We start from the raw sequence: 68179 nt of genomic DNA, 5'->3' as shown, positions 1-68179 counted from the left end.
AGACCCATGATTTCTAAACCCGACACATGTTATTTTCGGGTGGGTCGATGCGGATCAGGTAAAACCCGACCCAAGTTGCAGCCCTACTCCTAAGCCAATTAAATAAGAAAAGACAGGCAAAGTTTATGCAATTATTAAAACATGGTAATGCCAATATAAAGCTGAGATTGTGCAATATACTCCATTTTTTTTAAGGCCCCTTCAGATTTCAAGAAAAATATTTCTGACGGAAAATTTCTTTCTTGGAAATTCTTTCCTCTTCATAGTTTAGAGGGAAATGATATGATTATGCTTAATTAGAGGGATATCATAAATGAGGCAATGTCTACGCAATTTAGCTTTAAGGTATTTCATTGCTGCTCATTTTCACGTGAAAAGACCACCTCATAGCCGAATTTGTCTTGGTCATTGCATTCATATGAAAAGGTGATTTTCTCGTGAAAAATGGGGTTGCAAAATTGCTTTTGCAAAATTGCCTGCACAATTTCTATAAATAGATGTTCCCTCTAAATAACATTTGATGTATTGGTTCAGTCTTTTTTAAGGTTGCTTCACCTCCATGGCGACTAAGTGGATCTCGACGGAAAATCAGCCATTCACTTTTTTGTAAATGGCCAAGATTAAAAATCGTGTATTTTCTATAGAAAATTAATTTTTGAGAGTTTGCTAAACTTTTTTTTATTTTTGGTGAGTCTGAGGGATCTTATTGGTCTATGGGCCCGTCCCGTTATCTTGGTCCATCTTACAATGGTTCAAGTTTTCATTGAATGTTTTTTCTAATATAAAAACAGCAAACTAACAAGGCTCTGGAATTTTATTTTCCATGGACTAGCTTCTATGAAAATATTATTTTTAAGAATTTTCTGTTCTCTAGATCCAAACACCCTAGTATCAATTATTGTAAGCCTGATCTGGACCATTCAATTATATTAATCGTACGATCTTAACACCCATAGGATGGCTTCTCTTTGATATAACTCGATTGTTGATCTACTTGTCTATGAAACTCAAGCAAGGCTATCTTGTTCATTTAAGATTATGGCAACCGATTGTGAGTCCAAAAAGCAGTTATTGGACAACCGATTTTAGTCCAATAATCAGTGTTGGGCTCAGAATCGGTTCTCAAAATCTAAAACAAATGTGTCATCTTAAAGGGCATCTTTTTCATCACCCTCTATCCAGGGTGATGATGCCGAAATCCGCTCTACACGATCTAGTAGTGATAGAGTTATTCCTATAAGCAACTTGCACTCACAGAAAGATATTAGTAGTATCGGAATTATGATACATTGATATTTAAGCTAGAAATCAGAATCACAGGTAAAGTAAAGGCAAGGAGATGAAGTTCAGAAATGTTACCAACGAAGAAGAGGTGGGAGATGACTTGACTGAACCTCGTCTTCCCAGGCTGCCTACGTACTCCTTTATTGAGGATCAAGTCTAATGTAGTTCCATTATGAAGGTGAGAGTCTCCTTTTATAGAGAATAGAGTCCATGATAATTAGAATCTTACTGTTTTAGGAGTCTTTCCTTATTGGTCGACTTTCTCGGGTGATAAGTTCATATCTACTTTCAATAGACATCCTATTTCCCTATATCAGTAAGTTACTAACAATGGGACTTCTATGTTTGGAAAATCACCGCCTTAGAGTATATTGCCTCTTTGAGAGACGGTTTCCCGATTATGAACGTTGCTATTTATAAGGAGAGGATAATATTTCGTTCTCTTATCCCGTAGGTCGGTTTCTAATTAGTCGGAAGTGCCACGTGTCGTTCATCAACGGTTAGTGCCGATTTTACCCCCAACATATTGCCCCCCACTTCCTTGAGCCATGGTTGGGTTGAGGAAGTAGTTTAGAGATTTTCTACTATGTAGGGAGTTTGTTCGGTACCGACGGTCTCATGAACTTACTTTTGTAGTGACTAATCCAATTTACAATACTTGGTCGGTTTTGCCAAAATGAAATTGATTCTCATATATGCACTTACTTCTGATTTTATCATTCCTCATTGTTTATTATGGGGAACCGTCAAATCACTCTTGGTGTTTGTAACGACGACTCTTATCATAATGACGTGATGGGAAAGGATCCCTTCATAATGAGTGTCGCTCATGGGGGTAAATGGCAGCATGTCACGTGGCAAAGAGGTGGGAAAAACCCGAAGGACACTTAATAGTACTTAGTTTCCTTTTCTCGCTCCTTCCCACCTCTATTTATAGGGGTTTTCCTTTAGATTTTATTCACGAAACCTTCTTGACAGAGACTTGTCTTCTCCCTTTTCCTCGAAGATGTCAAAACCCTACAGTAGCTCTTCTTCAAATACCAAGGGAAAAGGGAAGGAGGCGTTTTCTCCCAAGGTTGGGGTTTCCTCCCACAACTCTAATCCTCAGAAGAGGGTCGTGGAGGACCTTCCTCCTCCACCGAGTTTTCCCCTCGCCGCCCCCTTTCGCACTCACACGAAGAAGAATCCCTGGAGGAGTATGTTGCTCGGAAGCGTACCCGGTTCTCCTCTGCGCATCGTGAGGGGATGGAGATGTGTGAGAAGATGCTGGCCATGGATAGAGAGATTACGTACCTGCGCATTGCCAACCTGAGTCTGAAGGAGCAAGTAGACAGACTCAACAAGCAACTGGCCGAGTACGAAACTAACTCCCTGGAGACTTCTTCGGAGCTGAGGCCTAACAGCAAGGACTACTCGAGCGAGGAGAACTCCTCGTGACTGGTCTGATTAAGCTGGGGAGTAGTGGCCATTCCTTCAGATGATTTCTGGAATTTCTTTCTTTTTACTTTTCACTTTTCATTTTACATGTTTTTGGCCACAAAGCCTCCCACATGTAAATAATTTTGAAGTTTTTAATGAAAAATTTTACTCCTTTACTTATAACTGTTGTTTGCAATATTTTCATCTTGATTTTACCGCTTGCTTGCTTTGATCCGAGTTACATGTTTATCGAGTCATGAACTTAATACCGTGTTGCGATACAACACTTAACGCCTAAAAGTATGGCCGAATATGTAGGTCAATATCCATCTCACAGTACCGATGGTGGTATGGACTTACTCTAATGATGACCGATCGATTTTGATACACAATCGGCAAAGTGAAACCGAGTCTCTTATACATGGGCTACTATGATTTTCCCATTTTTCATTGCGTATCATTATGAGCTGTCAAATCATTTTTAATGAGATGACGGTTCTTATCACAATGATACGATAGGAAAGGACTCCTTCATAATGGTCGCCGTTTCTTTGGACAAATGGCAGCATGCCACGTGGTCAAGAGAAAGGGAAAACTTAAAGGATGGCTTTTCACCGCCTTTCGAATTCTATTTATAGAGAGGTTTTTCTGAGTTTTTCATTCTCAAGATCTTTTTTACAGTGACCCATATATTTTTCTTCTTCCCCTTCTACCTTTGCTTGTTTCTTCTACTGCCATGGCTAAAAACCAGGACGTAGATCTCTCCACCCCTGGGCTTTTCAGAGCCCAAATTGTTGACGTCGATGCCATACCGGAGGTCGAGGTTGTGATAATGCCCCCACCGGAGTCACCAATAGAATCGGTGGCAAAGAGAACCAGGAGGACTTCTGGGGGGGAAGAAGATAATGAAGAATGAGACCGTTGCACCTCCATCTCCTCTACCACAGGCAACCAAGAGGACACCGGAGAGGGTTGAACCTTCTTCTCCCGCCCAGTCGAACGCTCAATGCGAGATGTCTGGTCTGAAAGGGATGAGATTGTTCGCTCTTAACTATCGGCGCTCGGCAAGGCGTGCTAAGGACCGGAGCATAGCGTTCGCCGGCCGGTTCGTAGAACTGGCGCAGGAGGTGTACGAATTGGAGATGAAGGCAGCCCTCCTAGAGGAAGAGAACGCGGTGCTGCGTGCCCGCCTCGAAGCTCTATCGGGAAATGCTGGTCCCTCGGGAGCCTCTTCCGCGGCAGAGCCGACCGAGTGATGTCGCTCAGTGCCCCTGTATTCTGGTCTTATTATTGAGGAGGCGAGAATATTGTTCTTCGCACCTTTCTCAGAATCTGGGGAGGGCTCTTTTTTGTTGATGACACGGGCGCGGATGATCTTCACCCTCATTTTGCTGACTACAGTGATTTCTTTTATTTTTTGTTTGTTTACTTTTTGTTCTTATGACGCTGACCTCAAAGTCCCTCAAATGTAATCAGTTGAACAGATTAATAGGAATCCTACTTTACTTATATTTGTCACTCGTGTAGTTCCGGTTTCTATTAGTTTGCACCAATGCACATTCACTGGATCATGAATTGATTCGGATCATCTCGCCTTAGCCCAGCAATCCCATCAATAGGTATATGCGTAGATGCACGGGTTGGTATTCATTTGAAAGTGGTCCACTACCTTGCTTGAAGATAACCGCTTTTGCCACTTTTCATTTGATCGGTACCGAATAAAGGGACCGTGTCTTTCAGCTTTTGACGGTTAATGCCTTGGGAATCGATGCTTTTCATTATAATGGCAATCGCCATTATTTTCGGCGCAATGATGGGAGATGTGAGGCATCACTGCTTAGGGGCATGACACGTGTTTCTTTTTAGAAGGTAACCCTGGTTTTTTTCCTGCCTAAGGTTTTTACCCCATTTATAAGGCTTTTTCATCCTTTCATTTTTCACCAAAAGCTTTTTTTACCTGCCGATTTTGCTTCAAGGGTGGTGGCAAAGAATAGTGAGACTTTTCTCACCTCGGAAGGTTCATCTGGTACCTTCATCCCTACAAAAACCCGTAAGTTCTTCTCCTCTTCTCTCTGGTATTTCTGCCCTTAAACATGTCTGATGCTTCAGACTTACAAAACCCTTCTGGGAGTGTAGGGCATATAGAGAACTGAGAGTCTCCTCATAAAGTAGATTTAGATGAAGACCTTAGGGACGAGGCCAGCGCTAGTGAGCCACCGGCTCCGACGAAGTCTTATAAGAAGAGAAAACCCACTAGGAAGGAGAGGGCCCCGAAATTGTCTAAGAGAATCAAAACTGATTCGGGGGCCACTAGTGATGTTTACAAACCTGATAACATTCCTTTGGGTTTGATAATGAAAACACCGTTAGGGGAGCAGCACATTTCCCACGTTAAAGAGTCGGCCGATTTTTTTGAGGCTATGGGAGATGTTGGGGGACCCCATAGAACGGAGATAGTCGCAACTCAGGTTTGCACCTTGATAGGGAAGAATGTAGATGATATCCGTGGGGAGTACCTCATTCCTGATGATTATTTTATTCGGATACCCAACTCCACCGAGCGAGCTTGCGAAAGTTCGGTCGCGGGTGAAACGACCTTTTATCTTGAGGCCTTTCGTGAGGGTCTACGATTCTCGGTGGCGGAAGTAATTCCTCAAATCTTCAAGTTTTATGGGATAGCTCCCTCTCAAGTCTTTCCAAACAATTGGAGAAATTTAATGGCCTACTTGGCCAAAAGCAAACTTTTGAAGGCTGATGTGTCGGTTGACATCTTCCGTCGGTATTTTAAACTGGTAGATGATGGGGAATGGTTGACCATTACGCATTGCCGAAACATAATGATTGGGGCAAAAACTCCTTCCTCAATCAAAGGGTGGAAGAATGAGTTTGTTTTCATTCGGTCTCCAATGGGCGCTGGATGGGATTTTCCCTTTGATTGGAGAAAACCCTCGGCCGACAGATTAAGCGTTTTGCCGAAGCTAGGAAATATGGGAAATATGGGAAATAAGATTTTCATGTCCATCTTGTCGGGCTTTAAGATTGACACCCGGGAGTTCAAAGACCAAGAAAAGCTTGTAGAATATGGTTTGTGCGGCGAGGTAGTTCGCCCCAAAGTTTCCATCAAGGGGGTCAGATCCGCCAAGAGCGGTAATTCTCGTTTCTACTTCTTATTCATTCGGTTGTGCCTCTGTTGAAGGTCTTAATAATTATGTTCCTTTATACAGGAATGGCATCTCAACAAACAGGTGTTCCCGAGAGGAGAGAAGTCCCGGAAAAAATCCAGGTTCCTGTAAAGAGCAGTGAGTCCGAGAAGGATAAAGTTCCTGAGAAAGGTGGGGCTCCTTTGCGACCCACCCCAACAATATCGGTGGCGGCTCTGGAGAGGGCTCGAAAATCCAGATATGGGGGGCATAAACCCGGTACCGTCTCTCCTTTGACGACTCTTTTTGAAAAGTCGAAAGAACCGTCTGGAGGAGAGAGGCCTGACCCGGGGAAGAAACTTAAGGAGAGCACTTCCGAGGTTCCGACTGATGGAGGTCCTAGTAGTCTTCCCCCCTCCTTTAATGTTGACAGGAGTAGGCGAACACAGCTTGTCCTTCATCATGTCGACCTTCCAGAAGGAGACGCCCATGTTCGAGGAGACCCCTTTATTCCCTCTTGGAAAGTTGGGGACAAGGACTCGGCTAGCCATAATCCACGGGTAGGGGTGGAAATGTGTCTGAGATGCGTGCTCCCGAATGATAAGGGAGAGTTACGGAAATTGAGTGCCGGGGCTTTAAGCCGCTTCTTCCTTCATCAACAGAAGATAGTATGTATAACTGAACCTTTCTTCTTTCTTTTTTCTCTTTATACTCACTCGGACTTATTCCCCGCTATCCCATGTTAGATGAATGACCTCAGTACCGTGGCTTCTAACCGTATTATAGACACATTAGCGGACAACCTACAACTTCGGAATGCGGTTAGCGGCCTAGAGGGAAAGAATGATTCTTTACAAGACAGAGTTGCGGAATTGGAGAAAAAGGAGAAAACCGATGAAGAGGTCATTGCCACGCTCCGAAAGGACTTAGAGAACACGCAGAGAAAACTCAAAGAGTCGGAGGAAGCCATTAATGAGCTTGTTCGAGATCGGTCAATAGTCGAGGCTGAGGTAATCTCCAAATTTAAGGAGAGTGAGGATTTTGGCTTTGAAGTAGCATTCCATGCCCTCGACTTTGAAGTGAGGAGGTTCGAAGAATGCAAGAGGCAAGTCCTACAAATTATGCCCGATTTTCCTGTAGAGCACTTCACCGCCCCTAAGACCGATACCATGGCTACTGACTCTCCACTTATTACGGAGTTGATCCCTCCTGCTAATGTTTAAAGTTCTTTTTTATATGCATTTGGTCCTTTTTTAAACTTATTTGGTTTGTAATATTTGACTCATGGTGGGGCATATACTTTGTGGTGGTGTGCTTTTGTTAGCACTTTTTGGTACTTGCAAGTACTTTTTATTTATATTTATACAATGCACGAGTTCTATTCCTCACCTTTATGGGGGAATAAGACTTGTACTTTTAGTTTTATGAACCTCCTGCCTTTCCTCTATGAGGAGACGGGGTTTTCTTTTATTACTCTCTTTTTTTCCTCTCTCCTTATAAAAAAGGGGGAATCCAGGTAAAGAAGTGGCCGGACATTTGGTCTGTGGTTTTCTTACGAGAAATGGGCCGAACCTTCGGTCATGTTCCCATTTTATTTAGAGATACGCTCTCTTGTTCCTATATAAAGGTAACATTTTCCGGGTATTCCCTTTGTGCTTTGCACGTCGGTCGTCTTTCTTCGATTGATCAATTCGAAGTCGACTGACCCGCCCTCCTTTATGAGGAGGGAACTCATATCCAGTGATATTTTTAGGGGTATCCGGGATGATCAACCTCGGTCGCACTTCACATATCATCTGGTTTGATCTAAAGATCAGGGCATCGGGTCCTCCTGTCTAATGGGTCAGACAAGTGCCTCACCCTACTCGACCGACTTCTATGCTCAGTCGGTGGGCATTAACCTTAAGAGGTTAATTGATGAAATGGCATCGAGTCCTCATGTCTAATGGGTCGGACAAGTGCCTTACCCTACTTGACCGGCTTCTATGCTCGGTCGGTGGGCATTAACCTTAGGAGGTTAATTTATGTTGTTTATATTTTTGTTTCTTTTTATTTTTAAAAACATAGGTATGCAAGGGCTTTGTCACTACCCCTTTTTTAAAGGTTTGGCAAGCATTTTACCTTGTTTATTTATTTAATATTTTTCAAGCATGTATAGAAACATATTTAGCACATAGCAACATAATAGGAACACTTTTGAAACAAATTTAAACTTTATTTCTTTAAGCTAAATTCCTTATTACATCCTGTAAAAAGAATTGTTTCTACTTATTCCTGCATTTGAAAGAAAAAAAGAAAAAGAAAATAACAAAAACTAATCAAAGAAAAACTAACTAGACTTACTGATAGAATTTCCTTAGGTTTTGCATATGTCATGTTCTGGGGATCGGTGCGCCATCTAGATTTTCCAATTGGTAGGCTCTTAGGCGTAAGATCCCTATAACTCGGTAGGACCCTTCCCATGAGGGGGCGAGTTTTTCGGCATTCCTTGGGTCTGAAACCTCTGCCCGTCGGAGCACCAGGTCTCCTTCCTTAAGAGCTCTTTCTTTCATCCGATGGTTATAGTACCGAGCGACCCTTTGCTGGTATACAACAACTTTGATTCGAGCTTTCTCCATGGTTTCTTCAACGAGGTCCAAGCTACTTCTCATGAGTTCGTCGTTTATTTGTTCATTGTAGCTTTCGACTCTTGGAGAAGGAATGGCTATTTCGACTGGAATGATTGCCCCAACACCGAATGCTAGGTTGAATGGAGATTCACCTATTGCGGTACGTGGGGTAGTTCGGTAGGCCCATAGGACATTCAGTAACTCTGACGCCCAAGTATTTTTGGCGTCTTCAACTCTCTTTTTAAAACTTTGAAGGAGAATTTGGTTGGTTACCTCGACTTGTCCATTTGCTTGTGGATGTCCGACTGAAGTAAATCTTTGTTCAATCATGAGTCGTTCGCAAAAATTCATGAATTGTTCACTAGCATACTGGGGCCCATTGTCGGTAACCAATACTCTTGGTATCCCATATCTGCACACAATATCGTGGTAGAAAAAGGTTTCTGTCACCTTAGAGGTGGCCTTTTTTACTGCTTTGGCCTCTACCCATTTGGTGAAATAGTCTATCCCGACATATAGCATCGTATGCCCACCGACTGATGGTGGAAAGGGACATAATAGATCCATTCCCCACATCGCAAAGGGGATTGGGCTGGAGATAGAGGAGTATTGGGTTGCTGGCTGGCGAGGTACCGATGAAAACTTTTGGCACTGTTCGCACCTCTTGACATAGTTTTGGGCATCTTCCAGTATGGTTGGCCAAAAGTACCCTCGGCGAAAGATCTTGTGGGCCAGCACCTTGCCCCTCGAGTGATCTCCACATATGCCTTCATGTACTTCAGCCATTGCTCGATCGGCGTCTGTGGGTAGGAGACACTTTAGTAGCGGCCAAGAGAATGATCACTATAGAGCACTTCTCATTTCAGGATGTAAAGGGCAGATTTGGCAGTGATTCTCCTTGCTTCATTTCAGTCCTCTGGCAAGGTACCATCTTTGAGATACTGTATTATGGGGTCCATCAAGCTAGGTTCGCGATCAATATGACTAACTTCTTCTCTCTCTATGCTGGGACGGGAGAGAACCTCAGTATACACGTTCCCCCAGCTAGTGGTCTCTGAGGAGGCCATTTTGGATAGGGCATCAGCTCTGGCATTAAGAGTTCGAGAAATTTGGACAATTTCAAATTCTTTGAAAAGGGAGATTTTCCCTCTTACCTTTTCTAAGTATTTAAGCATTCTTCGATCTTTCGCCTCATAGAGTCCATTAATATGTCCAACAACAAGTTGTGAATCACTATGGGCTTTTAGTTGGTCGGCTTCCAATTCAAGGGCTAATGCCAGTCCAGCCAGGAGTGCCTCATACTCGGCCTTGTTGTTGGAAGGATCGAAGTTGAGTTTCAAAGCATATTCCCCTAGAAATTTATCGGGTCCGACCAAGACTAATCCGGCTCCTCTTCCGCCTGCGTTGACTGATCCATCAACAAACAACATCCATGGATATTGTTTTTCTTATTCATCTTTTATCTCTTCCTGCCCCCCCCCCCCCCCCGAGTCTTCGGTCGGAGTCGTGCATTCTACCACAAAGTAGGCAAGTACTTGCGACTTAATTGAAGGGCGAGGTAGGACTTGTATATCAAATTCGCCAAGTTTCGATTGCCCAATTGATTAATCGTCCTGAAGTGTCTGATTTTTGAAGGATTTTTCGCAATGGTTGGTCGGTGAGAACAACTACAGTGTGGGCTTGAAAGTATAGACGTAATTTTCTGGCGGCAATGACTATCGCAAATGCAAACTTTTTGATATTTTGATATGTTGTTTCGGCATCGTTTAGGACTCGGCTGACGTAATATATAGGATGTTCTGTCCTTTGCTTTTGCCTGACAAGTACAATACTGGTGGCCAAGGGACTTACCACTAGATAAATGTATAACTCTTCATTCGGTAGTGGTTTCATCAATACAGGAGGAGACTGAAGGTACTGTTTGAGTTTGTTGAATGCTTCCTGGCATTCATTCGTCCATTGAAAATCTTTCATGTTTCTCAATATCTTAAAGAATGAAAGGCAGCTCTTGGCAGATTTGGACAGGAATCAACTAAAGCCACTATCCTTCCCGCGAGTCGCTGTACTTCGTTCACGGTTTTTGGTGATGTCATATCAAGAATGGCTTGAATTCTCTCGGGATTTGCCTCTATCCCTCGCTGACTTACCATGAATCCAAGGAATTTGCCGGAGGTTACCCCAAAGGCACACTTCGAGGGGTTAAGTGTCATCTGATAGTTATGTAACACTGTGAAAGCTTCTTGAAGGTCAGTAACATGGTCGGTGGTTTAGGCTTTTAACAAGCATATCATCCACGTATACCTCCATATTCTGACCAATTTGTGAGGCAAAAATTTGATTCACCAGCCGCTGATACGTGGCTCCCGTGTTTTTAAGGCCAAAGGGCATGACCTTATAACAAAATAGTCCTTGTTCTGTAATGAAGGACGTTTTGGGAATATCGGGGGGGGGGGGGGTACATGCGTATCTGGTTATAGCCGGAGAAAGCATCCATGAAGCTGAGCATCTCGTGACCGGATGTAGTATCTATTAACATGTCAATTCGGGGGAGGGGGCAGTGGTCTTTTGGACAGGCCTTATTTAGGTCAGTAAAGTCCATGCATATCCGCCACTTCTCGCTCGCTTTTTTGACAATTACTACATTGGCGAGCCATTCTGGATAATGTATCTCTCGGATAAAATTAGCTTGTAGAAGTTTATTCCTCTTTTATAGCTTTCTGTCGCTCAGGAGCGAAGTTCCGTTTCTTTTGTTTGACGGGCGGGTTGACGCTGAGCCGATGGACATCAACGTCAATCGGGATACCAGCATGTCCAAAGCAGACCATGCAAAAACATCTGCGTTAGCTTTCAAAAAATTTACCAAATTGGTTCGGATCTTACCAGTGAGGAGTGAGCCGATCTGGACTGTTCTTTCATCCTTTTCCCCGAACAACGTTATCTGGGTCCGCTCTTCTACCAGTTCTCCTCACGTCTGGCAATTATCCGAACGTGGGTCTATACCGGCTATTTTGAGAGATTCCTTTACTTTTTCACTAGTTTGGTGTAATCAGCATAACAATTTCTAGCTCTTTCCTGATCTCCTCATACCTCTCTGATTCTTGCTTTTGTCGAAAATTTGATTTTGAGATGAGGCGTTGAGACTACTGCTTCAAGTTTGTTTAGAGCCGAACGTCCTATGATGGCGTTATAGGTGGAGGGACCTTTACAACCAGGAAAGTTTGCATGATGGTTTTCTGGCGAGGCTCGGTACTGAACGTTACAGGTAGGTCTATCCTTCCTTCGATACTAATCGATCCACCAGAAAATCCATAGATAGACCATTCTACTGGTGTAAGCCTGTCCAAGCCTAAGTGCATTTCTTTAAAAGCATTGTAATGTAAGATATTGACAGAGCTACCAGTGTCTACTATTATTTTACTCACACTGAAATTGGCAATAATGAGGCGGACAACGATCGCATCATCATGAGGGAGGTAAAAATCATCGTAGTCTTTTTCGGAAAAGACTATTTGATCCTCGCTATCAGCAGAATCCGATCGAAACTTTTTTGCTGGAGCTTTACCACATGAATTTGGGCGGCGTAGGCCTTCTGTTCGAAAATTGTTGGTCCTCCTGAGGCCAATCCTCCAGCGATTACATTGATGCTCCCTGCAATTCTAACTCGAGCGTCGGTCCTTACGTCTGAGAGTTGTTTAGCCTCGAAAATCTGTCGGGTTTGGTCAGTCCCGATGATCGATTGAGTCGGATTGGAAGGACCGGGAGTCTTTGGAACCTCGGGTTTATGGGAAGGTCAATTATGCTTCGGGTTTAACAAGTATTTGTCGACTCGGCCGAGCCCTACTAGCCTTTCGACTTCATTCTTCAGATTATAACAATCATTTGTAGTGTGGCCATGGTCGCCGTGAAAATGGCAATATTTGCTAGTATTACGTTTTCGACCGGTACCTTTCATCTTTGGTGGCCATTGGAGATCCTCCTTTCCTCGGATTTCGTAAAGGATATTTGCTACAGATGTATTTAAAGGAGTGTAGTTGTACCTTTCGAACTTTTTCGAGGGAACTCGGTTACCAGATTGTGACTGTCGATTATCAGATCGAGGAGGTTTGCCCTGACCAATATTCGAACGAGCCTCCTCCTTTCTCTTCTCCGGAGCTTTGATGAGTTCTAACTCTCTTTCCATGGCGAAAGATTCTTTATTGTTAACATATTTGTCCGCTACCGCCATTAGTTCCTGGAGATCTCGGCGAGGGTCGATATTCAGGGCTACTTTGAGATCTCTGCCGTGAACAACCGATTTCATCGCTGCTCTAACCATCTCATGATTAGGATCTTTGATTTGTGATAGTTCAGCCCTAAATCGACCTATAAAAGATCGTAAGGTTTCTTCCTTTCCTTGAAGGAGAGCGAGGAGCACGTCGCCAGGTTTTTTCTGTGACCGACTATTGGCGAAGTACATCACAAATCCCCTACTTAATTCTCGAAAAGAAGATATGGAATTAGGTTTAAGGCGGCCGTACCAACTATTCGCTCCTTTTTTAAATATGACGAGAAAGGGCGACACATGACTGTGTCGTTAGCACCTTTGAATTCCATCACCCTCCGATAGGCTTGTAAGTATTCCAATGGATCTAATGTACCATCGTAGAGATCGAGTCTTGGTAAATTGAAATTCGGCATCAATTGGGCATGTGCTATCGCCTCTATGAATGGTGATTGTACTTCATTCTCCCATTCAGTTAGGAGATCCAGCTCATAAGGTTTCTTAATATGGCGCTGCATCTCCCCGACTTGTCGCTGAAGTTCGGCAAGGAGTCCCGAGTCAGGCGCATGAATTCCGTCTCTGAAATTGTGATGCGGGTTATCTTGCGCTTGGTTCGGGTTTCCTGTGTTATTAGCCCTTTAGGGGTCGTTGTTCTGGGTTGGAATAGGCCGAAAAGTTAATTCTGGTGCTCGTCGATCGTTCGCCTTCCCGTTTTCATGATTCGGTCTGGGACTAGTAATCGAAGCAGAAGGTCGGTGATTTACTGGCCTTCGACTGCGAGGATTTCTGCCCTTAGGTGATTCATCTTGCTCTTCTTCTAAATGCAGATTCCCCACTTCCGCGATTAGTGGAGGAATATCGACGTTCCGAACTATCGGTCGGGGGGGGGGGGGGGGTAAACGTCTCAATATTTCATGCAGGGTGACCGAAACGTTCCCCACTTGCGAAGCAAGTTGGTTGAACATGGTCATAGTGACTGGAGTAGTATCTTCGTTGTTAGGTGTTTCCTCCAGAGCTTGATTCTCGGGAATTATAGCCTATGCTTGACTCCTGATCATTACCCCTTCGCCCTGTGGGTTAGCTACAACAGATTTCAAAATTTTTGACCTCGAATTTGTCATGATGATCCCACGGATGGCGCCAATATGATGATGCCGAAATCCGCTCTACACGATCTAGTAGTGATAGAGTTATTCCTGTAAGCAACTTGCACTCACAGAAAGATATTAGTAGTATCGGAATTATGATACATCGATATTTAAGCTAGAAATCAGAATCACAGGTAAAGTAAAGGGAAGGAGATGAAGTTCAGAAATGTTACCAACGAAGAAGAGGTGGGAGATGACTTGACTGAACTTGGTCTTCCCAGGCTGCCTACGTACTCCTTTATTGAGGATCAAGTCTAACATAGTTCAATTATGAAGGTGAGAGTCTCCTTTTATAGAGAATCGAGTCCATGATAATTAGAATATTACTGTTTTAGGAGTCTTTCCTTATTGGTCGACTTTCTCGGGTGATAAGTTCATATCTACTTTCAATAGATATCCTATTTCCCTATATCAGTAAGTTACTAACAATGGGACTCCTATGTTTGGAAAATCACCGCCTTAGAGTATATTGCCTCTTTGAGAGACGGTTTCCCGATTATGAACGTTGCTATTTATAAGGAGAGGATAATATTTCGTTCCCTTATCCCGTAGGTCTATTTCTAATCATCAACGGTAGTGCCAACACAGGGTTTAGGATCATCCATGATGGACTTCCTTATCATACAATGAAGTGCGTATACTAGGTTCTGCCTGTGATCGATCCAAGCCATCCATCATCAATGGATAGCCCTTGTTTTGGATGTTTCGAAAATTACGCCCCATCATGCAATCCTAAGCCCTACCATCTAATAATGTGCATTTTTTTCCCCCTGAACGGGAAGCCTTGCTATCTATAGTTTTTCACCACTCATGCTCAAAGACAAATTGCCCATTATTGGATGGCTATTGATAGTGGAACTACCATGTTTTAATAATTGCACAAGCTCAACTTGTCTATCCTGTTTTAATTGTCTCTAAGAGCTTGTTGGGAATTGTAATAACCTTTAACAGTTGTTTAAAAAGTAAAAGACAAGATAAGTTAGTGCAATTATCAAAACATGGTAGTGCCAATAGCATATAGGATGTTAGAATTGTATCATTGGCATGATTTTTGCACTACAAGAAAAAGTTGTGTTTTATTAGCAGTCATTTAAATCCGTCAGTAAAAAATGTAATATAACAGCAGTTTTGTATGATTGTTGGAAGAACGTAAATATAAGAAGGGCGTACGAGTGCACGAGGCTCCCACCATTGAGGGGTCTAGGGAGGGCTATATGTACACAGCCTTATCCTTGCTTTGCAGAGAGGCTATTTCCATGACTCGAACCCGTGACCACTATGTCCTAATGGAGCAACCTTTCCATTGCACCAAGGCTCGCCCTCTAAGAACATCGTAAATATATGAGCTGTAAAATAAAACTGTCAGCATATGCTAGTTTGTATTGGCAGCCAAGAAAATCAACAGCGAAACTCACATTTACCATCGCTAGAGGTCTCTATACTGGCAGTTTTTAATGACAACCTGTACAAGCTTTGATGATAATGAAAAACAGTCACGCCCGCCTGATACCATTATTTTTGTTTTTCCTTATTCTCCCTTCCTAAGCACACTTTTACTCTTCTACCTTTCACAATTTAATAACCCTTCCCTTGAACGCTAAGCCCCTGTTCGTGCTGATTGTGAGTGCTAAACAGATTAATGTACTCAAATTTAAATGTAATTTTGAGGCCAATAATATGTTTGGCACTCAGAATCGGTTGTGATAATCTTTGTGATAATCTTAAATGAACAGGGCCTAAGTGGTTCTTGAAGAAGAAGAAATACGGAATAAGAAAGAAGAAGGAATTTCATGTAATTTTTTTTTATAATGTTTTGTTTCTTTTATTTTTTTATTTTTCCTGAGGATTCAGCTGTAAAAAACCACGCAGTTTATGTTTTCTTTTATTCATTTTTTTATTTTTTCTAACCTTTCTTGTAAAAAACCACACATTTTCAAGTCACTATCCCAGTGTGCTTGAGTGAAGCCCCTCCCTTCTATAAATTTTTTTTTTCCGCTTCAGTAGGATGCTCTAAGGTTAAGCATGGAAGATCATGCAATTAGCTTTTATACATGAGATATACAAATACTGTAGAGAAACATGGATTTCACAACACCGGAAGAACAGTTCAACCAGCTAAAACAACCTAACTCCAGACGTGGCCCTATTCTGTTGGAATATGTGGTCAGTTCAACCAGCTAACACAACCCAACTCGAGACGTGGCCCTACTCTGTTGGAATGTGGTCTGCTTTCAGTTTACAGTCTCGAGCAGATCGCCGGTCTCTTTCTGCTTTCAGTTTACTTTTACCCACAAAATGGATTTTAGATGAATTCAGTTTTTGTTGTTCTAAATTCAACATGCAAATGAAGTCCTCTAACTTAGTAGTTCAGCTGGAGAAAGGCAGCAATAGCAATCCCAATGCCTTCCGGTATAAATAAAAGAAATGATTCATATTTCTGTTCAACAATGTAGTGCAACCTGTTACGCCATTTAAAAAAAAACAGAAAAAGAAAAAGAAACAACATGAGTTCAATAGCCATAATCAGGAAGATTCTGTGTAACAATCAATGGGCAAATGTTCAGAAAGTTAATACCTGCCTAGAAAGATAATGCCCGCTTCAACTAGCTCAGATTAATCTGTGAACAGAAGGAAATGGGAAGAACATAGAGACAACTCATGATCTGAAAATGAATCAGTGGAGGAGTTTTAGACAGTCCATCAAGGCATCTGTATGCTCGGGCTTCCCAACAGAAACCCGAACATAGCCCTTCAATTCTTTGTTATTGTAGTGCCGAATCATCACTCCCATTTGAGCAAGGTCTTCCTGAAATTAATTCAAATATAGCAATATAAGTTGGCATAGCAAAAAACAAAAAAAAAACACGTTGCAAGGAATTCCTTTTCCTGATTATACTAGCAAATGAAATTGACTGTTCATTTCTGGTCAAAATCTGAGTATTAGCCTCCATTCCCAAAATTATTTCAAATATATCAAGATTTGTTTCAGTCTAATCAAAATAGCACTGGTAACATTCTTGATAACCCCACCCCCCACTCGGTTATGAAATCCCTGAAATACGCCTGCAGAACCAATTCTCAAGTTCAAGTTGCAAATTTCTTTTCTAAGGCTTAAATGATCTTTTCATCGTTTTCAGTAGACAAACATTCAGTTCTTGTATTTGTCCTTTTTATGTTCGCAAGGCAGAGTTCTCCTTTCTATGCGTATTTTCCACAAACGGATTAAGTCTTTACTAGATTTTTTAGTTAGAATTACTTTGAGAGCCTCTACCAGTCTGTGAAGAAGTTCAATTGAAAAATCTCAGTCACCTGAGAAAAATCTCCTTCAGTCATTGAAAAACCCTTTTTCCCCCAAACATAGAGAAAGAAATCTGCCTTATTGCAAGATAGCATCAAAGGCATGAATCGGGAAATCTCGTCTCTGTTCACAAGTGAACCTAGGCCACCTGACCCAGGAAAAATATCCGGATCTGGAGAGGAAGATGAGCGAATATGGCCTGCCCTAGCATCTCCTGAAGCAAGCTTTTCCCACCATGTTGACTCCTTGACGAAATACAGAATCAGGGACCCTGACCTTTCGGCTGAACGGATTGTTTCGTCTGGGGACTTCTCGCCCCATCCATGGTTTCCCGCATGGACTCTCAAAAAATCCTACCAAGCCAATCGGAAATGAATCTCTTGCCCAAAAAAATAGCAGAATCCACCCTGCAAAAATACTGGCCCTCGGAATACCTCCTTGCAACCCAACCCGCCTCCTGCCAACCTATCCCCTTCTCCCTTCTCTCATCATCCCCAATCTCCGATCCAGGTACCCTCTACAAAAGAGGAACTAGAAATCACAAAAATTTTGACAAACCTGTAAGAGCCTTTTCATCTTCCCCAAAAGCCACTAACCCTCTCTGAAATCCAGTGTCAACTCACCCCTTCAGAAAATCCATCCCCTTCAAAGCCCTTGATGCGGATTCCAGGTATCATCTTACTCCACCTCCTCCAGCCTCCCTTTCCAGCTTCCTTCCCATCAAAGAGGGCAACTCTGCAATTCAACCCCCATTTCCTCAGGTGACTGAGTCCACTCAACTGGGAGAATCTAACTCAGTGACTCAACAAGGGCGATCGCCAATTCAATCGACCCCCTCCCTCATCTCAATCCCCGCCCCTATTCCCCCTCACTCCCCGTCCCTAGCTGCAAACCTGCAACTTAGAAACTTCCCCAAAGATTCCCACTGGCCTGCTCTTCACCAAGATAAAAGCTCAACAGAACCAAATTCGGAATCCCATACCCTCCCAGGACCTACCTGGAAATCTCTCTTTACCCTCCCAAAGCCTCTAGTGGTAGACACAAAAATTGCTTTTCACACTCCCATTGAAGCAGACACAAACCCAAGAAGGGCAAATATAGTTGAGGAAGACTTCCACAATGCCTCAAACAAATGGAGCCACTGCCTCCTGGGTTATTTTCTTGGTAGACGCCCCTTCTACCTTTCACTAAAAGAGCATCTAATGAGAAAATGGATGCCAAAAGGAGACTTCAAGCTCATGGCCCTTCCCAAAGGATTCTTCCTCTTCAGATTCAGCAATGAAGAAGACTGTACAATGGTCTTAGAAACTCCAACTACTTATGGAGGAAGAACCCTTATCATTCAAAAGTGGTCACCAGAATGTGCCCTAGAGAAGCCAAGGTTAACCTCCATTCCCCTCTGGATCAAACTCCCCGGTCTTCATCTAAAATTCTGGACCCCAACTGCTTTGGGAAAGATTGCAAGTCTGATTGGGTGCCCTCTATACATGGACACCCAAACTGCTGAAGGTACTAGATTAACATTTGCAAGGATATGTGTGGAGATATCAGTAGATGATGTCCTCCCTGAGACCCTTCACATTCAAACTCCCACAGGCATTGAAACCCAAGAAGTTGATTATGACTGGCGGCCCAAAGCATGTCAATATTGCAAGGAATTCAGCCACTCAACTGAGAAATGTTCCCAATTCCAAAGGCCAAAACCTAAGTCAAAGCAAGATTGGATTGTAAAAGGTCCTATTGCTGAAATCTCTGCTCCTGCTCAAAAGCTCCTTCCAGAGTCTGATCTGGAAATAAGCCAGGTTGGGGGGGAAATCTCCACCTCAAATGTGTTTGATTTGCTGGGAGATTTTGTTGAGGAAGAAACTCTTCCTCAGCCCTCTCAAGCCCCGCTCCCCACCTCCTTATCTTTGGAAGCAAACCATTTGCCTTACCCAAACCATCGCCAACCCAGTCCTCAGCCCGCTTCTTTGGCTGATTCCCAACCTGAAACAGCCCCAGCCTCTCCCCAATCTGACCCCCAACCGTCGGCTGCAACTCTGCACTCCAAATCCTCTCCCGCCTCTGTGCCAGGAAATCCAAACTTAACCTCCTCTACCCCATCATCCAGAAAAAAAGGAAAAGAGAAATACCCCATTAAAAGCCCGGAGTCCCTTACGGAATGTCCATCCCTCCATTTCCCTTGTTTCCAAGGCTCTGGAAAGCCTTGTGAGAATCGGGAAATCTCCTTGACCTCTCCTGCTGATTCCCAATCTGACGCCGCCCGAGCCACTCCCCAATCTGACCTGCACTCAAAATCCACCCCCTCCCCTGAATCAAAAAATCCAAACCTTACCTCCTCTACCCCATCATCCAGAAAAAAAGGAAAAAAGAAAAACTCCATTAAAAGCCCTGAGTCCCAAGCAGATCAACACTCTAGAAGGGACACTCCCCCACAATCCCCTTCCCTCTTGGGCCAGACCGTTCCCTCAACAACCCCTCTGAGCCCACCCCTCCCCCATCCTCCTGATCTGGCTAGCCTGAAGAAGACCCCTCCCTGCCATTCAACAAGTCTCTCCATGAGCCCTCCTTCCCTCGCCATTATTCCTAAATGAAGATTGTAAATTCCTGGAATATCAGAGGTCTCTGTACCAGCAACAAAAGAAAAGAAATTACCGAGCTCATCAGAAAGACTCGGGCTCCAATATGCTGCATTATTGAAACAAAAGCAAAGATTCACAAGCTAAATGACTATGCTTCCCAAGTCTGTGAAGGATGGAAAGTTCATGGAAACTATTCTGCTGTCATAAAGGGCAGAATTTGGATCCTCTGGAACCCAAACCTTGTAGACATCAATATTCTCGAAGAGTCCAGCCAATATGTCCATTCAGAGGTGTGGATCATCCAAACCAATCAATATTTCAACCTTACTGCAGTCTACGCCCATAACTACTATATCTCCCGTAGAGCCCTATGGTCTAATTTAGAAAGCTTGGAACCTGGAATTTCTCTCCCTTGGTTATTGGTGGGGGACTTTAATGTAGTCAGATATGCTAGTGAGAGACTTGGCAACACAAACCATCACCTCAATGAGATGGAAGAATTCAATGAATGCCTCACCAACTGCTCCTTAACTGATCTTCGTTCAGACAGCCAAACCTGGACATGGCACAATAGATCCTCTGCTAATAGAAAGGTAGCCAAGCTTGATAGATCCCTGGTCAATGAGCTATGGCTTCACCAATTCCCCCGAGCCTTCACTGAATTCCTTCCTCCTGGCATCTCAGACCATTGCCCCCTATCCATTTCCATTCACCCTCAGGAAAACCTTGGTCCTAAACCCTTCAGATTCATGAACATGTGGATTGAGGACAGATCTCTTTTCCCTATTGTTGAAAGAGCTTGGAACTTCAATTTCAAAGGAAACCCAATGTACCAACTCTGTCGCAAACTCAAGGAAGTCAAAGCCCATTTGAAGGCTTGGAACAAAGACATCTTTGGAAGAGTGGACATAACTACCCCTCTTATTCGAAACAAGCTATCTGAAACCCAAACCCTTCTTCAATCTGACCCTCTCAACCTTGATCTCATATCTCTTGAAGACAAGCTCAGGTCTGACCTTATAATAGCCTCATCCCTAGAAGAATCTCTATTCAAGCAGAAATCTAGAGTGCAATGGCTCCAACTTGGAGACTCCAACACCAAATTCTTCCACTCCTCCATGAAATCCAGACATCACCAAAATAGCATCCTTGCCATAAATGGTCCAAATAATTCCCAAACCTCTAACCCCAAGGAAATTGCAGACATCTTTCTCAATCACTTCATTAGGGTGCTGAACAATGGTAAATCCCAAAACCTCCCCCCTCCAAACCCCATTAGAAGACTAACTGCTGATCAAGCCTCCTCCCTGTCAAAGGAAGTCACAAAAGAGGAGATTAGAGAGGTGGTGTTCAAGGCAAACAGGGACAAGTCCCCAGGACCCGATGGTTTTAATGCAGCCTTCTTCCAAACTTTCTGGTACCTCATAGAACATGACTTCACCAAAGCCATCCAAAACTTCTTCATTAAAGGCACTTTGCTCTCGGAGATCAACTCTACCTTCATTGCCCTGATCCCAAAATGCCTTGAGGCCTCCACCCCTGAAAAATTTCGTCCGATCTCTCTTTGTAATTTTGTTTATAAAACTATAACAAAAATTTTGGCAACAAGATTAAAGTCTGTGATGGATTCCCTCATTCACCCTGCTCAGTCAGCTTTCATTCATGGTCGGCTAATCCAGGAGAATATCCTTCTTTCACATGATCTCCTTCACAAGTTTCACACCCACTCATTCCCTAGAACTATGTGCCTCAAGTTGGATTTAGCTAAAGCTTTTGACAATGTGAATAGGAATGCTCTTCTGGAGTTCATGGAGAAGCAAGGATTTGATGATAAGTGGTTAGGGTGGATTTCTGAATGCATAAACAAACCATCTTTCTCTATCATTATCAATGGCTCACCCCATGGCCACTTTACCTCCTCAAATGGCATAAGACAAGGAGATCCCTTATCCCCTCTTCTCTTCTGCATCACCATGGAGATGTTATCCGTCTTCTTTGAGGAAGCTCTGAATCAAAAAAGGATTACTTCCCCTTTTTCTAGAGGTAGCACCACCATAACCCATCTAATGTTTGCTGATGATCTAATGGTTTTTGCAGATGGGAATATTTCCTGTGCCTCAGAAGTGCTTGACTGCCTGAATAAATTTTGTATTACAACTGGGTTAGAAGTGAACAAGGTCAAAAGTGTAGCCTTTCATGCGGGTCTGGGTGTTCTCAAAAAAGAAGAATTTCTCATATGCTTCAAATAAAAGAAGGCAAGCTTCCAATCTCCTACCTGGGCCTCCCTCTCATCTCTTCTAGGCTCTCTGCAAATGACTGCACTCCTCTCATATCGAAGATCAGAAAGCGAATGCAACTTTGGTGCTGCAAGAACTTAGCTCAAGCTGGAAGAATTGAGCTTGTAAAATCAGTCCTTAGCTCATTCCATATTTACTGGGCTTCCTCATTTGCTCTCCCCAAAGGTATCCTCAAACAAATCGAAAAAATCTTAAGAGACTTCATTTGGGGTGGCCCTGACTGCATCAAAAAAATTCACTCAATCAGCTGGTCTGAAATGTGTAAGCCGAAAAGTGAAGGGGGGGGCAGGTATCAGAACTCTGGAAGATATTTGCAGGGCTCTGCAAGTCAAGCTGCTCTGGCACCTCCTTCAAAAGAAACAATCTCTGTGGACAAACTGGGTTCAAAACAAATATGTCAAAAGGAAAAATATTTGGACTGCACCAATGCCGTCAAAACCTTCCTGGGGAATCAGAAACATCTTCAAAGCAAGGGAATTGGCAAAACCTTTTATTTGCTATCAAATTGGGAATGAAGAAGAAGTTGATCTATGGGATCAGCCATGGCTTCCAGCTGGAACGCTGAGCTCTCTCTTCCACAGAAATCATTCAGATTACTCCCTCAGTTCTCTAAATCTCCTTTCTGACATATGTATGGATGGAATTTGGAAACCCCAGCTCTACAATCCATCCCTCATAGATGAAAAGGCTGTACTTAGTCAGATTATTCTAAGTGATGATGAATGCAATCATCCCATTTGGAAACCAGCCACAGATGGAGCATACAACACTAAAAGTGGATGGGACACACTTAGAAATAAGACTCCTAAGCCCCCTTGGCCGGCAACCATTTGGTACCAGGGCCACATTCCCCGTTTCGCCTTCACTGCATGGAAGGCCATGCACAACAAGATGCTCACAAAAGACAGAATCAGGTCTTATGGCATTATGATTGACCCAATCTGCTCTCTCTGCAAATCTGAGCCTGAATCTATGGATCATTTATTCTTTAGGTGTAGTTACTCAGCTTGGATCTGGAAAAATCTTCTCGGGAGAGCTGGTTATAGAAGAAGGCTGAGACTCTCCCTGCTGGAAGAGGAAGAATGGGTGAGACTTCACAGCAAGGGAAAAGGTCAGGTGGCAACTACGCTAAAGCATTGTTTCTCTTCCCTAATCCATCATCTCTGGACTGAGCGCAATCAAAGAATCTTCCTATCATCGAGCACCCACAAGAAATACATCCTCAGATCCATCCTCATGGAAACAAGCACCAAGATTAATGGAATGAATCTCTATGACATTCCCACTCAAAAGAACCAAAAAGTTGCAATGCACTTCAACCTCAAACTCTCCCCAAAAACAGCTGAGCCAAGAATCTGTTATTGGATCCCTCCAAATAACCTGGAATTCAAGCTAAACGCAGACGCCTCCTTGGAGCCTGAAGGTGGCGGGATTGGAGGCCTTATCCGTGGCTCCCATGGGCTGTCCCTTGCAATGTTCTCGGAAAATGTTGCTAAGCAGGAAATCTTTGAGCTCGAATTTGATGCAGTTGCTAAAGGATTGGAGCTCTCCATTGCCATGGGCATCCAATCACTGTGGATAGAATCTGATTCAATTTTCATTGTTGATATTATTAAGGGGACTGCCACTGTTCCATGGACAAAGAGAACCCTGTTGCGCAAGATAAGAAATCAGCTCCTCCTCCTCCATAGTTGGAGAATCTCCCATTCATGGAGAGAAGCAAATTCCGCCGCGGACTTTCTCTCGAAGAGAAACTGCCCCTGCAAAGGGATCTTCACTGATCCCTCTTTGGACCCCCCATCCCTCCTCAAGATCATTGACGAAGACCGAATTGGAACCCCCTACACCAGGCTGTAATCTTCTTTTGTATCTTTTTTGTTCTTTTGGTTTCCAATGGGATTCTTGCATCCCTTTGAGACTGTTGGCTTCTAAGCCCCCCTAATTGTTTCTTACATTTTTTCTTATCAATGATATCTGGTAGGGGTCTTGCCTAACCCCAGCTTACCTATCAAAAAAAAAAAGAAGTTCAATACTCTCAAAACCAGACTACAGGAGAATATCCCTAGCTAAGAAGTATTCGAAGCAAGGAGACAGAACCTGAAATAACACAATAAAGTGAATTTTGCATAAAAGACCCCACCAAGCTCCATTACACAGCATTGTAGACACCAATAAATTTTGCTCCGCTCGGAGTGATGATAGTTTGTCGCGAAGATGACTCCGATGATGAGCAACTGCTTAATGTAAGGACCAAAGGTCTTTGCAGACCTGAAGTCGAAAGAAATTTATTGCCCACAATCTACCCAATCAATACCACCTTCAAATACTTCAAAACACTAGAAACATCCCATTTTTCAGCGAGAACTAGGCCCTGAGCCATTTTGCTATTCTTGCACACGTCGCAACCTCCGGAAATTAGGGTATCTTGTTCTCAAATTACCCGATTAAGAGATTAGGCCTAGAGCCACCAATTTCTCCAGTCTGCTAATCCCACATCGCCCAGAGCACTAAATTCCTTTGGTTTTCTTTTCTATAAAAGGGCCAAGGCCCTATGAATTCAAGGAGGAAAACTTTGAACCTAAAATTTTGGCTGGAAGTCCCAGGTAAAGATCTCGAAACCCTAACAAGGGATTCTACTCCCTTAAAGGACTGAAGGCCAGATAAGAGAAGACGCTGTAGAGTCGAATGATGCCCCCGGAAGCAGCGTCAAGATTTTGCTCCTTTTTCAGGTTTTCTTCCCTTCCTATTTGATTTTCACATAGTACCATGCTAGGGATAATATGGTTTATGTATGAGAAGGCCTTGATAAACCCTAAACCTCGAGGCACTCCTCGATTATGAGATAAAATTGAGTATATTTCCTTTTTCTTTAGACTCAAGGCTTAGCATATTTTGAATTAGTAGTTAATGGAATCTGAGGGACAGTTTCTTCCATAATCTGCATCCCTAGATCCCACTTAGTCATTTAGTTGAGTAATTGTTTTTCTTTTATGCATGCTTAAGGTAAGATAAGTCAAAAACCCCATTTCTTCTCTTTTCTTCATTCTATCTCCACCAAATTTCGGATTAATATAGAAGAAACGACCAAAGTAAAAAATAAACTTCCTGGTGGAAGATTGCGACTGCAACCCACAGGTTGTTGTTGCATACCCTGAAAATTGTGGCTGCAAACCTCAGGCGGTTCATTTCCACCTTAGCCTTAGGTTGTAATCAGCCACCATATATATTCATCCAACTAAATTAATATTTTGATTAAAAAACAAATCTATGATTTAGAGACCGGAATTAATGAGCGGGGTTGGTGCCTAACACCTTCCATTCCTGACAACAGACCCGATCAGATGCAGAAGGTGATCTAAGAGCCACTCATGGGTCCTAGGCCCTAAACCCTAGATGACGACTTTTATTAAACCTCATGGGATTTCCATTGAAATCTTGTGGTGTGGATCTAGTAGGACGATCCGCGCATTAATACTAATTAACGAACGCATCACCCTTCAAAAGAAAAGAGCAGAAAGACCGTGAGAAGTCCTATTACGTAAAAGGAAAGAAAATTGGCAAAACCACGAAAAGGGACCATTGGCGCAAAGCAAAAGGCGAGCCTGAAAGGCATTCGTACAGTGCACGGGAGCCAACAAGCATCAGCATTTTTTATGGCTCAAAGCCATCTTCCAAATCTTGCCAAAAAAAAAAGAGCAAAGAAATCTAGCGCTAAATCAACCAATTCCTTTCTACACATCAAGGGCACTGCTCAATTCCTTGGCCTCTTCATATCCCTTTGCCCTAGTGGTCTCCGTATTTATCTCCCTAGTTTTTTTTCTCCAGGTTTCAGGTTTCAGTCTCAATATGTGTTTTGGTCATGACGGAAATGGAAACATGTTGGTTTTAGGTGGAAATTTCAGTGGAAATCCTATAAAACCATAGAAACGTATGAAACGTACAAATGACAGACATTTAAGATGAAACTCCAGAAAGTTCTAGAATAAACATAAATACACTAAAACTCCATCATATAAACAAAAATAGCACGCACCAATAATAGTTTAAATCAAACATCTAATGACACGGACTTGTTGAATAATTCAGTAGATATCACGTTTCATATATAATTGCAATAAATATTTACGCATAACACATACAACACATTTCACATGCAATTCATCTAAGTATAATTATGTAACACATAATATTGGTATAGCATACCACTAATGCACTTACGATTTCTTTGTTGAGATAATGGTGGCATATAGAAAATCTTTGTCACATATTGATCAATGAGTAACACTGGTAAGAAAGTAAACATCAAACAAGTATGTGATTCTATAGAAACTTTTTTTTTTTTTTGAAAGATGACAAATTTTCATTGATACTAAAATAATTACATTGGGGACCAAGAGTCCCACTAGATATTACGCAGTATCAGAGAAAGTTGGACAGGACGAACCTTGGACCAGAAAGTAAGGAAAATAAAAGATATAAAAAAGTAAGGCCTAACTTCCCGCACCAAACCATGGTCGGGTCCTAACAGCAAAGAGTCGCAGAAGAGTTTGACCAACCATATCCAACCAACTTCCATCACAGCAAAGCATTCCGACCACCTCTATCATTACCTTGAAGACACATCCAAAAAGCCCTATTACTTGTAAGTCATTAAAGAGTTAAAAGTCCTCACTACCCTACCAAAAAGTGACAAACCTTGTTTTTTAATATGAACACTTTTCCAGTTCTAAGAAGAGCTACTCAATCTCAGTAACAGCAGATTCCTCATAAGAGGTCTTTTCACCATGATTCATTTTTCGATTAATCACCTCTTCCACCCTCTTTATGCCTAACACCTTATCTTCTTCCCACTGAAGAAGCCTTTCTCTTTTTTCATCCTCCAAAATTTTGAGAAAGAAAGGATGCCTATGCATTGGAGAATGGGTTCCTGTAAGCCCAAGGGTTCCCATGGGTCTAATCATTCACCTTACCTTCTTATTTTGATGTTAGCAAACTAAATTGATTAGCATTTATGGACTGATGTGTTGCTTTGAGGTGTTGTGTTGTTTACAGGATTTCATGTCTTAATCGCCATTACACAACTTAACTCAACACATGGCTTGTGGATCAAGGAGCAAAGGAACCAAGAGCTTGCACCTACAGTGAAGACATCATCATTTGAAGATGTTCAAATCAAGAAGCTCATCATGAAGATTCCACAAGTTCCCAACAAGTGTCAAGAGGGAGCTTGGAGTTGAACATGCCATGGTGACACCTCATGTACCTCAACATGCATTGAAGATTGGAGAAGTCACAAGAGACGAATCAAGTTCAAGATGTTCACTCAAGTCGAAGAAGTCCAAAGAATTGCAAAAGAGCTGACACATTCTAAGAAGACTCAAGGTTCTTATTTTTAGAATGTATTTAGAGTTCTCTTGATTTTATGTTAAATGCACTTTCAAAAGGTTTTCAAATGGTTTTTACACTTAACATTTTACATAATTGAAAAACCATCAACACACCCAAAAATGTGTTTTGAAAACCTAGGACTTAAGCCCAAAGACCATGGCCCAAAAGCCCCTGAGCTTTAAAGTAAAAATGGAATTTTTACCAGGGCCGGTCGACCGGGGGTCTCCTGGGCGACCACGGTAAGGTAGCTGAAAATCCAGCACTCGTTGAATTTTATTGGGCCGGTCGACCGGGTTGGGCCGGGCGACTGCGGAGGTGTCTATGGAACGTCAGGAACAATCCGCCATTGGTTTGGGCGGGCGACCACCGTGGGTCGGTTGACCGAGATAGGTTTTTGAGCCGAATTTTTGAGCAAACAGGTTGACCTCGCTGGACGACCGCCATAGGTCGGTCGACCTCGACGGTAAGAAATTTGAAAATAGAAAAGGGCGCCCGATAGGGGCGGGCTCGGTCGACCGCGAAGGTCGGGCAAACTAGCCGTTGGGGCTTGTGCAGGTTGACTTTTTCAACCCCGTTTTTTACAGTTTTACCCCCAAATGGTCATATTTTCAAATACACTATATATACATCATTAAAACCTATCTAAATTAGCTTTTGAACATTTGAGAAAAATTAAATCCCATTTCTCTTTGAGCTTCAACTTAAAATTAAAAGCAAAAAGCTCTTTGAACTTGTATATCTACATCTTATCAAGAGGCACTCCATAGGACTTTCATTTGCTTATTTTCTTGGAGTGATTGTGAGCTTACAACTTTGTAATTCGCCTATTAAGAGGCATTTAGTATTTTTCATTTTTATTTGTTCTTCATTGAGGGTCTTTTCTTCAACCCGTTAAGAATTGTGAAGATGAGGGTCTTCTCTTTGGCCCGTTACCAAAGGTGAAGAAGAGGGTCTATTCTTCGGCCAGTTAAGAAAGGTGAAGACATTGTAAGAGGGTGTGTCCTCTCTCAAGGCTTCGTGCAGAAAGGGTTTGTTCCCTTTGAAGATGGAGGAGTCGGGTGTACGACTTCATCATTTTTAGTGAAGATCCCAAGGAGGAAAACTTGGAAGAGTGGAGACTATAAATCTTGTGCCTTGTGAATGCTTAATCTCTCTCTCTCTCTCTTGCACGTGTGGTGATTGGTAATCTCTAACCCTAACTTGTTTATGCTTTTAATGGAACAAGGGTTAGTAAATGCACTTGATTGAAATGTTTAAACCCTAATTGTATTACAATATCTATTTGAACAAGGGTTAGCAATTGTGCATGATTAGAATGTCAAAAACCTAGCTTTCATTAATATTCATATTTGAACAAGGGTTAGACTAATTAGTGCTTAATTAATGGATTAACTTTTAATCTTCCACCTAATTAAGCCCAAAATTTTTAATTGACCAATTCACCCCCCCTCTTGGATTATTACTCTTGCATTTCAGTTTCTTTTACATGATGAGTACCTATGAGGGCAAAGAGAGTCGTTGGTCGATCAGCATCTACGTCCTTAAATAGTTTCCATTGACTCTTAAGGAAGGATTGAATTTTCTCCCTTGGTGTTGGCTTTGCTTTAGAGGCCTCGTCTTCACTATATACCAAGGCCTAAAGTCTACTTAGCAGTTCTTCCAGTTCTACGACATCATGAGCCCTCTTTCTAGATTGAGACTGGGATTGATCTGGGTTTTCCATTTCGAGTGCTAGCCATTTTATTTTCTTTTTGCTTGTTCTATTTTTTATTTCTCTTTATCTGTTTCTTCCTAAGAATGCCAAAGGACAAACAGACGTATACCTTTTATCTATTCACTTCATAACCGCTTCCCAAAGACCCTGGCCAGGAGCCAGAAGCCAAGTGTCCATCCATACCTCAAAAGCTCACTATGGGTGTATCTGATATCATTAAATTCTAGTGTGGTTGCCACTCCACCAGACCCAAGTACCAGAGAAAGTAGCCAAATAAATTAATCAAGCCGTCTCATCAAAAGACTGGAATATAAGATAATTGCAAAAAAGATTCTATAGAAACTTTTGGAAATGCCAAATATGATTTGTTTTCTTTGAAATGGTAAATAATTGTATTAAAATGGAACAGAGAAGGCCCTCAATATTTACAAGGAAAAGAAAAAGAAGAAAAATACAATAGGGAGCTCAAGGCGGAAGAAAATCAAACCACTCCAAACCCAAACTACTCACTCCGGACCTAGCTAAAGAATCAGCTTCACCATTAGCCGATCTCCTAACATGTTTAAAAACTATTGAGGAACCCAAACATGAATCTTCTATTTCCTCAAAGAAGCTAAGAAACCTCCATGGAGGAGCTGCCAACCCCGACAACCAACTAATGACATTGGAAGAGTCTCCTTCCACTATCACAGAGTCAATCTGGTCTTTATCTAGATGCATGATACCATAGTATGCCGCTTTGACTTCAGTCTCGGTCGAATCAGAAATACCAATAGGCCCCTAAAAATCCCACATAACCGTGCCTAAAGAATCTCTGCATAAGCCTCCAATACCCGCTGGACCCGGGTTTCCAAAACAGGACCCATCGAAATTGATTTTGAGGCAATCAGGGGGAGGAGGATTCCAATGCTGAATAACTGGAGATCTTCTTTCTGCTTCAGAGAAAACTGTCTGCCAACCCTCCCAAAGATCATAAGCCGATACAAATCTAAACATAGGAAGACTTCTCGCCCACAAAATAGTTAAACCGATAATTTTAACATATAGCCAATAGGGAGATTTAGCATCTCCAACAAATACTCTGTTGTTCCTTTCTTTCCAGATAATCCACCACAAAGCCAATAGACAAAATTTCCATAAGACCTTCCCTTTCTTTTTCCAAGGAGCGAGATCACAACTCTTGACTACTTCAGGAATGGATTTTGGGAAAACCCAACAAATACCAAACCTCGATAAGATATGATGCCAAATCTCTTTCACTATCCCACAATGAATGAACAAATGGTCTATAGATCCCCATCCTCCAAGCAAAGAGGACAATGATCCATTAAGAACATACCCCTTTTCGTAAGAAATCAATAGTTTGAATGCGGCCACAACACACCGCCCAACCAAAAAAGCAGACCCGAGGAGGGCATTGAAATTTCCATACTTTGGCTGCCAAGGAGACTTCAGAGGAAGGAGAAAAATGAGAGTAGAAAGACTTAACTAAAAAAATACCTGAAGTGTTCCAAATCCATATTCTTCTATTAGACCCACTTCTCTTTATATAACACCTTTCAATTATATCTAGCAACTGAGAGATAGAATCAAGTTCACGATTAAAAAAGTTCCTCCTGAACCTCGGACTCCAAGACACTCTATGATCATCAAGATCAAAACAATCACAAACTAGTGCTTCCTTATTGGAGGCTACCAAAAACAAGTCCGGAAAAAGATCTCCCAGGGTCTCAACCGAACACCACGCATCTAACCAAAAACGAATACGATCCCCTGTGTAAACACTAAAACGAATGCCCTTATTGAAATCATGTCTAATCTGTAATATGTCATGCCAAACCGTTATACCCTTTTTACCATAAGACTTATCAGATTCCCATTTACCAATCAAGAAGTCATACTTACTTCCGATCACCTTGACCTACAAAGATGATTGCTCCTCCCCAAAATGCCAAAGCCATTGCTTAATAGAGCGCGATCAAATCCTTTAATTCTTCTAATATACAAACCTCCATATTTAATCGGCATGCACACCTTCTTCCACTTCACCAAAGGAATTCCTTTCTTATTGTCTGACCCACCCCAAAGGAATCTACGCCGGATTTGTTCAATTCTCAAAGCCACACTAACCGGGCATTTGAATAGAGACAGAAAGTAAACTGGAATGTTGGCCAAAACCGCTTTGACTAAAGTCAATCTCCCCCCTTTTGAGACTAGATTTCGTTTCCAAGTTTCCAATCTTCTCTCAATTCTTTCTACTATAGGATCCCATAAAGATTTGTCTGGTCTTCCCACCCCCAACGGAAGCCCTAAGTAGGAAGAAGGGAGATTACCCAACTTGCAGCCCAATATTTTAGAAAAACCGAAGGCCTCATTTGGAGATGTGTTAAGAGCATACATCGTCGACTTCAAGAAATTGTACCGCTGACCTGTAATCATTTCAGAAAATCTAAGAGTCGCCTTGAGATTCAAAATCTTTTCATTTTCAGGTACACAAAATAGAAGAGTATCATCTGCAAGTTGAAGGATCGACACTTCCACTCTATCACTTCCAATAGAGAAACCTTCAAGTAAGCCCCTTCTACAACCTTTATACATCAATCTACTAAGAGTTTCTGAAATAATAATAAAGAGAAAAGGCGACAGAGGATCCCCTTGCCTCAAACCCCTAGAGGACTTGAAAAAACCTTTTGGTGAACCATTTATAAGAATAGAAAACCATGCCGAGGAAATGCACTTCCTAATCCACTCTCTCCAACGGCTACCAAAACCCATCCTCCCAAGAAGATAATCCAAACAATCCCACTCCACTCTATCATATGACTTCTCCATGTCAAGTTTACAAATTACCCCCCTTTCACCATTTTTCAAGTATGAATTTATAACTTCATTCGCAATAAGAGAGCAATCCAAAATTTGCCTCTTGCTAATGAAAGCACTTTGATTATCAGAGATCAAAGAAGGAAGAACTACTTTGAGACGATCCGCCAACACTTTAGCTAAAACTTTGTATATGCAACCCACCAAACTAATAGGCCGGAACTCAGACACCCTTGAAGCTCCCTCCACCGTTGGAATCAGAACAATAAAAGTCGCGCCTGTGCCCCTGTCAAGCGACAAACCTTCAAAAAACTCTTTAAAAAATCTTAGAATATCTATCTTGACAAAAGACCAAAAAGCCTGGAAGAAAGCTAAACAGAAACCATCTGGCCAGGGGCCTTGTCTTTTGCCAAGGAGAACAAAGCTTTTTCAATTTCCTCCTCTTCAAAAGGACTTTCAAGCTTAGCACTTTGCTCTATATTCAAACAATTAAAATCCACCTCCTCTAGGATGGGGCGAGATAAGCACTCTGACGAATATAATGAAGTGTAGAAGTTAGTTATAGCTGCTGAAATATCCTCCTTGCTAGTCACCGAATGACCATTCACATTAAGAGATACAATTCTATTCCTCCTTCTAGCAATTGCCATAGCATGAAAGTAAGCCGTATTTTTGTCCCCTTCCGTCAACCACTTCACTCTAGATTTTTGTCGCCAAGATATCTCCTCATGAAGAAACAAAGACTTATGCTCTTGTTTAATTCTACCCATCTCCTCCCATTCCTCCTTAGCCACCATACCACTTTCTTCTAAAGCTACCAATTCCGCCATTCTAATTTCCAGCCATTGCTTTCTGCCAACAGACTGCAACTGCCTTTCTTTTACCCATTCTTTTAACTTCTTCTTAACATATCTCAATTTATGCCCTATAATTACATCCGCCAGTCCCTCCACTGAGCAACAAACCCACCACCCTCCCAATCTATCCTCACATATCCTCCATGTGAGGAGTATTAAGCCAAGCAACTTCAAATCTGAAAGGTGGAGGGCCCCAAGATTCCAACTTAGGATCAAGAAGAATAGGGCAATGATCCGACAACTTTCTGAAAAACTTCCGGAACCGAGTCCAACCAACTAGCTGACACAATGAAACGGTCTAAACGACTTCGGGTTTCCCCTCTGGACCATGTAAAAGATGCACCCAATAATGGAAGATCAATTAATTCATTTATAGCGATGAATTCAGCAAAACCCTCATATTTAGACTAGACCTATTGCAACCCAATCTCTCCCCAACTTCCTTCAGTTCATTAAAGTCTCCCCCTATACACCAAGGAAAGGAACAAGAATCCCTTACCCGCCCTAACTCCTCCCAAAATATCCCTTTATCTGCCCTTAGGACCGGACCATAAACACCCAAAAACAACCACATCGAATTATATTCCACTTTCCTCAGTGCCACAGAAAGAAAAAAACTCCCCATCCATTCATCCTGCTTCATCCAAAAGTTCTCATCCCAAGCTATTAATATCCCACCCGAAGCACCCACTGATGATACATACGAGAAGTCCCAGTCCGCTTTGGCCCCCAACCTACTGATATCACTTCTATTGATGACCTCCATCTTAGTCTCTTGTAAACAAAAAAAAGATTTGGTTTCAACCTCTTTACAAACTCCTTAACATGAATTCTTATCCAGGGAACCCAAACCATTTACATTCCATGAAAAATCTCCATAAAGAGACCTCATTGCTGGTACTCTTCCCCTTTCTACTACCAGACTTCCTCCCAACCTGCTCCAACAATGAACCCGGACTAGCCAAACCTCCATCATAATTGATGTTTGACTTTAATCTCTGTAATTCCCGAGTTTTCTTCTTTGAGGATTCTTCTGGACGTTTTGCAGATAACTCCTGAACCGCCGATCCCTTAACTCTGCTAGCCTGATCTCTTTCCTAAAATCCTCTTCAGGACCAGCAGAAATCAGATCCAGCTCTTTGCTAACTCCCATAGTATGATTCACAAAGAAATCCACTACTTCCTCTTAAGGACCCTCCCACCTCTCCTTACCAGGAGAAGCCAAAGGTTGATGCCCTGAATTAGATTTATCAAACAAGGCTGAAATGTGATGAATATCCTCACCATCAGACACTCTAGGGACATATAAATCAGATACCAAAGCGCAATGCTGCTTTGTATGATCACTTCGAGTATCTCTCTTCAAATGTAGAGGACCACCCCCCTCCAATTCCAGAGCTACAAAAGACCCCTTGCCACTTTTCTTCCTCCTCAAGATTGCAAAAGCATCCCTAAGATGAAAGATATTTTCCAGAAAAAGCTTCGGTGGACGCCCCCATCGTCCCGGAACAAGTTAAGGGATTATCAAGCGACAGTGAAAGCAATTTCAGGAGGACTATAAACTCATTGCTGAAGAGTTCTTCCCTCTAACATGTGCACTCAATATAAAGGAGATTTGTATACAGGTGTACAAACTTCTTTTTTTCCGGCGCTAGTTAGAGTATACCAATAACTTGAGACGGATTGAATGGGAGGCAAAACGAACACTTTGCATTCGCAAGGTAGCAGAGATTATAGCTATCCGGAAGAACCCGATGGAAGAGGTTCCCTATCCACAGTTTGCCTCGGATTTTTTCCCTGATGATATGGAACTGGAGTTGGATATTGGGATCCTAATGGTGGAGTTGAGCGAATGTGCGTCATAGTCTCGAGTTATGGGTTAATTTTGTTAATGTGTTTTAGAAAATTGATAGATGGTTTTTTGGAGTTGCAACATAGTGAATGACTGGATGGAGAAAAAGTAAAGATGAAAAAGAAGTAGAATGAATTTAAGGTAATAGGTTTTTTGGATGATACACTTGGGGAATTTTAATTTTGTTTGTTTGAAGAAAGTTTTTATTGGTGGGAAGTCCTGGAGGGTGTCCTAAACTGGAAGAGATATACGGGTGCTTTTGGAGAGTATACGGTGTTTCATCTGAAGAGTAAAATGATCATCGAATGTGCAGGATTGATTGTCCCAATACTTCTTTGGTAATTCAGGGTATGCCTTGAATTGCGATGCTATGTAATGTTATTAGGGACTTCTTGTCCCCATTGTACCTTATGGTATCAATCAATATATGTCACTTTTCAAAACAAAAATTTCCAGAAAAATTCTAGCAAGGTTGCCGAAGGAACAATAAAAAAAGGAACCCCCGCCTCACAATTCCATCCGAGCTACATCGCAACGACCCATTGAAACTCCATTCGATCCAATTTGAGAGAATTATCTTGCAGACTTCCAACTCCACACGGGCCAATCATCGCCACCCTGAATTTGGATGAATGAGTGACAAGAGGACGATCCTCCACTACAGCATCCTCCTCAGAACAATCATCTGAATCATCCCCAGAATCAAAATCCACTTGAGTGGCAACTTCACTCAGAATCAATTTTTTGGAAAGGTGCTCCACAAAACATACACTGGCCGGAACAACTTCAAACAAGGAACCCTCCTGCCACGGCGATAAAAAATCCCTATTCTCCTCAGCAATAACCCCATAAGATTCCCAAGAATCACAGAATGGATTCTTAGAAGTAAATGACTGAGACCTTAATCGAGCCCCACCATATGAAAATGGCCCAACATATAACTGGTTCTCAAAAGTCAAAGGTCTGGGATGGGTTTCAAGCCCACAACCAGCACTACTAGGGGTCAGATCCAGAGGCCCACTCTCGGACCCATCACTTATTTTATCCAAGGCCTGATAACACCCGTCTGTACGCAAAGACTTTTCAGACCTCGGAGAAATCGCTGCGATGATATCAAAGAAGCAGTTAATCGAGAGCGTGGGGTCCACCACCGCGAAACCACATGAGATGAGCCACACAAACTCCGCCACCTGTACTCCACTGGGGAAACATCATTTTGAAATTCGAACTCACTGCCATTTGTCCCTTTACTAAATTGCGCCCCATGGACCGACAAAAAGATTCCAGGGCTATCGTGCACCAACTCCTCCAAATCTCCTCTCTCTGAACCACCCATCTCCGCCTCTACCACCGGAAAACACACCTCCTCGGGGCTCGAATCTTCAGATAATGACTCACTCCCTGACCCAATCTCACTTCCGACCTCATCAGGCAACGAAGAATCACTATCTGAACTGACCTCTACCTCCTCCACTTCCTTCTGCAAAAGAACCCATCTAACAGCCCCGTCCAAAGACGTCTGAATGGAGATCTCCTTTCCCACCACCAGCAGAGAATATCTGAATCCTAGCACTGGAATACCCATTACCAGCACAACAGGATGGATCAATCTCTACAACTCTTCCAATTTTTTCTCCAATTCTCCAAAAATTTTCTTCACACCAAGCCTCAGGAGGTATTCCTTCAACACTCCACCAATGGAAGCTCCCTGCTGTAGGAAATTTCTTATCCCACAACAGGATCCCTAAGAATGGAGAATTGATGGCAGATTTCCATGAAGCCATAAGATGGGATCTATTGATTCCTATCAATGGCGTGTTAACACCTCAAGATCAAAAATTCTATAAACCACCACCTCACAATGATAACTACTTTTACGAATAAGCCAACTCTCCAAAGCCATCAGATTACCATACCATCCCGGTTTAATCCTTCCCCATATACCGAGATCAGCGTTGCTAATGGATTTCAAGGCACCACCTCCAAATTAAAGATAACTCCATCTGAAGTTGCAGGGAAAATCTTCCTGACTCTTAGTCCCGATGGATTTTCATTCAGACTAACGGGAGCAGGGTTACTAACTCTTGCCTGATGAGGGAAATTGAAGTCTAAGCTTGACCATATCTTGTTGCATCCCCAGCAAACCTCTCTTTTCTGGAAATTTTTAAACCCACAACGACAGCATCTCCAGTCACCTAAACCACCCTCTTTTCTTCTCCGAAGTACCTTTTCAATTCTACTAGCCCTCTTTCCCTTAGAAGTAAACCATCTGTTTTCAGGCATATGATTCTTATCATTACGAACACCGATAGGCGGCCCGATTGAATCAGCTATAGGTCTTCCAATCGAACCCAGATTGGCTCCATTCGCTACGCTCAAATCACCACCAAGAACTAGGTTATCTACAAGATCCCTTCCTCCCAAATGCCCAGAACCTCCTAAAGGCACTAGATTAGTGCCGCTAGCCACCCGACTCGATACCAACGACGTCATCTTCTCAAGCACGCTGTTGTACCACAAAAAAGGGGATGAAAAGGAGCATGAAGGGCTTGGGCCCAAAAAGAAAAGGATCCCCGGAAGAGAAGCTCACCAGAGAAACTCGCTGGAGAAGAAGCACTTCATTGTCACTGGTCGCACCTAATCCTACATACTTCAGGAAATGCCAAATATGATAAGAAAAGATAATTGCAAACAAGAATTTACAAGAAGTACCAAAAGGGAGAAAACGGGGAACCAATAATTAATCAAAGATAGGGCATTGGAAAGAGGTAAAAGAAGGCTGGGAACCTAAGGTGGACGATATTATTTTTTGAAAGACGACAAAATATATTGATAGATTATACGAGAATTCCATAAGAAAGGGACCAGGAGTCCCCCATGAAATTACATCGTATGAAGGCCTAGGAGATAACTCCAGGTCGTAACAAAACAACCAAACCTATTCCCCCTTATCTTCCCTTCAAATTACAAGGCAAAACAAAATACCAAACTTTGCGATCTTCAACAAAGATCGTAAATCTTTTCCTTCATTTAGCGCGAAGCTTTGTGAAGCCCATCTAGAAATCCTTGAAGAAAAGAGGAAGGAAAAACCTCTTCGTCTTCTCCCACTGACCTTTCCAGAAATCCAGGGGATGAGCGGGATTCAATCATGTTTTGTACTATGACTAGGGCCGTATCCCTAACGGCGTGCCAAATGTTGCTTCGACGCCTTCTATCCTCTGGTCGGCAACCAACGCAGTTGAGGAAAGAATTGGCAATTTGCCTCTTCATCAACGTAAGTCATTCCTCTCATCTTGTCGATAATGGAGTGCAACACCATTCATTCTATAAAAAGATTGCGTCCTCGATTACCAGGGCACGATTCAAGGGGCTCTTCATCATCCATTCCTCTTTTCTTAGTTCAAAAGTCGCCTTAAAGAGCAAAGCCCAAGATTCACCGCTAAAATTCTCATCCTAAGGTTGCCTAAAACCATACCTGTTAAACCTTGACTTAAAAAGAAATCAAGGAGACTTAACATTACACCTAAAGCTAGGTATAAGAGCCCACAGCCAATAGTTGGCGGCTGGAACAACCTAAATGAGCAAAAAGAGGTAATATTCATTCCTCACCTTGAACACCCTTCTCAAAAAAGCTGACCTTACATGCATCTAGCTTAATAAAAGCAGTTCGTACTTATCCAAGAACAACGTGAATTTGGCTATAAATTACGTTTCCGAAAAGACCCAAGGAAGCTACACCTGGAGAGAGAGGCCTTTTCTCCAAGCTTGGCGTCCCATCAAAATCTTTAAGTACTGACACGTGCGGGAAAAGCCTAACTTTGGAAGCTGAGGGGGGATAGAGTCATGACCCAAGAGATTACATAAAAGATTTTGTAGCAGTTTCTCTCCTTTATTGCTTTTTCGATTTTTCAAGATGGAGGTGACATTCGTACGATAATTTCTGGCCTTGACATCAGCTAATGCTTCATCATGTCCACTTCGGATTGACTCTAAGTTTTGAATTTTGAAATTCAAAAACTGATTGGATCCTTGCAAAAGGAGTGTCTTCGAGTTGACTCAATCAAGTTGATCCTGATCCAGCAATCTCAAACCGATTTCCTAACTCGTCAACACTGGATTGCTTACTGGCACGCCTACACTCCCCTTAGGTTTCTCAAACGGACAACTTTACCGGCTCCATGGGCTCAGATAAGGATGGCACCTGAAAGGGTAACTTCGATTGGAGGGATTTGAGGTCCCGAAGATCTACTTCAATTCCAAAAACGGTTTCCTGAACCTGAATATGGACAAAAGATCCTATTTTGAATAAATCCAAGGGGAGGATCAGTGCCGAAGCCACAGTCATTCCATCCGATTTAACTCTTAAAAATTTTCCAAATAACCCACCCAAAGCCTCTACCGTTGAAGACGCCCATACATGGAGAGGGATTCCTGAGAAATTAATCCAGACCGCCTTTTTCTCATGTTTAATAATCGGGCTCCACGCTGAAATAGAGGAGAGAAAGGATCCACAAGCATTCGTATTCATCTCCAAAACTTTGGATGCCATCCTTTCACTGGTAAACACAAATAGTATCTGGTTATGCCCAAAAATCTCTGGTTTAGGAAGGCATGGGATTTTCCAATGAAACCTACCTTGGTTCCAAATGTCTGACTCCATTTGTCGTTCAATGGTCTCCCAACCAAGCAAGATTTTAAAAGGTTACTTCGCTCCACCACCTCATTGCCTGAAATGGTGAGAGTCGAAATCCCATTTATGGAGCTGATTGTGACATCCCCCGAGTCCGGCCACTGTCCCCCAAAACATTCCTCCTTTTTAGGTCTCCAAATTCTCCCATAATCTTTTCCAGTATTGCAGAACCGACACTTGTTTCTCCATCTAAAATTAAGGTATTCGCAATCCAAGCATTTCCAGTCACCCTTCATCTTAGCTTTTTTTCCCTAAGGTGGATGATATTGCCAACATAGTATTTGCTAATTGAAACACTAATAAATTAGCTTTCATGTGCAAGAAAGATTCAAGTTGAAAAAATTGGGTCCATATAATCAAAGAAATTATCATGTTTAACTACAAATGGAGACGTCATGGAAAGTTGTTTTAGGATTGATCAATTGAATTTGCAACATGATAGTTTGTTAGAAGGAGCTTTTGCTGTGCGGCTTAAACCTCTAGACACCCTGTTTAGCAACAGATATTATTATCACCGAGCTTTGAGAACATTAACTCTTTTGCAAACCCTTGATTAAACCATTACAGAGACTCTTTTTCATGTTTCTTTTGTCACCCATGAGAAAATGAGTGTCTACTTTAGCTATCATATCAAGGTTTAAGAGAATCAATACAAATGCGAACCCGTTTATTGGTAAGATTACAATTTTCCTTTTCTTTGAGGAAAGAATGGGCACGACTAGTCAAATGCATTCATCCTTGAAAAGTTATCGGGCTATTCTTTTCCTTCTCTCGGTTTGAGTTTTTCAACATTTCTCTCCCTCAGGGTGAAATATAAAGTTCTGTGTTTGTGTAATGCAATTGTCACATTTTGAGTTAAACGCAGAAGGTTATGCGCGTATGCAACATTTTTCTATTACAAGTATGCCCCTTGGAATTCACATGTTTTTCCTTGCTTCATCTCATTTCACAGAATAATTTTTATGCCATATCAGTGAAGTACATTGATGTAGAGACATATGAAAATGCCCTTGCCTTAACAAACATAAGCTCTTATAGATGTAGTGAGAGCAACTGGAGAACAGGAGCTAGTGGTGCTTGATGTGATAATCTTCAGCCATTCTGTTCCATTGGGCTTTGATCTTCTTACCATTTCTTTCTTTCTAAGTTTTAGATTGAAGGACACTTCCATGTGGGTGATCTAATAGGTTTTTAAACCACCACGAATACCCCAAGCTGTGAAAAAAAGTTTTTCACTACTGGGTCTCACCAAGAGTAATCATTATATGGGACCATTGCCACTCACCCTTCATGCTAATTAAATGGGAATCATGATATACCTAGAAACATGAATGACCTAAAAACAAAGAGATAGGGAGACCGATATGATGGTGCCAATATCAGACATGGCTAGCATCTGTTTGATCATTTTTGGGTGGTGACTAATGCCAGCCAGTGGTAGTAGTGGATGAAGGGAAAATTCTAGAGGCATAAGATGAAAGTCACAAGAAATTCAAGATGTTTTCATAGGAAGGTTTGATTTTCTCAAGTAACAAATAAAATTTAAGCAATTTAACTATGTTGATCTGGAAAATTTTACAAAAAAGGAGGAAGTAAAAAACCTTTGATACAAAAAAATTTGATCACACACCTAAGTTCAAAAAAAAAATTGATTCCTAAATTCAAGGATAACTAGAAAGGAAGAAAGCAAAAACAAAAAGAATTTAATACAAAAGGAAAAAGTGGTTGCAAAAAACATATGAAACTAAGACGGAACATTCCTAAACTTAAAGAAAAGTAAACGGTTTTAAAGAAGCGTTTGCGAGGGAAGGAAATGAATTATCTTTATTTCAAAAAAAAAGAAGGAAGCTATGTACCATCCTATGAAGGAGAAAATTGAGGAACATGGGACTATAAAGGGGTGTTGTGGCAATTGTCAACGACCCCAAGACAAAATTCTATAAATAAAAAGATGATCCTCTTGGAAAAGGGATTAGATCTTTGGATAAAAGCTGCATTGAAGGCGAAGAAGAAAAAGAGAGAAAAGATGGAAAAGGTGAGAAAGGCTCTTCTTAATTTCTTAGTTATACTCTTGCAATTTCCTTACACATAGGCTATTCTCCTCCAAGAAAAGAAGAAGAAAAAGAAAAAGAACTTCCTCCTGGAAGAAGAAAATATCCTTAAATATTCTTCTCGAAAAATTCGAGAAGGAAAATGACCTAGTCTGAGAAGAAGAAGAAGAGACATCTTCAAAGGGTTGCTCCTCCAAGAGAAGAAAGAAGACTCCCTCCAAGAAAATAATTTCGCTCCGCTGAGAGATCCAAGATGAAGAGTTCCTTCCTCCAAAAGGATGAAGACATCTCTTCTCCATGAGGAAGAAGACTTCTCTCCTCCATGAGATCCGAGATAAAGACTTCTCTCCTCCAGGAGGAAATAGATAGACTTCTCTCCTCGAGGAAGAAGAAGATTTCTCTCCTCCTAGAAATCCAAGATGAAGACTTTTTCTTACTAGGAAGAAAGTTAAAATCCCTAAAAAGAAATAATATTATTTATGACTCAAAGTAGTTCCTCTTTCAGGAGGACCTTTTATAAAAGAGTAAAAAATATGACTCAAGAGAGTTCCTCTTCCGAGAGGAGTCTTACAAAAGTAGAGTCAAAAGCAAAGTTATTAATATTTTCTCTTACTTAAAGGATTTTCTATTCTGGGAGGTCATTTTACAAAATACGACCTAAGAGAGTTCTATTCCGAGAGCACTCTCTTACTAAAAGGAGTCCTCTTCAAGGAGGACTTTTCACAAAAGAAGGGTAAAAATAACTACTCAAGAGTCAAGAGGGTTCAACTTCCAAGAGGACTCTTACAAGAGTAGAGTCAAAAGCAAATTGAATAACACCTTTACGACTCAAAGGACTTCCTATTTTGGGAGGACCTTTTTACAAAAGATGAGTCAAAATGCCTTCTTTTTTCTCTTTTGTTTTCTTCTATTTTGCTTTGTGGCTTTCAATGTTTTTTTTTGGTTGATAGTTGGGATCGAACTTTTTAAAAAAGAAGAGTCAAAATGCCTTCTTTTTTCTCTTTTGTTTTCTTCTATTTTGCTTTGTGGCTTTCAATGTTTTTTTTAGTTGATAAGCTGGGATCGAACTTGCGAACTCAAGGTGGCGAAACAAAGCCTCAAATATTGAGCTACAGGCCCAACCCCAGGCTTTCTCTGTTGTGACCACCTCGGTCATGCTTTTCTTTCGTAATAAATATATCTAGCATTCAAAAATAAGGTTAACATTTATATGACTTAAATGAATTCCTCCCATGGGAGGACCTCTTTTTACAAGTCAAATTTTAAAAAATTATCTGACTCGAAAGACATCTTCCCTAGGACTATTTTTATAAGAGAAGTCAAATTTTGTTAAGAGCTTCTGGAACTCAACATAGAGTTTCTGCACAGAGAACTCTACTACAAAAGAAATTTATGTATTTAGATAGGGAACCTCTTGATGAATAATCAGAAGTCTTTTCCTATTTTAAATATATAATAAACAGCCGTTAGAGCTAAACGTGTACGTCCCCACCAATTTAATAATAAGTCTTCTTCTTACAAGAGGGGAATTTGATTTGAGTGTGTTTTGTGTGTGTGTGATTCACATCTAATGCATGTAAAAATTGTAGCGAACAAACTAAACCTAGAATAGACTTAATGATTTGTTATTGTGGATAAGGAAGAAGAATAGTGAGGGAGAAGATGGATTCTCCACTAGGGAGATCCCATGATGCTTTGGAGCACCCAAACAATGTGCCCGTATTTTAAGCCTAGCGAGTAGATAAGTTATCTACTCTAGGCTGTATATATATATGGGGAAACGTTTTCTGCACGATACCTCAGGTAAGTTATCTGAGCAAGAGCTCAAAAAAGCATATGGGTCCACATTGTTTGGATGATCCAAAGCATTCATTTGAATAGTGCAAAGATAGATAGAGTGTGCACAAAAAATCTGCTCCACAGGATTATCCTAACCCTTCGATTTGTGGAGGTTAAAGTGGATGGGTATAAACCTCCACAAATCTGTCCATTTTTAACCTCCAAAAATCGAAGGGTTAGGATGATCCTATGGAGCTGATTTTTTGGGCACACCCTATCTATGTAAGGGCCTATCAAATGAATGCTTTGGATCATCCAAACAATGTGGGCCCACATGAATTTTTAAGCTCTTGCTCAGATAACTTATCTGAGGTATCGCGCAGAAAACGTTTCCCAATATATATATATATATATATATATATATATATATATATATATATATATATACGAAAAAGTGATGATACTCGGTCGAGTAGATAAGCTTATCTACTCGGTCGACTTAAAAACAGTGGGGGCCCACAAAAAATCAGATCCATAGAATCATCCTAAAGGGGGGAAACAAACAGAAGATCGAAAGAGTCCCTGTGATTGCGTGTGTGCGTGAGTTTTACTTTTAAGTTTTCACTTTCAAAGTAACAAAGTTTTAGAAAAAAAATAAATACTATAACTTAAGTAACTCGGGTCGGGCCCCTTGAAACCCGGCTCGACCCGAAACCCGAGAAACATGAACCCAACCCAAGCTATTTTCAGGTCGGGTCGATGCGGGTCGGGTAAAACCCGACCCAGGTTGCAACCCTAGTCTTGATCCGAAAACGAGATGACTAGGTTGGTTCTAGGGGGATCAAAGCGGGCTCTTTTGACTGGGGCTTCTAGAGCATGTATCTCTCTGGCGTAGGCTTTTCACTTGGCCGTAGTTGGTTCCCTTGCTGCCGGTCCCCGTAGATTACATTTATATTGCCGGCTATCTGTGGGCGCCAGTTCGGTCAAGGATCAGGAGAACCTTGGCACCGTCCTTCCTCCCTGTGCCTTCTCGGGGACCGGTGGCGGCTCAGAGAGCATCAACAGACTAGGGATTGGCGGTCTTCGGACCTCTGTCGGGGTCGTTCGTCTCTAGGAGGGTTCTGTAGGTATTTGGTGAGGTGTCTTGCTCTGACCAACCTCTCAATTTCTCTTTTGAGGTGGTAGCATTCATCCGAGGCATGGGCGTGATCTTGGTGGAAGTGGCAGTATCTGCTCATCTCGTCTCTTACTCTCGTTCTTCATCTTTTTTGACCATTGGATGACCTTCCTGACCCTGATCACATGCAGAATACTCGAAATCATTGTGTTAAGGAGGGGGGAGGTTATACGTTTCGAAGGGTGGCAGCGGTGCTCGGTTAGAGGGTCGGTTACCTTAGTAGGGCTGTTTGTTCCATCCTTGGGCTGCCTTGGGCTCATCTCTACGCCTTTCTCCCGCTCGGGCGAGCTCCAGCTCTTTTTCCATAGCAAAAGGGTCTTCGGCATTTACATACCTGTCGGGGTGCGCCATTAACTCTTGAAGGTCTAGGGGAGGGTCGATGGTTATGAATGGTTATGAATGGCCGCTTTCAAAGTTGAGGTGGCCATTTCGATGTTGATGTTTCTAATTTGGTATAGTTCGGCGCGAAACCATGATTTGGTTGATGATCGTTGGTTCCACCATGGTCCGGCGCCCCGCGCCAGTATTAGGCGCACCTGGGTTCGAGGAGGGTCGTGGCAGACGCTAAGGCCGCGTAATCACCCACCCTTTCATTCGTTGGGCACCTCCTCCCCTGGGGGTCGGCCTCTTCTATCGTGTTTACTCCCGTGTTGGCCGTTCATGGAGTGGCATTGGCAGTGGCCGGCTGGTGGTTATGAAAGATGGCCAAGAGCAATCCCCATACATCACCCACTTGTTGCGATACGCCGTTGAACATGTGCATTGTCGGGGCGGGCGGTGGATTGACAGACAACGGAGACTCATTCGTACGAGGCAACTGAGTCTCTCTAGGTTGTGAAACCTGATTTGAGGGGGAGTTTCGGGCTGCCCTACTTCCAGTGACCTTATCGCTTGGTTGAAGGTTGGTGGTGTTCTTATCCGTTTTCTAATTGGTTTTAAGGAGGTCCCACGGATAGCACCAATCTGATGATGCCAAAATCTAGTTCTCCTGAGTTGGTAGAGATTTGATCTATGCCGTCCTGCACTCACAGAGAGGTCTCGAGCCTTTGGCTCCGGGAAGCCACTCCGACGCTCAAGTCAAAAATCGACATAACAGTGAAAACCAAGCGATGTAAATGGTGGATATGTAAGCTTATCTTGGGGTTCTGAGGTTGAAGACCATGGGTAGATTGCAGGAGGTTTTTTCATTGGTCCATGATTCTTCGAGCGTCGGGGCTTTTGTAAGGAGCGAAGCTTGCACATTGTCCCTTGGTGTATGACCCTTGTGTCATGGTTTCATAGGTGAAGGGATGATGATGATGGGTTTTAGCACCGTTGCCGGGGAAGAGTTGGATTACTTCAATTCTTATATTATTCGAAGTGATTTTTTGTTTTCTTTTAGTTAGTTAATTAGTTTAATTTATTTGTTTGTTTACTTTGGGTTTTGGCTACTTCTTGTTCTAACTTGGCTATTTTCTATGTATGAGTGCAGGTTGGATGCGCAACTCTGTCAACCACTTGGAGAGAATAATTCGATAAGAAATAGAGACAGACATTCATCCAATTCCAATTGCCATGGCGGAAGAGGAAGTTCCCAAAACCCTTCGCGATCATTTCTATCCTGCCCGAGCAGCACAACCATCTTGTATTCGATTGCCAGCTGCTCAGGGCAATAATTTTGAGTTAAAATCGCAATTTATTACGATGCTCCCTCATTTTCACGGGCTCCCTTCTGATGATACCTATTTATTTTTACGAGAGTATGAAGAGGTATGTGCTTTAATTAAATTACAATAACTCACGGATGGTGCGGTAAAATTACGGTTCATTACCTTCTCACTCAAGGAGGGAGCCAAAAAATGGCTTTACGGTTTGCCCACAAACTCCATCACCACTTGGGAGGAGTTTACAGTAGCGTTTCTTAAAAGTTTTTTCCTTCACATAAAACTAATAAATTGAGAAATGATATTCTTCAATTTAGGAAAAACCCTCATGAGTCGTTTTCAAAATTTATGGAGAGATTCAAAGATCTACTCCAAGAATGCCCTCACCACGGCTTAGATATGTGGCACTTGTGCCAAATCATATACGAGGGCATTGATTTTCAAACCAAACAACTATTAGAGTCCATGTGCTTTACAAGATTCACATCCTATACAGATGAAGACGAAGCTTGGAAGTTTTTGCTTGATTTGGCAGAAAAGACCCATGAGTGGGAATCTACTCGAGAAAGTGAAAGGGCCACATCAAGTAAGGGGTTCCTAATTGAAGGTACCGTGGCCAAGGAGGCCCAATTGGATAGTCTTATCAAAAGACTAGATGCAATAGTTGTAAAGGGACCCGCACAAGTAAATCAAATCAATCAAAGTGTCCCCATGTGCAATTGGTGCCAAACTCCGGACTATGTCATGGAAGAGTGCCCCAATTTTTCAAAGTTTGGTAATACTACTGAAAATGCAAGTGCTTTGTTTACAAATAACCCATATAGTAGCACTTACAATCCGGGATGGAGAAATCATCCCAATTTGTCTTGGAGCCAAGGGAATTACCAAGGTGGGCCATCCAATTTCCAAGGTCAAGGCCAATTAGGCCAACCTAGGCCCACCTTCCCTCCCACTTATGTTCGGCCAACCCAAGCCACACCCCCATCCTTTCAAAACCCAATTTTAAATAATGTTTCAAATCAGCAACCACCGGATTTTCAAAAACAAGGGGAATCGGCCCGCATATCTTCTTTGGAGAAAAACATGGAACTTCTCATGAGTACCTTCATAACAAGCCAACACAACATGGAGAAACAAATTTCTCAACTCGCCACGGCTTTGCATGCGAGGGAAAAGGGTAAGATGCCAAGTCAACCCATTCCTAACCCAAGGAATGTGAATGTGAATGTGAATGCACAGGTACCGCCAAATAAGTTGAATGCCATTCAACCAAAGTTTAAAAGGCTTGTTACAAGTGCTAAGTGCAATTGTAATTCCTACCAAAGTGAGTTAGGTAGTTTTCGTTTTAGTTTTTGTATTTGTTTATTTTCTTTTTATTTGCTCGAGGACTAGCAAAGTTTAGGCATGGGGGAATCTGATGAGCACATTTATGTGTGAATTGTAGGTAGGAAAAACATGCATATTTTACGTTTAGAGCGGTACTACTAAGGTATTTTCATTTGTTTTTGGTGTTTCAGGATTTTTCGGGAATTCCAAGGAAAATAAGCGAAGGAGATAAAAAATAAAAGGAAAAAACTAATTTCCAAGAAAATCAGAAATTTCAAGATACCTTGGTGGCCGAGTTCAAGATGCTTTAGTTGGGTTGAAATTGAAATGCCTCCCCCATATTTGCTTTGAAAGTTTGCAAGGATTTCAAGCTAAGATGAAGAACAAAAGAAGAGTGAGATAATGAATTTTAATGGTTGAGATTGAATCCATCACAAGAAGGAAAAACCGAAATTTTGCATTGGATATTTTTTATTCGGTTAATTCCACCCTCATTGGCCGAAAATATGAGACCCAATTATCAATGTGGCCCATTGTGGCCTATCATTTGAAGGGTTCGGATCAGCCACGAGAATGATTTAAGGGGGGTATGGCCCATTTATGTTGCAGCTTATAAATTGGACGATTTAGATCATCCTATAGAAATAGTTTGGAAGGGTGCAACCAATTTATGTCGTGGTTGTTCATTAGTTGGAGGGCCTGTATCATCTGAAGAAATGGTTTAAGGGACACATCTTATTTACACTATAGCCCACCAATTGAGTGATTGAGATCATCTATGGTGAGGGTCGTACAATAACATTAAGGCCGAATTGTAGGCCCCACCAGTGGAAACGATATTTTTGGGTGCAACCTATTGCAACCCTCCATTCTATAGAAGTTGCATAAATGTAGTTTTTGCTTAGATTGAAGGGGGTAGCATCCACCAATGGAAATGATATTTTGGGATGCAACCTCTGTGGATCCATCAAAATGGACGGTTTGGATTATCCTATGGTGTTGAGTTCATTTAAAAACGTATGGGTTTCGTTCAAAAGATGGGCCCAACAACGGATCCTGTTGGAGAGAGGTAAAAAGTTGGGAAACATATTATATACGTTACATTTAACGTTTACAGATAAGAGCACATGCTAGGGGGGCACATTGGGAATTTCCATCCTTTCCAAAAGAGAGGAGTAGTGATTTGTTTTTTTTGGCAATTGCACATAGTCGGCAATGCATGTGTAATGAGATGGGCATGACATCAGGTTATGTATGGTGCAAGGGGTGTTTGTTTATCAAATATGAGGGATAAGGAACTTAACCAAAAAGGAAAGAATATCTCCTTGATATGTCAGTATCGATGGGCAGCTCTAGACCAAGTAGAATTAAGGAATTTAGTAAATAAGGCAAAATTGAAAGTCTTGTATGGAAGGAAGAAGCTAGAATGGCTCCACTTTTGGCATCCTGTGATTCTTTCTACTCCGGTGCAGCTCTCTGGGTTCTCACGTTTGGATTACTTTCTCTATTGCAAAATAATAATTCCTTTTGCACATACGTGTAATATATGTGGGACCCACTTGGATTTTGTTTTAGAATGCATGCCATTCATTGCTTCCTTGTTGCCAAAACAACAACCATTCCCACGTTAAGACGGAGTTGCAACAAATAAATTAGAATCTGCCTGTATATTGCTCAGTGAGTAATTGTTGACATAGAAAGAAGGGATTTTAGGCTTGCACATGAAAAGCAACCTTCTGGATTGCCGAGGATTTTTGTGGACGTGGCATTGAGTTGTTTCCTTTTTGGAATTCTACCTTTGTTTTCATTTTGCCAATTGTTGTTTATACCATATCTAAAAATTGAGAAGAATGGCGACTATCCCAATTTGGACGTGAGGAATTTTTTTTTTTTTTTTTTTTAGCATCACCTTTGTATATATGTGGAATGAGAATTGAACTAAGAAGAGGCTGGAATTTTTTTTTTTGTTCGTTCTTCTCTTCTTGAAAAGTGAAATTCGGCCATTGATCATTATTTTCCCCTCTAATTGATACTAGCAGCCCTTTTCGTCATCTTGTTTAGAATATCACATAATAACTCTCTTGCTCTCTCTCTCTCTCTCCAAATTTTTGCCCATGACTTCTCCCCATCATTCTCTTGTTCACTCTCTCACTCTTGCTTTCTCTCAACCAAAGGACCAATCAACCATCATCCAACATGAGGTGACATCAAGGAAGGAGGAGGAAGACTCGGCCATTGCAAGTTGAAGAAAAAGACTAAGTTTTCTTTTATTTTGTTCTTTATTACTGTTAGAATGAGCTAGGGTTAGAAATAGAGAGGAAGAAGAAGAGGAGCGAAGGTTGGGGAGTCTCCACTAGGGAGCTCCTCATGAATATGATGTATATATAGGCCCATCTAGGGCAACAATGGTACAATGGCAATAATACCCCTAATACTCTAAGTAATGACTAAACTACCCTACAACATTATTCAACACTCCCCTTCAAGCTGGAGTGTATATACTATGGAACTCCAGCTTGTTACAAAGAACTACAACAAAAAACTAAAAACATAACAAAAAAGGATCATACATCAAAAGGCACAATTAGCTCATAAACACATCCAGCTTGGTATAACATTGTTCTTCAAGATGGTGTGGTAACATAATGAAAACATAACAAAAAGACAGCAACAGCCAAGCGTACAGCAGCGAGATCGACGGGTACCAAAAAGAGCAGCTCCCCCTGAAGTAGCACTATGATGAGAGCGATCAAACAGCCACCTCATGAATGAGAGCATGACGAACAGATCCGCATATTGCGAGCAATGGAGGGTCATGGTAGGAAAATCTACGATCCAGCAAGCAAAAGGGGCACACCAAAGGTGAGCACAACGAACATCGGCGAAGCAGCACAACACCAAGTGAAGAGGATAAAAACCAATGGGGAAACCATCAGAGACAAGGTCGATGGGGAAGCCATCGCCTGGAGAGAAGGAATAGAGAAAGAAAAAGGATAACCAACTAACGATGGGGAAACCATCATCTGGAGACAAGGTCGACGGCATGAACATCGTCGCCTGAAAAGAGCCGACCAACGATGGATATGGAAGCCATCGCCCGGAAAAGGAGGGAGAAGATAACCAACCAATGATGGGGAAACCATCGCCTGGAGACAAGGTCGACGGCATGAACATCGTCGCTTGAAGAGAGGTTGACAGGGAAACTGTCGCCTGAAGAGAGTCAACCAACGATAGAGACACCATCATCTGGAAAGAAAGTCGACGGCATGAACATCGCCTGAAGAGAGGCCGGCAGGGAAACCGTGGCCTGAAGAGAGCCAACCAACGATGGGGCACCATCGCTTGAAAAGAAGTTCGATGGAAAAACGAAGTCGTCGCATGTAAGAGAGCCGACCAACGATGGGGAACCTATCGCCCGGAAAAGATAAGGCATAAAGCCTGAAACTAATGTGCAAAACTATGCCAAGATAAGACATGAAAAGGAAGACACATGACGAAGGAGACGAAGAACATAATCACCACAATACTCCCCCTTGGGCGAGACTACATGAGCCCAGAGATGACAAGACAAGAAAGATCAACAAGAAAACAACACTCCCTCAAGAAGACAAAACTAAGATAACACCAAGAAAAAGGAACAACTCCAAGGAAAATATCACAACACTCCCCCTCAAGTTGAAGGTCGAATACCTTCAACTTGCAATAAAAAAGAAGAAGAAGACAAACAAGGCACCACACCTCTCTTAAACATTTTATCAAACACTTGGTGTGCACTTTTGAATAACAACATAAAAGACATAAGAAGACATAGAAGACAACACTAGACAATGTAAAGAAAGAGATGACATCAACAACAAAAGACATAGGAAACAATGGAAAGAAAGATATGACAACACTAGACAACACTCCCCCTCAAGTTGAAGCCAAGGGCCTTCAACTAGAAACGAAGAGAAGATGTCCAAGGCACCAAATCTCTTTCGGACATTTCACCGAACACTTGGTAAGCACCTTGAAGAACAACACAAAAGACATAAAAGACAACGAATCTAGAGGAGAAAGGACAAAGATTAGGATGGAGAGGATGGGGGAAGAGACTCAAAACATGAAAGAAATAAAGGATTTAAAACATAAAGAGAGGTGAAAGAAACTAAAAAAGAACTCAACAAGGGTATGGACTTGGAGAAGAATGAAATTTTGGAATGGAAAACTAAAAAGAAGGGAAAGAGATATTTTCGAGATATTTGGGGGAGAGATTTTATGATATTTTTTTTCTGTGATTTACGACAACTCCAAAAATAAGAAAATGGGAAAAAAGAGAGATGTGCGAGAGAGAGTTGCGAGAAAGAGAGAATACCGAGAGAGAAAGATTAGGGATATTTGAGGAGAGATCTTTGAAAAAACAAAAGTGGAAACAACACCTTGCGCATAAAGGCGAGAGAGAGAGAGAGAGAGAGAGAGAGAGAGACTGGCTTGGAGATGATAGACTCTTCTTTCCTTCTACCCCTTCCCAAAGGATCTATAGCTAGGGTTAGAGATAGAGAGGAAGAAGAAGATGAGTGAAGGTTGGGGAGTCTCCACTAGGGAGCTCCTCATGAATATGATGTATATATAGGCCCATCTAGGGCAACAATGGTACAATGGCAATAATACCCCTAATACTCTAAGTAATGACTAAACTACCCTACAACATTATTCAACAATTACAATTCCAATTCAATGTACTTTTGGATATTTCAAGACTAGAGAAGAAGTTATTTTTGTTTCTTTTCCCTTTTTAAGTTCTTATATGGCATTATTTTTCTTTGATTTTGTTTCTTTCACCTTTTTCATGAACAACTAAACCCAATTTACTTAGGGTTTAGATGAACCATGGGGAAGGAGAAAGATTAATAATTAAAATCAATGGTATGAAATAACATCATATATAGGGTTTTATAATTGTGGATTCCCAATTATTCATGCCATTGGATTTTATCCTTTCGTATGAGTAATTGTTGATGAACAAATATAAAAACTTATATAACCTTTGAAATTGGATAGTGTATTTGATTAATTACTCATGGGAAATGACATCCATTGATCTTATTTCCCATTGACCGGATTTATCAAATATACAATTCAATGCAAAAATTGGTTTGATTAATAATCCAATCCAAACCCATGGTGGATTCTAACCCTAAGTAATCTTTTAATCGAATTAAGGTTTCAATTAAATTTCCAATCACTTTTGCAATTAATTTCCAATTCAATTTAGAGTAGTTTTGCAACCAATTTTCTAATCAATTTAGGCTTTTAGATTTTGATTTTCTAATTAGGTTAGATAATTAATTAATAGAATTCCTTTGAATATTAATATAAGGGTTGAAATTGTAATCGTCTCTTCATTGTGTTCGGCCCGTGTCTATTTAGTTTATAAACTTAAATATATTGTTGGATCCGAGGTCAAGTCCACGGAGATCTTGAGTACATTCCAGGCAACAATATAGTGTAAGTTTATTTTCCAAATGGTACAAGGGTAGAAAACACAATAAAGATTGTTCTCTTCTCTGAGTTCGACCCGTATCTACGCGCGATCCGTGCACTTGCGATTAATTTATATCACAAACAATGGGCTATAGCACGCGAATTTAATTCCGGGAAGGATTGATTGACTTGCGGTGAGGAGGGACATAATATCTAGCGCCACACATATGGGGGATGAGGGCGGTGAGAAAAGGGACACAGGTACCCAACGACGTGCTGTCGTCGAGTGCTCATCAGATCACACCAGATGTCGGTGGAGGAGATGTGGATTCTGATCCTAACAGGATCCATTTTAATGGGATCTACAATATTTATTTATTGGGCGCCAAATTGGGGCCCACAAACTCCCTATGATAATTGCGAAAAATTAGAATGTAGACCTTTTTTAGGACTTAACAATCCCAATTTCTTTGCAGCTAAAACAAAACTTAAAAGCCTCAACCATTCTGAAATCCCAGCTAAAGTCCCTACGTGAGGAGTCCTAGGCATTGCATTCCCAGAGTGACCCAAAATCCCCTACACTTCCCTAGAGTGAGCCATAATCCAGGAATTCCCGAAGGAATTTAACATCCCGCGACTAACCTCCTCCCCCTCCCAAAATGGTCAGACATTTGGGAGATGGAAGTTGGTTTGTGAATCTAAAAGAAAAGGGAGGCCTTGGGATCAACAAATTAAAAATGAGGAATGATGCCCTATTAGGTAAGTAGCTGTTGTGGTTTAGCAAGGAAAATGATGTTGCATGGCGCAAAATCATTGTTTGCGTAGTTACACTTAGGAAGAACTTTAAACAAGGACAGACATGGAGCTTTGCTCTCCTCCTTAGTAGGCTTCATTCGGTCTATATGTCCCTAATGAAAATCAATGCTTGTGAGAAGCTCAAAAAGAAAGCTTTTAGTCTTGCAAGCATGTGTGCCTTTTGCAGGTGTGAAGAGGAGTCTTTAGATCATATTATATCATTGCCCCTTATGCCCACAAGCTATGGAGGCTATCAAAAAGTGTTTGGCATAGCTTCTGATTTTGGGGAATCAGTTGCATCCATTTTCACTTGTTGGAACTCCGGTTGCTTCCATTCCAATGGAAAATCCCTTTGCCATATGCGGTGGCATGGCATTTGTGGGAGAGACAATATAACTTTTGAAAGCAAGAACAAGCCATGGCGTAAAATGGTAATAGAAGTGAAGATTGACATAACTAGATGGGGTGGGTTGTAAATTGGACATAATGAGAAGATCTAGAAATTGGACATAACTCTCTCTCTCTCTCTCTCTCTCTCTCTCTCTCTCTCTCTCAGATCTGCCTCCCTCCCCCCCTCCTCCGTGGAGGCCGGATTTGGAGCCGTCGAAGTCGGATCTGGAGAGTGACTCTCCCATGGAGGCCGGATATGGGTTCGTGGAGGCTGTAAGGCCAAATTTGGAGTTGTGGAAGGTCGTGGGAGGCTGTGGAAGGCCCGTGGGTTTCCGGATATGGAATCGTGAAAGGCCGTGGAGGTCCTGGGAGGCCGTAGGTTGCTGAATCTGGAGGCCGTGAGTTCCGGACTCAAGATCATGGGAGGCGGCCTGAGGTTGTGCTAGGTGTGGCCAGCGGTAATGGAGGTCGCCGGATTCTGAATTTTTGGGGCTAGTGAAAGTAGGAAATGGAGGGGAGGGTGGTAGAAACCGCTATGTTGCCAGATTTAATGGGGGTTTTCCGGAGCTTGGTGATGGTGCGAGGTGGAAGCAGCCAAAGATCGGGTCGTGAAGATGGGTTGTTGGCTATTCTGCACGGTTAGGGGCGCACAGTAGCTCTAGGTCTTGCGGGGGTTTTGGAAATCGAATTCGCCAACTGGAATGTGGTGGATAAGTCTATGTGGTATGGCGGACACGGTTCTTGTCTTGGTAGGGTCCACAAATTTGGCACTTTTTGTTTGGATTCAATACAAGTTAGACTTTTGGGTAATGTAATGGGGAATGAGGATGGGTAGCATATAACGGATATGTAAGCTAATCCTACTGAATGTAGGGGGCGGTAATGTTGTAGCCTATTAGGGGACAGCTTGTCCCTTATTCGGCACTCTTTGGAATAATAAATGTCAATTTTCAAAAAGAGAAATGATGTATATAGGAATTAGAAACTGATTATGAAATTTAAAACCTCGCCATCAAAGCACCGGACTAGATTGTGTCCCCTGTATGTGATTTTATGCAACTAAATTTTGATGGAAGTTCGCAGGGCAATCCGGGTCAACATGGATTAGGACGTTTTTAGAAACTTCCTTGTTGAATTATCAAAGCATATTCCAGATCGATTGGGGAGGCTGATTCTTATAGAAAAGAGATAAGGGCCTTGCTTACTTGTCTTCGTATATACAAGGCAGAATTGACTGGAAATCTTATGGCGGAAGGATATAGGGTCGATGGCATTGAGCGGGCTACATTTTGGAAGTGTTGGATTTGTGTATATCTATAAACCCCTCGTTCGAGCACAGGCCGAGCTCAGCATATAAAATTGCAAATCAGAGAAGGGTTAGGGAGAAGTTGTCTTGTAATAGGGACATACTCCTTGATCTCGCTGAATAGGGACTGGATTTCGAGTTCTCCATTTTGTTTTCTTAAGGGCTCTATAGGGACACACTGTCCTAAGAAGACTCTTTGGGCACATTTGGCTACAATGAAATTTTTTTTCGTGATAAACTAGTGTCTCCAAGTGGTGAGAAAGGGGTAGGACAGGTGAAGAGGCTAAAATTCAGGAAACCAGTGTCTCCAAGTGGTGGTAAGTGGCTAAAAATCAGGAAACAAAAAACTCTACTCAAAACAGGATAGACTTTTTCCTGATTTTTAGCCACTTCTCACCCTCATATCAATCGTGCCTCCTCAAACCTCTCTCCTTCTCCAACCCGCCCTACACCTCTCTCACCACTTGGAGACACTAATTTGTCATGAAAAAAATTCCTGGCTACCAGACAAGGCCTTCATGTATCTCTTTTCCCAGACAAAACAAAATTCTTTTACTCAATCATTGCTATTGCATGAGAAAGTGTAATGAACTTTGGATTTTAAGGCTTCAGTTGAAAAGAGCGAAGAAGACGAGTGCAAAGAGGATCAAAAGCTAGAGGAATTCCATATTCTCATTTATAGTCGGTAAAAATAAAACCAATACATGCCAGTCGATATTGACCAAAATTTCAGTAGCTGCATAAAAAAACCATGCCTTTAATTCTGCGACCAATTAAGGTCAACAATGACATTTACAGAAACCAGAAGCATTCACAGGATGAAACATAAGAATTGTTAAACAGGTCAGTCTTACCAACTAAAAGGAACTGCTCATAAATAACAATGGTTACTTCTCTGTGTAGAAAGTGAAGAAAAACATAAGCCAAACAACCAGTAAATAAAGATAATAGCAAAAAGAAAATTGCATGTAGACTTCCCCTAAAATGAAGGTTTTCTAGAGAAGATCAAGTACCTTTAATTTCTTAGCATCTTTTCCAGATGTACCTCGCAGAGAATGAAATTAGACTAGCTTGGATATGGCCTCAGAATGGTACATCCTCCAGAAGGTTATACAGCCTTTCTCTCTCTTGTACCAGAGCATTTTTCACCTTCTGTGGAAATTTCAGGCATGTATTAGAGACTCATTTGACAACTGACTTAGATAATAGTGAACCGTGACAGTATATGAAGGCAATATGTGAAGGAATGAAGTAAAGCCAATAAATCATAATGAAGAAAACACCTCTAAATAACTGGGGTTCTGCAATGCTGCACATGCAGAAACTTCTGCAGCAACAGACACATTATATGGCTGCTTTGCTCGCCAAAGGTATTCAATAATGCTAAGAGGAAATGCTCCGTATCCCATGCGAAGTCCAGCTAAACCTGGTTTATGTAGTTATCAAACACAGAGGTCAGGCCTAGGCTTAGTTGGTAAGATGAGGAGCATGCATAGGTAAAAGCTAAGTGTAAACAGGCTTAAGATTGTATCTTGCTACATAACATAAATTTTACTAAGGAATGTAAGGAATTGATAATGGAAATATGCTGAAGATAGACCCTATAGCATTATTACATGGATTCTTGAAAATGGGTGAAAAATCTGTGTCTGACATGGCTCGAATTCCAATACTTCAAGATTCTATGAGACACTTCTAGATCTCTTTTATCTAATGTTTCTGAATACTATCAAGTTTCTTAAATGGAAATAAAATATTATATTTACTTAACCTATTAAAATATTCAATATATTACTTGTTATAACCATATTATTATGTAAAAAAAATTGAGAATTGATTATAATATTTTGGGGAATGAACGAATCGTTCGTTTTTTAGGATTGCCGAATCCAACACTGGATACCTGTGTCGGATTCCGACGCTCGTATCCATGTACACTGATGCAACATAGCCCTATAGTGAATGGAAAGTGGAAAGACACGCCTTGAAGCTGAGTGCCAAATTTTGAGTATGTGTTGTTTGCCGTTGGTACAATATAAAGCCTATAAGATACTAGCTGTCCATATATTATATGTGAAAAATAGTTCCAATACCATATAAAGTCTAACACAAAGTGCAGCTTGCCAGAGGTATTTGACTCAACTCAACTCAACTCAACAAAGCCTTTGTCCCAAACTAGTTGCGGTCGGCTGCCAGAGGTATTTGACACGTAAATAAATTACCAAGTTGGCAAGAAAGTCAACAGAAATAAAACATATGTTGGCAATACCATGGAGAGAGTAAAACAGACCAGCGGTAAATTTCCCATGCAAGTCTTCAAAATTACAAGCACCGAAAGAACTTTGAACTTACCAGCCCTTTTGCTAAATGTCCGAAGGACAATTAAATTTTCATGCTGCTTCACCCATGTCATCCTAGAATCTTTTCCAGAGAATTCAATGTATGCTTCATCCATTACAATCAATATTGGCAGATCAAGAATCTTTAAGAGGTCCTCATCACTGAAGGTACTTGCTCCAGAGATGAAAAATATCCAATTTTGACAGATACATTCCACACCAATCAGTTGTGATAGCTAAATTGCAGTTAAGTCTGTTATCATTTTTATTGATTGATTTCATGGATTATTGTCATCTTTCAAAACAATTGACTGAGAGAAGAACCAAATTGAAAATGTACCTCTCATCCGGATTGTTTGGAGAAGTTAGGAATATACATTTTTGGTTTTTCCTGTTCCACAACTTCAGCAATGTCGGAGACATTCACACTAAAATCTGAGTGCCTTGGTACTACATAGAATTAAAATGATGTATTGTGGTATGAGTGGTTGCCCAAGTCTAGGAAAATATTAAACAGAAAAATTTCTAACGATTGAACAAGTGATTGATGGTCATCCTTATATCGATGAACATGAAAATCAGCTAGCAACGGCAAACAAACAAAAAATGTATGTAGCAGAAGTTTAAAAGTGTATATCTAATGATTTATTACAAAAGCTATGCAAGCAAGCATTATATTCAAAGGAAACTAGAAAGATATTTAGAAAGAAAGCTTGTACCATACCCTTAATGACCAGTGCTCCATTAACTGCTGCATCAAACTCGTACATCGTAAATGTTGGAGGACAGTCTACAATCTTGTCACCAGGATCAAGTACGCATCTGCAGGAGTAAAATATAATGGATTTGGATTTGTATGTCGGGATCAGACACGGATTTGTCAGGATTCGGCAAACCCCAAAATGTAGGATTCATGGATTCGGTAACTTTTAAGTAAAATAAATGTTAAAATTTAAAATTAAAAAAATAAAATAAAAAAATAAAAATAAAATATATATATATATATATATATATATATATGAGAAAAGGGTTCCTGCCCTGAGCGTAGATACCTTATCTGTGCTCAAGTGCAGGAAACAAGGGTGGGGCCACATTGTTGGAGTGATCCTAAGCATTTATTTGAAAGGCTCCATTATGGATGAGGTGTGTACCAAAAATCAGCTTCATTGGATCATCATAGGGCGTCCGTATGTGGGGGTGAAAATGGACAGTTACTGTTTGTCCACTAATCTGCCCTCTTTTTTTTTTTTGAAAGGAAATCAGCCCATTTTTTCACCCCACAAATGGACACCCTAAGATGATCCAATGGAGCTGATTTTTGGTGGACACCCTATCCATGAAAGGGCCTTCCAAATGAATGCTTTGGATCCCCCCAACAATGTGGGCCCACCCCTGTTTTTGCACTCAAGCGCAGATAAGCTTATCCGTGCTCGAGCGTAGAAACCCTTCTCTCTCTCTCTCTCTCTCTCTCTCTCTCTCTCTCTATATATATATATATATATATATATATATATATATATATATATATATATATATATATATATCTGTGTCTGCATTGACGAAAAAATTGAGGGTGGATGGTCGAGGCGTTAGAGTTTTCATTATAAGAGTAGAAGGAGGAGGAGGAAGGAGGGTTGATGTTCGAGGGTCGAGGCGCTAGGGATTTTATTAAAAGAGTACATGTGGTGTTCCATATAAAAAAAAGCTAAAAAAACACGTTTAAAGGGAAACTATAACGGATTCGCATTTTAAAAGAGACAACAATGTGTCGGATTTGCCCCAAAAAGCATTATTTGTGCAGGACATGACTAGGACAAGAATCCGGGTGTGTCCCACACAAATCCATGACAGATTCGCGTATGGAGATGTGTCACACGATTCGGCATAGGGCGTCAAAGAGTCCATGCAACACAGCTACAGATAATTGATATGAAAGAAAAACATGAACAGGTTAATCAAAGGAACTTCAATTTCTAACCTCATGACTACATCGATAAGCTCATCTGCACCACATCCTACAAGTATATACTCAGACTCAAGGCCAGAATCTTCGGCCAGGGCAGCACGTAAGCGGTGACTCTCAGGATCCGGGTAAACATATGGGAATTGCAATGCACCCAAAGCTTCGGTGACCTACAAACAATCTCGAACATAGATTTAGAACAAAATGTATTTCAACCATGTCGAAAAGGTGAAAGAAGTACATATCCCATCTGTGGCACTACAAGATAGACAACTGACTGAAAAGAATAGATATAAAATCTCATATAATTCATTGACGCAACCAAGTATATAAAATTAAAATCAACTTTAAGTTTATCAATAAGTCTAAACGATATAGCTTTCAGTAGCAAAATGAGGTCATTGATTTACCATTCATTAACTAAAGAAAATGAGGAATGAATCACATTTAAGAATAGATATTGAATCACAAATAATTCATTGACGCAACCAAGTATATAAAAATAAAATCAACTTTAACTTTATCAATAAATCTAAACATTATAGATTTCAGTAGCAAAATGAGCTCATTGATTTACCATTCATCAATTAAAGAAAAGGAGGAATGACTTGCCTCGGGTGGTGGGCCATAAGGATTTTCATTTGCATCGAGTTTGATAATATCCTCGGGCTTCCTTCCAAGCCGTATAGACAAAACCTGCAAAGATTCAATCTTATAAATAGATCTGAATAAACACACTTGAAATGCCAAGATTAATTCGAACAGAATCTACGTATGAATAGATTATCCGAATCTAAACTCTTCATTCACTCAATTCGAGCGGATTATACAAATGAATAGCTTATTCAAACCTAATTTTTCATTCACTGGGCATCAAACCATCAGATACCCAATCACCAAAGAGATAGAGCAAAAAAAAAATGTAGGGAAATATCGATAAATCTTCAAACAAATCACCTCAAAAGGCAAAATGGGTTGATAAGGAGATAATTTCCTGAGATGGGGACGGATGAATACATCGCCCACCAACTGATTCTGACTCCCATTGATCTGTTTTACCGGCAATGTCGAAGCCATACAACGGACCACAGACATTTGGTTTTCTCCCACAAATAGCTAATTCTTTCCTGCGTTCTTAGATAAGGTGAAGGATTCTGTGATAGGAAGCAAAAACTGTGGTGGGTTTTAATCATGGAAAGAGGGTTATAGTCAACACCAATAACTCCACCAAACATCTGCATGTTAACACAAAATAAACATCCAAAGAACAGTTGTTGCTATGTGAAAAAAAACAGAATAACACTTTCAAACAGCCAAAGTAGCAGATTTCGCCTAAGTGGGAGACTGAAACTGAACATGAATGAAAATAAAATAAGAGATTGGGAACTAACCTGGATTTGAGAGAGAGAGAGAGAGAGAGAGAGAGAGAGACACTAACAACGGTCAAAAAATTAGTAGAAGGGCGAAGACTAAGAGACAAAGGCGAATTTTCTCAGAAACTTAACAAAAGTTGAACCGTTCATTGAACCGGAAGAGAGGAATTTTATGGTGCTGGCGCTATTTTCAAAGAAAACGGGTGGAAAATTATAGGTAGGGACAACTTTCTCGATGATCCAAGCCATTCATTTGCTACTACATAGTACATACCATTGATTGTCATGTCATGCCTCATAAACTTCTACATTAGATGATCCCAACCGCTCATATTATATATTGGTTGTAAAATTAAAAGTATAAAAATCTACACAGATTGAAGAATTAATATTCCAAAAAATGATTGACAGTACAAGAATCTACAGAGATTGGAATATTAATATTCTGCCAAGCAGGAGACTTTTTGGCCGACGTCCCACGGTCCCACCAACTGTTTGGATCAACAAAATGGTGGAGCCCACTTTTACATTTGTTGTATTATTTGTCCAATCTCCAAACACAGTGAGAGGTCAATGGCGAGGATCAATTTGGGGGTCCCACATTGGGATGCAAGTGCAATCGTGACCATTGATCTTGCATAACATTACCGGAGATTCTCATTCTCCCGTTGTTAGGTTGCATTCGATTAGTTGCCTTATTTATCACATTCTTGATATTCTTGATAATTTCCAAGTTAGGTTGTATTAGATTAGTTGTCTTATTTATCATATTCTTAAATTAGTTTATTTCCAAATTAGTTTGTATTAGATTAGTTGTCTTTTTTCATGTTCTTGATCTTGATTTAATCGATTCCCAAGTTAGATTCTATCAGATTAGTAGACTTATTTATCATATTCTTGAATTAATTAATTTCCAAGTTAGGTTGTATTAGAACTCTTCTCTTCTACCTATCAGAGAGAGAGAGAGAGAGAGAGAGAGAGAGAGAGAGAGAGAGAGAGAGAGAGAGCCCTTCTCTTCTCCGTTTAAGAGGGTGACTTGAGGAATAAAAGATAAGATCACTCGTCTCCGAACCAAGTGTTATTATCTATGATGTTGGTTTCTCCTCCAATTGAAACCACATTTGTGTAAGTTCAGACCATTTGGGTATTAGAGCTAACACAAGTCACCTGTAGCAAGGGGTACATGGAATAACTAGAGTAAAAGTCGTCAGAGAGTGGGCCGGCTAGGGACATGGCTATGGAGTGTGGTGGAGGAGTGTGGTGGAATGTTTGGATCTTAAGTGGTTTTAAGAGCCTGGTGCATGCATTCAATTCGTCCTGGGGCTTTTGTTGGCACATTAGTTCACAACAATTGATATAAGAGCCTTTAGTACATGGCTACAAACAAGGAAGGGATTGAGTTGTTAAAAGCAGATGTTAGTTTTAGTGCTCTAAACATGTAGATTTCGTCCTATATGGCCCACATTAAAGTTATTAAATAGAAAGTCTATTTGGAAAGGGAAACTAGTTTTAAGATAGAACAAAAGAGAGTGATTTTTTGAGGAAAGAATATTGAGTCTACCATATATGGGACTCTATATCTAACGTTTTTCAAAGGGGTTGTTGGACGTTTAGTATTGCAAAAAGGTGGGTTTAATAAACTTGTTTTCTATTTTTAGATAAAATAAAAATGAGACTTTTTAGGTTCTAAAATTGAAGAAATTAGATTTCTATAAAAACCCAACTTGGAGTAGATGTGATATCCAACAATTTGAAAAGTGAAATTTTGGTTTCACCTATCATATTGAAAACGTCTAACTCTCTCTCTCTCTCTTTCTTGTTTTTCTTCTCAAGTTAAAAAAAAGTAGTTTCCATTGAAAGACATAACTTGAGATCAAGAGCTCCATCAATATCTAAGATTCCCAATACAAAAGAAGGGCTGATTTAGATTAGTTCTTGATATAGAATAAACATTATTTTATTCTTTCTGTGAAGATCAAAAGGATCCCATTGGATCAACTTGCGGTGTCCACGGCGAAAAGTTCGTTCGCGGCGATTCGGGGAATAGATCAAGTAGACAATCTTTTTCGTGCTAACTTCTACAAAGGTATGATTTTATCTATTTATTTTATCACTAAAAATATAATCTATCCTGAGCTAAGGGCAAAATTGAAGAATAATGTTATACTATGCGATTTTATGTCGCTGCGCATAACGATTTTGCCCGGGGATTATACGACCCTTCTAATAGCAGAACACAACAAACTTTGAAGGCCCTCTTAGAGAAGAGCACAGTTATGAAGAAGCTGATATAGACCATTGTTTCCACTCAAACTGAGTAGATTCTGACAGTTGTTTTCACTAGAGAGTTGCATTGAAGTTAAAAGTGGAAGGAGCGACGAGAGAGGCATGACATCTAGGTCAAATTTGCTTCTCTGGATTTCCCTTGCTACTCCGAGACAGATCCATCATAATTTATCCATAGTGTTGGGCAATTTTTCAAGAACCAAGAAATGTTGGTGAACCAGGGCGTAACGTTGGCTTCTATTTACCTTGAAAGCAAGGATAACCAATGGTTTCTGTGGTACGAGCGAACACATCCAAAACTGACTTGGAACTCCATCAAAGTCATTTGCATGTGATTCAGCTCAACGAAACATGAACACTTAGATGATGCTTGCCCTATTGTGTAAAGAACAGGGGATGAATTTATCATCCCCCTATTTTTCTAAGAAAACACATCTTTGCCACCATGAATAATATTACACGATTACCCAAACATGGAAATGTGTAGAAACCCAAAATAATATAGAATAATGGAAGAATGAAAATAATAGGAGAGAGATAAAATTCTTATTCAAGAAATGCTACTACACTGTTCTTTGAATTTTCTTTCTCAAAGAGATGGTGCTGCTCTCTTTTTCTCTACAACACACTCTCTGCTATGTTTTTAAACACACAACCATACTTCCTATTTATAAACCAAGCCTTCCACCTAACCTTTCAACAACCAAAAGTAATTCAAACAAATACAACTCCACCAACCAAATCAAAATCATCAAAATACACTCACCAACCAATTCAAAGTCATCAAAATACTCTCACAAAAAACTAATTTTCAAAGAGTGATTTAAAATATAATTTTAACAGTCTCCCTTAAATCAATGGTTTTGTTAAAATGTTTGCAACTTGATCTTCGGATCTGGAGAACTCAAGCTTAATTTCTCCATCTCTGACTAGGTCTCGAATATAATGATACTTGATGCCGATATGTTTACTACTGCCATGGAAAACTGGATTCTTGGCCAATGTGATAGCTGACTTATTATCACACATAATTTTGGTGGGTCTGCCATGCTCATGCAATAACTTAGTGAGCATTCTGCGAAGCCATATTGCCTGACATGCTGGAGATGCTGCAGCCATGTATTCCGCTTCTGCTGTAGAAAGCGCAACCACCTGTTGCTTTTTCAAAGACAGAGAGAAAGCTCCGACTCCAAGAAAGAAAGCATACCCGGAAGTAATTTTTTGAGTTTCTGTATCACCTCCTATAAGAGCCGAAATTTTCCCACGCGCGTAGGGCGGCAGGGGATCACCACATCGGGTTCTCTGGGAGTGTTTAGCTTGATCAGTGTTTCTTGCGAACTTGGGACCGAGGTCTTAACTTCGCAAGAAAGAGAAACTCAGAGTCGCCACCTAGGTTAGGGCCTAGGATCCGTGCCTGCTCTTCCAATGCAAAGGGGAGTGTTACCCGAGTTTCATTGGAGGAACAGTAACCAAAGAGGTTCTTTTGCTCTGGGCCTAGAACCTTATGATTTTACTCTGTTTGTTTAAGGTATGGTTATTGCAGATATCTGGGTAAGGGTTATGGTTACAATCGGGGAAGGGGTTAGGCACCCCTCTTGCCCGGACTAATCTGTTCTCTTGACTTAATTTAGCATTTTTCGAAGAATTTAAACAGGATAACTTATCTTTTTATCCTTATTTAGGTTACGCTTAATTCCAAATGTAAATAAAGTGAATTTACAAAAAGACCGAAAAAATAAGCGGTAATTATCCTGATTGAGATCGTATGTTGTAGTAAAAGTTTCGAAAGATCTCGCAACTGATCACAATCAGGTTAACTTAAAACAAACGGAAAAGACAGTGTGGAAAGAGAAAGGTAAAGGGATCTATATTATAAACCCTAGGCAAATAGAGCCAGGGATTTATAATGTCACCACCTCGTACCTCACATTGTAAAGGAAATTGAGGAAAGTAGAAGAAATGTAGAGGGATTTATATTATAATCCTTGAGCAAATAGAGCCGGGGATTTATAATGTCACAACCTTGTACCTTACTTTTAAAGAAAATTACATAAAGCTGGTAAACAAATGTAAATTCACCAGAATTTGTAGAGAGTTGGGCAGCGTAACCGCGCTATTTAGAAGAGGGAAGCTCTGGAATTGCCGAGATTTCAGCAGCGTAACGGCGTTGTGTTGATGCAAGTGACTTCGGGTTTGCCGAGATTTTAGCAAAACATCAGTGCTATTTAGATAATAGGGTCTCGCTTTCTCTGAAATTCGGCGGCGAAACAGCGTTGTGTTGAAAAAAGGGCTTCGAATTTGCCAAGATTTCGTCAGAACAACGGCGCTATTATTGAAAAATAGCTCGTGGTTCTGTGAAATTCGACAGAATAATGATGCTATTTAGAAGATGTCGCTCCAAACTTTCAGAATTCAGGTAGAATGCCGGCACCTGTTTTGAACTACCTAGAGTTTCTCTACTTTCTCTCTTCTAGAATCAAAGTAACTAGGGTTTTTTCTGGAAATTCTGTAGGGGTTTGGACTGAGATGGTCAGAGGGGTGTGAAATAACCAAAAAATGGGGAGAGAGAGAGTGAGGTTTTATCTCACCAAAAACTCTTTCCTTTAACCTTACCCCCCTATTTATAGTTTTTTTTTTTTTTTTTTTTGGGGGGGGGGGGGGGGGGGGGGATAATCTGGTCATTTCGACCAAATTTTGTTGGGGGCAAAATTCATATTTCGGCTGGCGCGCAAGTTCGTCTTTTGCCCGTCTCGAAAAATGTGATTTTTTGTCTTTTATCGGTGAGTTTCGAATGTTCGTAACTTTTTCGATTGAATTCTGAATCACACGCGGTCAGATCCATTGGATTCCTCGTTCTGGGGAGTTTTCAATGAACCTAATATCGCTTGCTTTCGGGAAACAAAGTGTCCTTTGGGTAAAAACATAAGTTTTCAACTCAAAGTTAACTTACTGATTGAAGTGCCGTGTGACAATGGGCTTACTGGTTTATGCTGTAAAAGGCAGGTGCTATGTAAAACAGGCTTTTCTGTTGCCGAAAAAGGCGGGTGCTAGGTAAAAACAGGCTTTCCATTTGCATTTCTAAGATAACCTTGTTTTCGGAAATCATTTCCTTTTGCAAATACCCTAAAGAGAGATTGAGAGAAACTGAATTGGTGCTCTGGGAGTCGTCATAAGGTTCTTCCTTGCGACACCTATCATTAGTACCCCCTTGACAAAATTGGGTGTCTACAAATGCCCCTCTTTGGTAGAAGGTGCAAGGCAACTGAATGCCAAAGTAAGGAGACAACAAAATTTTGTCACTGGAGACTAATGACATGTTTGCAAAACTCACATCGGATCCTAAGGCGTATAGCCCTCACCGAGGAATCTTGTTGTCAGATCATCGGGTGGAAAACTCTCGCCGACGATTTTTGGGGTTTTAAAAATACGACCATTAGAACGAGTCTTGGGTGAACTTCGTTACTAACAGCCGAGAGGGTCATCGGAAGTCAGGTTTAGGGCCTGACTTGGGGAGGGACCTCGAGGGATGTCGTTCTGACATCTAGCACAGACACTGATAATAGAAATGCCGAAATGGCACCTGGTGATTGGATGTGATGAGATTTTACAAAGATATTTCTTCGACATCTAGAATTGATTGGTCTTAAGGGTTGGCCAGAAGACTAGCGTTTGTGCGGATACAAACACTTACAAAGGATAATGATTTTGATGAGTTATCGTGTACAAACAAACTTACTCGGGTTTCGAGGGTTCCACCTGAATGTTGATTGGTTGTGAATGAACAACGTCGGCAGTTGGCCTGGCGATCGAGTAAGCCAGGGCCAACGGAATCGACCAGGTGAGCGAGTGATCCTGTGTTGATAAGGGATTGGCCTGGTGAGCGAATGAGCCAGGGCTAATGAAATCGACCAAGCGAGCGAGTGAGTCTGGGTCGATCAGGGATTGGCCTGGCAAGAGAGTGAGCCAAAGCCAATGGAATCGATTAGGCGAGCGAGTGAACCTCTATCTATTGGAGATTGGCTTGGTGAGCGAATGAGCCAGGACCAATGGAATCGACCAGGCGAGCGAGTGATGAAGGACGGTTATCCCCTTCCGGTAAGATCGCTATGCGCAGCGGAACAAAAATCGCATAGAATTTTAAAATTTTCTTTTGATCTTGCTTTTGCCCAAGATCCTAGAGTCTAGATTAGTTAATTAAGTTAATCAAACATAAATAAATACCTCTTTGAAAAATAAATCAAGGAATCACGCTGCTTGATCCAATCCTCGAATAGTCGCAATCGTTCTAAACACCGCGGACCCTGCAAGTTGAACCGATGGATTCTTTTTCTTTGCTTAGACTATTGTGGAAGTGAATAACTCTTATTCACCTATTTAAGGTCTAATCTAATCAGTAGCTTTGTTGTAGAGAATAGAGAAATTGATTGGAAGCCTTTCTCTTTGAAACTAGTTCAATTGGAAGAGAAATAAAGAAAGAGAGATGGAAAACTATTTTTCCAAAGGGGGAACAAGGGAGAACGAATTTTTGAGTATTCCACCCTTGAAATTTTGTTCTCCCCTCTCTCTTTTATATAAAGTAGAGTTTTGGTTTAATAAATCCTTGTTTCTCTCTCCCAATTCCAATTCAATTGAGAAACCGACTTGAATGGAGACTCCTCGAGTGAATGGGACTCTCTCAAACCTCCAAGGCTCTGTGCGGACACGGACACTAAGATACATGGGAGAACGTGTATGGAGGCCTCCCTCCAACTCTTGTGGCTTTATCTCATAAGAGTTGGTGTTGGAAACAAATTGCTTGCTTTGTAGATCCTACAATTTAGCAATTCTTATCCAACAAGGAGTTTGAGTGCAACTCAATGTCCTTGAGCAATTGTGACTCTTTTCCCCAGCTCTCCAATTGATTTAGGAGTGTTGTGAGCCCCACAAATC

General features: G+C 41.2%; 1 non-coding gene and 1 pseudogene across 2 annotated transcripts; both read right to left on the bottom strand.

The window, feature by feature from the left end:
* Nucleotides 1–15813: 15813 nt before the first annotated feature.
* On the bottom strand, nt 15814–60968 carry LOC143876249 (histidinol-phosphate aminotransferase, chloroplastic-like; annotated as a pseudogene). Its single transcript, XR_013250344.1, has 10 exons — nt 60549–60968; nt 60204–60287; nt 59607–59761; nt 58353–58450; nt 57969–58078; nt 57642–57799; nt 56573–56715; nt 56303–56441; nt 16437–16667; nt 15814–16320 (listed from the first exon to the last, which is right to left on the bottom strand). The product of XR_013250344.1 is annotated as a histidinol-phosphate aminotransferase, chloroplastic-like (transcript).
* Nucleotides 46298–46404, bottom strand: LOC143845712 (small nucleolar RNA R71). The gene has a single exon (XR_013234505.1). It is a non-coding gene; the product is annotated as a small nucleolar RNA R71 (small nucleolar RNA).
* Nucleotides 60969–68179: the final 7211 nt, after the last annotated feature.

This window comes from Tasmannia lanceolata, unplaced genomic scaffold (assembly GCF_043159265.1).
Source record: "Tasmannia lanceolata isolate RefF3 unplaced genomic scaffold, GAP_Taslan_0.1 ptg000002l, whole genome shotgun sequence".
Taxonomy (NCBI): domain Eukaryota; kingdom Viridiplantae; phylum Streptophyta; class Magnoliopsida; order Canellales; family Winteraceae; genus Tasmannia; species Tasmannia lanceolata.
The sequence above is the reverse complement of the archived record's forward strand: the minus strand, read 5'-3'. Positions and strand labels throughout refer to the sequence as shown.